Below are 66,547 nucleotides of genomic sequence, written 5' to 3'. Positions count from 1 at the left end.
AATAAAAATCTACGAGCACACTGTATACCCACTAAGCCGTTCTACAATACTTGAAGAGGTTCTGCTCAAGGTTTCTTCCTGTTAACAGGGAGTTTTTCCTTGCCCCTGTCATCAGTGTGCTTGCTCGAAGGGGGTTCAGGCCCTGTAAAGTTTAGGCACTATATACATAAAATTGCATTGAATTTAACTGAATATATTATGGTGCACTTACACTTTTAAGGGGAATAAAAAGACAAAAGTAATAGGCTAAATTCAAGTAAAAGAAAAGACAAAATGTATTAAAGACCTGTAACACCCTCAAAGATTGAGAGTTGGATTGGTCTTGATCCACATATATTTATTAAGTGATGTTTACTGTAACACATACAAAACACATTCGTAAGGACAACAGCGCAACACATACGTCTGTCTCCTGCTGGGAATAATCTATTTCCTGCAGGAGCTAGCTTAGATACCGTAACCACAGTTTCTAGCGCGCTGCTGCCACCTAGTGGTAGAACTGGTGTACTTAGTCATGCATTAACCCTAAATCATCATCATCATTGTTTATTCAGGGAGAAATTGACTGAGCACAGGGCTCTTTTGCAGCAATGCCCTGATTGAGGCCACATAGTACAGAAGAACAATACATAAACAAACCACAACAAAACGAAACAGACAAAATAAATTTAAAAAAAAAACCACACCAAACAACTCAGAAATTAAGCATGAAAAATAAATAAATAAAATAACATAAAGTAAAAAAATTAAATCAGAGAATCATTCAAAACAACAGCATTGAGGCACATCCTTATTATCTAAAAGGCTCTTAAATTGGTTGACAGACAAATACTTGGTTAATTTCAACTCCACTTGAATAGTGTTCCATTTATGGGAAGCAAAGAACTTAAAAGCTATTTTACCTATATTAGTTTTTGTAAGGGGGATTTCAAGGGAGATGAGGCTCTGTGACCGTGTATTATGACAGATGGATTTTAATTTTAAAAGTGACATGAGATAATTAGGCAGTTTTCCCACTAAGGCTTTATAAACAAATAAAAGACAGTGTTTTTCCCTCCTGTCTGCTAGAGGGGACCAACCAACATTCTTGTATAAGTTACAGTGGTGGGCCCTGAAAGCGTCTCCTGTAACAAAGCGAATAGCACTATGGTAAACAGAGTCCAGGAGTTTTAAGGTAGAGGGTGCAGCATACATGTAAACAATGTCACCATAGTCAAGAACTGACAAAATTGTTGATTGCACTATTTCCATTCGGTTTTCAAAAGTAAAACAAGATCTTATTCTATAAAGAGCACCCAGTTTAATTTTAACCTTCTTAGCTAGGTCAAGAACATGTGATTTAAATGACAGCCTATCATCTAGCCAGATACCTAGGTATTTATAGCAAGGAACTTGCTCAATATTAGTCCCAGAACGGGTGCATATCCTATGGGTGGAGGGGACATTATTTCTACCATTGGAGAAAATCATGAATTTAGTCTTAGACTCATTCAGCATCAATTTGAGGGACTTTAGGGAATCCTGTACACAATCAAAAGCATGTTGAAGGTTTGAAACTGCTTGATCTATAGAGGGCGCTGAGGCATACAAAATTGTATCATCGGCATAAAAATGGACTTTGCAATGTTCTAGATGGTCACAGATATTATTAATGTAAAGTGAGAACAATACCGGGCCTAAAATAGAGCCCTGAGGGACACCAGAATTAATTACAAGGGGCTCAGATGTAAGGCCTGCAACATCTATACATTGTGTTCTACCCGTGAAGTAGTTTTTGAACCATCTGAGGGAGACATTATCAAATCCCAGGGAGTTCAGTTTGCCAAAAAGTATCTCATGGTTTACTGTATCAAAAGCTTTCGACAGGTCAATAAATAAAGCGGCACAACATTGTTTCTTGTCTACAGCAGAGGCTATGTCATTTACCACAAGGGTTGTTGCAGTAATGGTACTGTGGCCAGCTCTGAAACCTGATTGAAAGGGGCATAAAATTGAGTTTAAAGATAGAAAAGAGCTAATTTGCTCATTTACAAAGGATTCCAACATTTTGGCTAGGCATGGGAGCTTGGAGATCGGCCTATAATTGTTCATTTCATTTGGGTCTCCCCCTTTATGAAGGGGCACCACTAATGCAGATTTCCAGATGCTAGGAATGTAGCCAGAAAAAAGTGATAGATTAAAAATGTGGGTCAGGGGTCTGGCTATAATGGGGGCAGCAAGCTTCAAGAGACATGGGTCTAACTGGTCTGCACCCACTGAGCTCTTCATACATTTAGAATTAGAATTACATTAAATACTTCTCAAAACTCTCTTCAGGCAATAATATTGCGCTGAGGGCGCAACAGACCCACCGATTCAAAAATATTCAAAGGTTATTGGGGTTTATGATAACCAATTAGACCAAGGCTTGCCGATTGCAAACTATCCTTCAGGCAAATTAGATAGTCAACTGTGACAATGGCCTTGAGTAGACAGTGGGCTTATTTTTTAAGTCAAGGCCGCCTAAAGGTAAACTCATTTGAAGTAGGCCTACTCTACAGGTTTAATTCATTTTGGCTATTGTAGGTAGGCCTAATAGCACTGCGCAATTGAATTTATAATGCCTAGATATGGCTATGATGGGTCATATCTAGCCTACAGAGTATAAATTCCCCATCGCTTTCCTATCATGATCAGTACAACAGACCTTCAGATAAAAAAAGAAATTAAGTGTCTAGCTGATGCTAATAAGGTGCTTGCCTCTGTACTTTTTCAATAGACAGTAATTGGCGTATATGGCGACTGTTGCTATTTTCTTAGAAAGGACACTCAGAGCCTTCACTTAGTACTCTTTGTCAACCTGTCACCACACACCAACAGTAGCATTAGTGATTAAGCTTTTATGGCTGTTTATGTTGTTCTCACTTCCTCTGCTTCAAAGCAAACATGACCACTGAAAACATTTCTCCAACTTTCAGAAGAGGAAATTACACCATTCTTCTACACCTTTAAGTGTCAAGAATTTGATGGAAATTCTGAAAGTGATTAGTCAATTCATAAATTCTAGTGACACATTTGGAACTGACATGGAATTCTAGACGGGCTTTATGAAGCCCCCCTCTAGGATTTGAATGGTCATAAAGTTTTTAGGCCATAGCCAAAATGGGCAGCCCCAAATGCAAAGAATGTAAACATTGGTATAATTCAAGAGGCGTTTTTATACAGAATAGACTCTGAAGAAAATTATTCTGGTCATGTCCGCATTCATAATTTTTGTATTTTGTTTTAGGTAATGAATTTAAAAAGCACCTCTAACACAATAGGCCTAGTTAGGCTACATAATTTATTTCTCAAAATTTAGAATGTTGAGGCTACCCCAAACAAATGAGTCATACACTACTTCTCATTTCGCTTTCGGAGTCAAATTAGGCTATATGTTGACAGAAAGTAAGACGGAAAATTATTATGGTTCACGGCACAACAAGGTTACAGCAAATACAAATGTTCATAGACCTTAATATTAAAAAATATATATATTCATAGACCTTAATGATTGCATAGAGCCTTCTGGTACATGCTTAGATTACTCATGCAGACTTGCCCAGACTTGGCCATTCAACCTGAGGTCATCGTTCCAACCAGTTTCCCTTTTTTTGGTACACATAACATTTTATGCATTCTCTGCTTGTTCTATGCATTCTCTTCTCGGTTACGTGGTTTATTTAAGACCCTATTAGAATCCAAAATGTGTCATTCCAAGAACAATTAGTTACAATGAAGTTTAAAATCTGAATAGTTTATCGTTGAACACTAAAATAATTCTCTCAAATCTCTCATAAGACCCTGGCCAGCTCTGACACAACGTTGCAGCAACGTTGCTCCTTTTGACACCCTGACATAGCCTTCTAGCGACTTTCTTGTAACGTCGTCGCAACATTGTCTAAAGAATGTTGCCATTTAGTGCCGTCGTGTCTTCGACACACTCAGCAAAAAAGTGATATGCATCTTGTAAAGCCTCGTGACCTAAGTCGTCATTTGTTACAGAAATTAGCGAGAAAAATGTTCAACAAAGTCATGCTCCCTCGCGGTAGTGATCCCCCTTGTTTATGATGCAAAGCTTGTCCGGTATGGTTTTACCTGGCGCGACTGGAAAACCCTCTCATGACTCACCGCAGAGCATATTTAAGCTGGGGCATGCAGTTTACAACTTCAGAGAATCCACTTACGGATCACACAATCAAGCAAGCAAGCCAGCAAGCAAGCAAGCAATTGGGATCATGATTATGGAGCTGCGTCTTACAACCTTTTTTTTTTTATTGATGTCGCTCCAGACATGTGTCAATGGAACGCCAATCCATCGATGGTTTGAAGATGAGCCTGGGAAACTTGCAATCAACTGGAAAACTTGCAAAAATAAGGCGATTACACTAAATCAGTTAGCGTGGGAATTTCAAATGAACATGAATGAAACATGTAACATGGCAGCTGATGTAAAGGACAATATGAAGATTGAAGCCCGTGACCTGTGTGATCCTCTCAGTATAAGTCAAACGAAGGTAAGATTCGACCTAAAGAAATCGGTATAAAAGTTGATATTAGAATTAAGGCTACCTATTTGAACCTAACCTTTTCATGCAGTTATTAATGGGATAGGCTATGATATGGATTAACTGCTTGATCAGCCCCTAAATTATGTCAGTAAGACTGAGGCTATCCGTAAAATGTGAGAGTATTCTGGAGGAATGAAAGTAGTATCTGTTGATTCTTTTAAAAGTGACATCAGTATTTCTGCTCTTTTCCTCAGAAATGTGTTGGGAGCATAACAGATGTACTACAGAACTTCGCTGGCATCTTTGGGGAGGATGGGCTTTTTCAGACAAGTGGTGTCCTGACTGAGACGGCCCGAAAAGTGAACACTGCTGTCACAGAGCTACTGAGAGAACTTGGGGTAAGTAAAATGGACAAGACTTACAGTGAGCAAAATTACATACTATATTGAGGAACTATGAATCCAGCACAAACTGAAAAAAATCATAAAGTTTCCAGATAAAAATATTTTTTTATGTATAGTAAAATGCTGCACTGATGAGAAACACTGATATTCTCATCTGGTCAAAAATGCTTTGTGCACAGTGTCTGCTCTATACACTACACACCTTAGCACATTCTAGCACAGTCTACTATGTTCAGCACTGCCAATCAGATAAGAACTCTGTCAAACTGAAACTAGCATATCCTGTTTTTTCAGTCAATAGTTTAATGCATATATGTTCACCACATGCCTGCCCCTCAGGGGGTACTACCCCTTCAGATCCCAGAAAAAGTCCATTCACAGTAAGACACTGATAAAGGTTTTGCAATGGTTCTTTTCGTAGGAAACCGTGACTGGGCCTCGAGTCAACACAGATCAATGGAAACGCTGCATCCTCCAGCGCCACTCAGTGGAGCGCCTCTTCTCGTTCTCTATCCTCTCGGCACGTGTCTTCTCCTTTGTTGCTGATCCTGAAAAGTCTGGAATTGAGTCCTCCAGCCCTTGCAACTGATGCAGGAAACGGAGCTAACTTTGATCCGCCTTTCAGTATTAGATGATAGGCAAGAGATGGATGGATTATGTGACATGATCATATTGGTCAAAAAAGTAAAAAACATGTAGTAATAATAATAATAATAATGCATTTTATTTGTGACGCACTCTTCATTCCAAAGAATCAGAGTGCCAACATTATGCATTGTGCATTATTTATGCTCGGCTAATTTATATTTATTTAAGTATTTAATTTATTTACTTATTTATTACATTTTCTTGATATCTATTTATGATTGAGACTAATTTATTCAAAATATCTGATTTATGTGTTAGTGAAGAGTACATTATGTTCACTGTTTCCTGTTAACAAATAAAAAAATGTATGCTCTTATCAATATTCTGTTCCAAAAAATGATTTCAGAAATTTGATTTATACCTATTCGCTGTTGTGAAAAATAATGCAGACATAATGTTTGGGTACAGATAACAAAAACACTGAAGAATAACAAGGAAGTTGCCCACCCTGCCACCAAATTTCCCAACAGACAAAGGCTACCCCTCACAGGAGAGGGAAGCTGTATTTTCCTTCAATATTCCCATTATGATCTCACCTACTACATTGTTATTTCCTAGTTAGAATTGATTCATCTTCCATTTATTGCTTTGATCATTGCTGCCATGATTTGTTTACACTGGTGCATTTGTTTACCTATAAACAAACTGTTAGAGGTGTAAAGCAATACAATGGCATGTGGTTTCTTTTCTAAACATGATGTCATGCTTGAAAAGGGAACTCGCTTTATGTTGGTCACAATGATCCAAACAAGGAACTGCAATATAGAGACAGCCCCTGTTTAACATGAAATCAAACATGAAGTGACGTCGTGTTGTGCATTTCTGATTTGGGAAATGTGTATGACTGCATACATGGTATATCCCAGCTTCCTTCCTTAGAAACTAGACAAGCATCAGCACAGTCTTTTCACCAATCCTATCCCTTTCAAGTGTCAAGTTCAAGTGCTTTATTTGTTACGTACACGAATGTAGTGAAATGTAAAAGGGCTCCACACTGTGCAAAAAAATAAAATTAAAATTAAAAAATAAAATAAGGAAAGAGTGCTGAATTAAAAAACTTAGTGAGTAACTAAATTTGTGGTCAATGGTCCCACTGCCTGTGGGTAAAAACTCCTCCTAAGTCTCTCAGTCCTTGAATTTAGACTGCGTAGGCATCTACCCAACGGCAACAGGGTGAAGAGGCTGGCATTGGGGTTAGGGTTAGTCATCCCTCATGATATTTCTTGCACTCGACTCCACCCTCTTGTGGCTGGGAACCTTTTGGAACACATACCTCACTCCACAAGTCTGGTTTAAACATTAAACTCAAAACTTTAGTACTCAGACAATACAAGTGAAAACATGTTTACAAGAAAAGTGGCTTGGCTTTATTACTGAATAAAACACAGTTTTCTAGGCTGCTGTTTCATACTTAAGTCATTTTGATGTTCCCATATCCTTTGGTTCATCAACTAGCTGTCTCAATCCTGTCCAAGCCCTTTGCTTGATATAGATGGCTTTGAGGGCTCAAAGTCCACTGACATTATTAGTGCACTGTGAGTGTGTAATATTCCGTGCCACGGAGTTCTGGATGAGTTTGAGCCGGTGAATGAGTTTGTTGGGGATGCCTGCCAGGATTGCGTTGCAATAATCAATGCGTGATGTGACCAGAGCATTGACCTGGACTTCCATGTAGGGCTGTGTTGAAGCAGGGTGAAGTCTTGAGATGTTTCGAAGATGGATAAAGGCAATCCGAGAGTCATTGTTAATATGGCTGGAGAAGGAAAGAGTACTGTCCAAGATGACACCAAGGCTCTTGGTGGCATCAGTAATGAACAGTGAACAGATATTAGTTTTTGAGAGAGAGGAGTTAGCGCCAATGACAAGTAGCTCAGATTTACTACTGTTGAATTTTAGATAGTTGTTTGTCATTGTAGCGAAGGGAGAGCGTGGTCAACTCGAACCTGGGTCTACAGGGTGCCGAACATGCACTCTGACCGCAATGCCAAAGAGCCAGGCTCGATGGCATGGCAGTCAGAGCACATACTCATCTGTAGTGACGATCACATCACACTCCCCTCACCCTTGCCCTTCACGCAAACACAGGCATTCCTTGCGCATCCACCAACTGTACTTCTCCCATCCAGAGTGCTCCAGACACAAGTGCTTCACCCATCTCACACAGGGGACAACCTATCTGGGGGTCCCTCACACAGTTTTACGGGCACACCTCCGATGACCTTACAGCGAGCCGCCAGACAGACTTAGGCACACTGGTAGAAGACAGACTGAATACTGAATACTGAATAATGTAATACTCAGTAACACTATGTACAACACAGTAGTCAGCAACAGGTACGTTTGTCAATATACCTTTTCTTCACTGGTAGACAGAATGCTAAAATATTGCTTTGACAGTGTGAAATTGATTGCAGAATTTGTGGCAGCAATTGTTTTCACTTCCAGTGGGCGTGGGTTTCAGAGTGTGACGCGTGGTTCTTTGTCTCCATTACACCCGCCCTCAAGATGAAAGGGGCGTGGTTTCGTTGACTTGAACTGGGATTTCCTGGTTGCAACACAAGGTAAGCTTGTGTATAGTAGTACTTTCGCAATAATAGCGATATGTTTAATCCCAAGTGTTGTTTTTAGCTTAATACTTCAAAGGTGTAAGCGTTGTCTTATGTTTCCCCACAAATGTCATTGCGAGCATTGATTCATTTCAGGGTTATTGTTAATATGGTTAGCAAGCTAACTTCAACGTCCAAGTAAGTAGCTAGCTATCGCTAACAAACGTAGGATAGCTGGCAGGGTACCTAGCTCTTTAGAGGAATTCTTAAAGTCTTTCTCAGACACATGAAGTGCACAACGTAATTAGAAAGCGAGATCCCCCACTAACTGTATTTATTGTTAAAATAGTCGTCGCTAATAGGACTAGTTGTTTGGCCACATAGTTTGGTGAACTTGCTAACATTAGCTGGCTGACGAGGTTGTGCCTCTTTAAGATTCAAGAGACACTAACGTCAATTTGGAAGGGCAGGGTAATCGAAAAACTGTTCTTTAACGCACTTTGACACCAGTAGGCTACTATGCCTCCTCTGGCACTAGTGCTGGAGAAAACGAGTAATAGTTTAATACTTAATATGTGTCTGAGTCAATACAACCAATGTTGTTGGACCTGTTGGTTCGTCAATTTGGTATAAGAGAAGGCCGCATAATTGTACATAACAGGCCAAGATGGATAGATGTACTTAGCCCAGAAGTGAACATTGGAGGCCTATTTGAATTGGAATGCAAACACCTCCAAGTAGCCTAAAAAGGCAGATTCATTGAAGACTTTTCTTTAGTTGCGATTAATAGACAAGCAGGCATCTTTAAAGGTGAAAATCTGTCTTTTAATTGTCTACAGAAAATATTAATATTGACTTAGCCCTATTTGCCAAGCATCCTCATAGACAATCACACAAACAGTTTTTCTGTTTGTGTCTATTTCTGTTATATTTCTTTTCTATGTTGATGGCTTCCGCTGAAACTTTTGCAAACAGTACTTGTTGCAGCATCATATTCACAGTACTCTGTCATCCTTTTCCTGTAGGATGAATGTGGGCGTAGCTCACAGTGAGGTAAACCCCAATACGAGGGTTATGAACAGCCGTGGAATTTGGCTGGCTTACATGTTGCTGACTACTGTGTTGCACATAGTGTTACTGAGTATTCCATTCTTCAGTGTGCCTGTTGTGTGGACCCTGACGAATGTCATCCATAATCTGGTTAGTGTTAACTTAAAACATTAGATTTGCTTTTACAATGTCCTTTGGAGAGAACTTCACCATGTCATGTTACAACCCAACCTTTAATTTCAGTGCCATAGTCATTGAATTGTTAACCTCATATATTGTTGGTGAAGATACATTTTCTATTCGATAACATAGCCTTAACATATATACAGACTTAATTGGCACACTCAGTAGGATAAGATAATTATGTAATAAGCATGCATATAAAAAATATACATTTTTAACTGATGTAGGATACTGGAAACCTCTGCTATGGTGATAAAAACTATATGGTGAAGTCATCTGCTAAAGCTGTCTATTATTCTTTACTGTATAATGCAGTTCAGACTTCTGGAAAAGCCCTACACTAGTTGTGTTTGGTTGCAGTTATGCACAACAGGTGTGAAAGATTGGGATGGCCAAAATAACAGTTTCAGTGCCCTCTCTTGTGTATAATGACTTGGCTGCGGTCCCTTTGTTGACTACTTTAAATGGATGGTGTCAATGGTTTGTCTTTTGCTACAGATAATGTACCTGTTCTTGCACACGGTGAAAGGCACTCCATTTGAAACACCTGACCAGGGAAAGGCCCGCCTACTCACACATTGGGAACAGATGGACTATGGCATCCAGTTCACTTCATCTCGGAAGTTCCTCAGCATCTCTCCTATTGTACTGTAAGTTAAATCATTTGTAGTGCATCCAGTAGCCTACAACACACACCATAAAGGTGAAAACATACCGTACTTAATTGATCGAAGGCAGGAATGTAACCCCTGTGCTGCGCATGTAACCAACTGGCTGTTCCATGCAAAGGAATATGGCAAATCTTTTCAACCACCTTAAAAGTAAGCATCCGAAGGAACATGCCGAGAGTGTTTCATTAAGGTTGGTGCAACAACCACACTCATCTGTATCTCCTGAGGTCTGATATGATTAAACTCACTATCTAGCTGGGGATATGGTGCCATTTTTTCTACTTAGTACTTGAAAAATCTGTGTTATTTAATGATTCTGTTATCTATTGACAGTTGGTTGCAACTAAGTTTAATATTTCAAATAAAGGTTAAACTCACGTTTTAATGGCCATTTGGAAAACTGTGTCTTCAAGTCTATATTCTGGACCGTACATTTCAAAATTGACAAGAAAAAACACAATTTAGATTGGATTGTGATTATGTGTTGAAAAGATGGTGATAGCATTTTTTGGGCAGATCACCCCACCCCTACTACAAAGGTGTCCACCACCTTCATCAATCAGTGTAAACTGGCTCTAACCAGGATAAAAACAGAAGTGGGCAATGGTGTAAAACTGTGCAGGAGGATAATCTGTCTCTAGTTTGCAGAGTTTAAAAACACAGGCACTGTATGGAATGGACTGGCCTGGCCAATGCGGTCTCAGGATCTCAACTATTCTTAGCTGTTGTGGGAGCATCTTAACCATGGTGTTGTGTTAAGGGTAATAAACGACCCACAACTATGTTTAACAGCAGAGAACCCCCTAAATCATCTTTTTTCAACTTGAAATTTGATGACTTTTCCAGCAGATGTTAACAAAGATGAACGACCGGTTGTTTTCCCATGCAAAATAGATTTGGGGTTTAAAATTAAATTAAGCTGCTTGATTTTAGGGGTTTAATAAAGGAGGGACATGTTTGACCCTAAGGACAAGTGAAAACCATAATTGTTAACCTTGTCAATATCAACTACTTTTTATATTCATTTTGCAACTTATTTGATGGATACAAAAATGAAATGGGAAAAGGGGACATTTCTTAAGTGATTTGAAACCTTGTGAGCAGTATGCATCAGATTTCCACCACATTGTAGGTAGGCTGTCCGAGACTAGGAGTGTAGTGAAATGGTCTTACATTTTTTGGTTGTTTTTTACCCTTTTTTTTTTTTACAACACCATGGTTAAGATGCTCCCACAACAGCTCAGAATAGTTGAGATCCTGAGACCGCATTGGCCAGGCCAGTCCATTCCACTGGTCGTACATGAGAAGGACACCGTGTACACTTTCTGTACATTATTATTCTTACTGGTCACTGCTTAATGATTGCACACCTTTCTTTCAACTTCTTAGGTACCTCCTGGCCAGCTTCTACACAAAGTATGATGCTACCCATTTCCTGGTCAACACGGGCTCACTTCTGAGTGTGTTGCTTCCCAAGCTGCCACAGTTTCATGGAGTGCGCATATTTGGAATCAACAAATATTGACTATGGAGATGGGATTTTCAGCTGTCAAAGTAGTTTTCTCACCTCAGGTTGACCGAGACCAAGGCAAAATGGTAAAGGAAGAAGATGGGAAAAAATGGCTCGGAGAGCGATTCTTTCAAGTTACCCCTGCATTTAAGGACCATACATTTTCTTCTGTCAGCTGTGAAACACTGACCACCACCGAATTGTCCTTGTTAAGAATATTGCAGAAATGTCAGTGATTTATATAATATACAAAATACGATTTTCATGGCTAGCTTCCTGTAAAAGGTCAGCAGGAGTTACTTTAGAGAGCTATGATGTGAAGACTTGGACTGTTGTTGCTGATATTTTGTTTGAAAATGATTCATAAAGAACTATGAAAATGTTTCATGCTTTGAAGGGGAAATGGGATGACAGATGTGTAGGCAGATAGGGATAGATACAGTGCCTCTCACTGGCCACTTCCCACTTCTGAATGTGTGCTACTGCATTATTTATTTATTAAAGTCATTGATTGCCTTACATTCTCATATGCTATTGTTGCCATAACAATAACTATGCCATAACATTGTTGCGATTAGCCCTTGTTATGGTCACTTACTTTGACCAAAAAAAACAAGACCAGTTTAGAATACAAGTTTATCTGAGAAACAAGACATGACCAAATGTGTATGAAGAAGCCAAACTGTCAAGCTGTAGGGAAATGGTTGGTTACGCTTTTCTTGTAGAAGCAGGTGGTGTGATATGAAGTTGAATGTGTATTCCTCAGTTCTCTCAAATATATTTGGCCTAGTGAAGTTTATTGTTTAAGTACACACGTTCTCACATAGGGGTCTTTTGAATGTAGAAGTGTGCAACGAATTTGAAACTGTGTCCTGTCTGAGTCATAATCTGTTTGAAATTCTGTAGTGGGTGGCTCCCCACCAATATGTCTAAAATGTTTTCATTTGTTTCTGCACAAATGGCAAATAAAACTAATGAAAAGATTTGCAGGTCATATTTTGATATCCTGGTCATTTGTACACATTCATAATTCCATTACTTATGACTGAAAACATTAATTTAAATATTTTGTTGACTGATAACTTCACAAAGTTCCATATAAAGTCATATATAATGCACTGAAACATATTAAAGGACCACTTACATTTTTATATTTCTACACATTCTAAACATACAGAATTTTGGTCATTAACTATGGGGTCATTCTTTGTCCAAGGTGGCCTTGTACTCTTTTATCTCTCTTTGTGACACATTAGTGGTGTGCTTGACCAGACCAATTAAAAACAATCAGTCTGCAGACACTATTCCTGTGTGTTTCAGACCAGTGCCCTGCAGTGTGGATGACTGCACTGCCCTTGGCATTTCTGTAATGGTATATGTTGTCTAGTGAAAAGCTTGCTATTATGGGTGGCTTAGTAGTCCACTGTTTTTGTTCATGTAGCCTAGAAGCCTTTCTTACATATTTATTTCATGTCTAGAAAACACAACTACATAGCCTGGGTGGCTAGTGCTAATAAGATTGAATTTGAGGATGTTCTAAAAAAAACGAACTACTGAGCTAAGAAGGCCAGTGAGGTTTGATTCATTTCAATGCAGTTGAGTCAGTGGAGTTTCTTTTGACCAAACCCAATTTGCATGTATAATTTCAATGTGAATCGTATGTATGTATGAGTATGAAGAAGGTGGTCACACATCTGCATTTGTTCTTCTTCTTATTAGACAAATATGTAATTGTTGAGCTTTTTTTTTAATTGCAACTTAAGTTTCTTTTAAAACATTGGGTGAATACTCGATGCATTTGGAAAACGGTGCTCTGTGGGTCTTCCCTGTGGCCGAGGTATTCCTTGTGATGACAGATGATGACACAGAAAAGCACACTACATAACAGTTAGGTTGGGGGAGAAAAACGGATCCAGTCTGCTTTGGGGGGTCCATACTCCAAACAGACTGACCTTCCGATTATGGGTCTGGGATTGTTTGTGTAGGCCCACCTAGGGGAAATCCAGGCACTTTTCATTGCGCTTCCAAGAGCAGCTTCCCCATTCCTGCACTGAGATGGTGGCTACAGGGATTCCCCCCTCCCATCATACACCCACACACCTCCTGGAGGCCCCCATATGTGGGTGTCCACCAACTCATGACGAGTCATTTGGGCAGAGTTGGGTGTGTGTACAAGTCCCATGGCGGAAGCAGGACACATTCAGCTCTGGGAATTGCACCCCTCTGAATTTGCCTACGTGGTGAAACAGCAGTGTTGTGTACCCAGGGATTCACATGCAAACTATTTTTTTTCTTTCGTTTTCTCTGATGTGTAATGAGACGCTACTACTGTGCCGCCGTGGGCACAATAAAACATCCGTGTCAGGAGGTTTTCCTGAAGGATTCCTTTTTTCATTTTCCTCCTTTCGATACGTAGTCAAGGCATCTCTAAAGGTTATCTAACCCCTTCATTTGAATAGATATTGCGCCTAACCACAGTAGGTGCTGTGGTATGTTCAAGGGTATCCTTCCCAGTGTTGTGACTGCTCATGCAAGCATTCTGTGAAGAGCAGAGGGCCTTTTTGTTTTTCGGGTGAAACTGATGGTGCTTCCTTCTGTTGTATTAGTGTCGTCATATCTTTCATTTTTTCATGATAGTTGACAGTGATGTACAGGATGCAGTGTAAGCCTTTCTTACATATTTCTTTCACGTCTAGAAAACACAACTACATAGCCTGGGTGGCTAGTGGTAATACCATTGAATTTGAAGATGTATTAAAAAATATTTTACTACTTACAAAAACATACTTTAAACATAGTAAAAATAGAAAAATCACTCCAAGTTTCATACATTCATAATTCAGATGAGTTTATTTCACTGAGTTTTCTACTAACCAATAACTGTAAAATTGACTTTAGTGAAAGTAGCCATTTCAGATGCAAGTGCACAGTGTGGTAGCTATACTGCATCAATATTAAAGGTCATCCACAAAAATGATTGTGCTCATGTACCGACAGTTCTAGCATAATACACAAAACATATTAAATAGTCAATAAAAAATACATAACATCTTGAAAGAAAGAACAAAATGGCAAGACAAGAAAGTACAATTGCAAGTCACAATTACAATGATGTGGTAAATGCTGTCAACAAGAATTTCTTGGCTATCTACTGTTTAAGACACATATCACACTAATTTCGTCAGAGAAACTCGCAATGAATCATAACCCTAACCTTAAAAAAACCACACAGCCAATTATAAAATAAATCTACTAGTTTCGTTTGCATGAAGAACTGGTGAGTGAGCTGTGTGCAAATAGTTGTTATCTCATGTGATCTACCACTCCCACCAATCTCCCACTCGCACACAGACAAAGCATCTCAGCTGCAGCAGTGAATTGCAGTTAAGAAAACGTGTAGAGAAATGGCTTTAAAAAATTCCATCCATTAACACCGTTACTAATCTTGACTGAAAGTATGTAAACCACCTGTTGCCCAGAATGGTTTCTTCTCTATCAAACACATTCTACTGCTCGAACGGCAGCTCCCTTGGTCGATGATTATGGAGTACTAGGTGCGTATGCTGCTTAAGGAATCAAAACCATTAGAAATCAGTGTATGATTATTCACTAAAACGAATTGCTGCATATGTTTATTTGCTTTCAGGAAAGGGTGAGCGCTATTCTTAAATTGAACAGAGGCAGGATTAGAGAAAAAAAAAAAAGAAAGAATGCTGAGAAAAGCCTTTCCAGTCATCAAGAGCAGGTTTACAAACTCAAGCTGCTCTGCGGGTTACTAACACACTAACACAGGTGTTCACCTTTATCCCAGATCTTCAATAAGACAAGGGGTCATTCTGCTTGATATGTGTGAAAGTGGTTCGAGACAGAATGAGATTTGAATCCAAGCAAATGAATCTGGGACTACACTGGGACATCTGTGGAGAGGCAATCCAATATGTGTGGACAGTTTATAAACAACAGTGAAGAACATCTTGGGAGCGGTTCCTTAATTATTCTTCATGAAAGTATGGCAAGCCACTGCAGGAGTCAGTGCTGCTGGTCAAGCATACGCAACATACTGATGAGATACTGTGTAACTATTCAGTTGGGTATTTCCTATGTATCAGGTTTGATCAAGATAAAAATACTGGAGTAAATGCTGCCAGTAAGAGCTGTGGCGCCTACTAAGAAAAGACCTGAGTGAACTAAGAAGTGACCTAAGTAAACTAAGAAGTGACTGAAGAGAATGTAAAAGACTTAATTGTAATGTAACCTTTGTATGTTTGACACAAAGTGAAATCACTCATGCATGATGAATTCTCAGTAAAAAAAAAGTTTAATTACAAGAGATGTGACATTTGATATGATATGGAAATTTACATCCCCTTTGCCATAGTCACAAATTCATCCAGTTCTTGACCAGCAATCTGTGCGATCAGTTCCGGACTAAGCAATCGGTGACTGCCCCCTTGTGTCTACACTGCAAACTGTTTTATCATTCTTTTACATGGGAATTTTTTTTGAGTTAACCACTCAATGTCTCAGTTCTAGTTGCTGTGATGCACACGCTCATTGCAAATACCAGGATATTCTTTTCGACGTGGTTTGAGTGTGTGGATATCTGAAAAGTGGAAGTGGGGGGAAAAAAAAGTACTCTGGAGACGACCAATCATATTGTTTGCGTCACACTTGTGTGGACACATCTCGTGAGGACTCCCACTCGTTATCCTAAGCGGGCAAAAACTTGGGAATTAATTTCTTCTGTCAGTGGGAAAAGTCCTAATGCCTGTCACACCATGACCTTTCTCAGCCTCGACTGTCAATCACGTAAATACATTAATACCACTGAGAGTTATATGGCATTACAATGCATGTGAATGACCTCTGTTTACAGTGGAACATCCCCTGCACAGATGTTTTTTTTGTTCTTGCTACTGTACATTTGTACAACTCAATGATTGTGCAAAAATATCTCTTCACAAACTAGACAAAAACTGTTGCTTTAATAAATCTCATAACTTTATAATTTAAAAAAAGTCTATAAAGGGGGATAAGGACATAAAGGACATGTTTCTTGAACATCAAAAAGGCAACTTCCGATCTCCTTGGTCCTGGGGCCACACTTCTTTCCTAGCTTTTTGAGAGAAAGGCAAAGATTACTGAATCTGACAGAGGTGTTCTATTCAGACATACATGCTTTGTTCATTAAACACTAGTAATATGATCAACTCAATTTCAAATTTTCTCAGTTTTTTTTATTACTTGCAAACATTTTCTGAAGTGACAGACCACAGTAATTTTTCACATTAAAAAAAAAATCTCAAATCTTAATCTGTCTTTATTCTACCAGCAAATGTGTGATGGCTAACAACTTCCATAACAAAAGAAAACTGTACAGAGAAAACACAGTCAATCCTCTTTCAAGAACAATACGTTATGACCTCAACATTCAGTCTCATCATCTTCCTCTCTGACAGACACCCTACACGCGCGCGCACGCACACACACACACACACACACACACACACACACACACACACACACACACACACAAAACAGATAGTTATCACCTCAACTTCCTTCTTAAGTCCGTGAAACTAAATTGTGCCTACCAAATAATTGAATCTCTTTATCATCTTTCTGACATTCTCCCTCAACCTCATCATCATCATCATCATCCTCTTCGTCTGTGGCAAACAGCTCATCCTCCAGGAAAGAGCCTTCAAATCCATACTCCTGTTCATGGACTGAAACCTCATTGGGCAACAAATGTGGGACACCCTCCACAAAGTCAGCAAATCTGGATAGAGACAGAGAAAGATGTTACTCCGTCATATAGGCCGTCCTATCACACCAATGTGGCCCCGTTCACTCTTAACCCTCCTATTATCTTTGGGGTCAATTTGACCCCATTCAATGTTTAACGTCTCTAAATAAATGATTGACATCATTTTTTTTGCTTCATATTTAATGACTTTTCCTAATTTAATGGGGACAACTGGGTAAACAAAAAATTAACATGATGATATGTTTTCAATGTCCTGTACACATGCTGTACGCATGGGTGTTCTTTGGGGTCAATTTGACCCCAGGCTGTTTTAATTGTATAAAATATATAAGAAATATCAACATTTTACACACATTGTTACTATTCTTGATAACAGAAATTGTTTTTCATTCCAAATGTTATAGATAACAACAATATGTACAATATGTATAAATAATATGAAGCCATGAAAACACCAAAAGGAAATCTCTTTCCAATTTGAGGTCAATCAGTGAGATTTTATGGTGATCTGCATATTTCTGCATATCCACGTAACAGGTATTCTGGATGTATAAGGGGGGTGGATGGGAGGGTTGTTTTATTTAAAGGGCTATTTAGGTAGTCAACAAACAAGCATAAAGTACCTGACACATAAACTTGGGCACATTTTTTTATTATAATCATTTTCTGGAGGTTTAAATTGCTAGGGTCAAATTGACCCCAAGGATAAAATATGTTAGTAAATTTGAAGGTAATAGGAGGGTTAAGGATCGTTACAAAAAGAAAAGCGTCGAACAGGCACCCCACCCTCTTTCGCCCAACCTACCTCTTGGGTGATTGAAGTCTGGAGACAGTCTTCCAATGGTTGTAATCAGGACTGCTGCAGTACTTGCGAAGCTCATCCAGGGCACGACTCGTCTCTACCTCGGCCTGGTTCTGATACTCCTCGTTTGTTAGCAGCCGCCGAGGCTCCAAGTTCCAGCCCATCCTCCGGTTCATCTTACTGTGGGAGCAGAAATGACATCAACAGAGTTCTGCTATAGAAGGAAACTACAAATACAATTTTACTTGGGCGCTACCCACATAATCAGCTGTGCTGCTCATCCCACAAATGCTCTGATAAACAGAATGGTTATGTGAATAAATCATTTTTTTTTTTTTTTTAAATGCATAGTTGTTTGGTGTCAGTGTATCGACAATGTGACAACAGTGACTATGCTTCGTGAATGAGAACACTGTTGATATGTTCAAGAACAGGTGGAATGAATAATGTTCAGATAGAAGACCAAATGTGTCACTCGGCACACATTCTTGCAGCTTCAGAAAACAAAGACCATTTAAAATTGGCCCACAATTCAGGATTTTGAGTGACAGGGCTTGGTGCCGAGATTCACCTACTGGTATATACTGAAGGCCATGTTGAGCGGGTACTCCAGGTTCTTGGCACAGAAGGCTGCCACCATGATGGCCAGCGCCACCTGCTGTACCTGGATGCCAGCATAAATCAGCAGCAGGCCAAAAAGCTGTAGCGTCCAGGACAGGATGTTGATACTGCGCTTGTCCACTAAAGGGCCATGGCGGTAACACACAGCGAAACTGATGAAGCCCACCACAGCTGTGTAACCTGCAGGTGATAAAAAATATCTACATTACAGTTACAGTGTACTAATTTCCAGCAAAACAATATCTTCTGCTGTGAAAATCGTTTCAATAATACTGATCCTACTTGATAAAGTCAGTGTCATTTAGTGACTCTCTTTAAAAAAAATACTAAAATGACACTGTGCTCTTACCAATAGCCAAGGGCCAGTGGTCCTTCAGGATGAGCTGCAGATTCCTGCAAACCAGCTGAATGATGTACATTGAGAAGGACCAGCCCCCTACTACCAACACGTAGAAGGGACTTTTCTGAAGGATGCAAGAAAAATAAATCAGACTATGAACACATTATGGTTGTCTGTTACAGGAAAGTAAGTTGACACCTTGGATGCCAGTCAGATGGCATCCCTTAAAGCGGCAATAAGGAGTTCTGTTCCGAAACTTGCAAGCTAACTACGTAAAAGGCATGCAAAAACCTTGCAAACACCACCAACAGCCCAACTGACACTGATAGAAGCTTGCCAATACACTAACTGATGTATTTGAGCTGTATAGCTGGCAATTTCATGCTGTGAAAGCTTTTCTTCCATTTTTTGCAGGGTGTTCCAGCCCGGAACACAGAACTACATAGGCATATCCTGGATGGCTAGTGGGGAAGACACAGGTGTTTATCTGTCCTTCACATGACCATATGCTATCAAAATGAATTTGAGGTTGGTACCGAAACGAGTTGCCTATAAAACCAAACCTCAAAAAGTGTAAAATTGTTGCATAGTGTTTTATGTATAGCTACTACCTTTGGTAAAAAACGGGCTATGATAAAGATGAATATGAGGAGGGAGGCAACCATTCCTGTGCTCATTCCCGCAGAGTAATAGAACATCTGACTCCTGGACAAAAACACCAATAACAAGTGAAGATTACAAATAGAATAATAAGTAAGAATAATACATTCATTGCATTCTGAAAAAATACAGTCCTAATGTAGATAGAATCTTACCTGCTCAGAATGTCAGCAAAGAAGAAAAGCAGAACCCCAACAAGAAAGACTAAGATCAGGTAGATGTCAAATTCTGTAGTCAGAGGAAAATAAAAACCAATTTTAGAAGTGCTTAGAATCAAGATAATTTTTCATGGCTGAAAGTTTGTTCTTAACTTGTACTAAGTAGGCCTATTGGCTACACTATGGGCACACTCACTTCGGATGGGCTTCACAGTGTACAGTGTTTGAGAGTTTGAAGGGTCAACTCTGAAACATGTCTTGGGCGCAAAGAGGTTGATGTGGACAAAGGTTTCATTAGTCTGCTCCCGTATGAAGTACTGTACAAGGGTCCAAAAGCTGAAGTGTTCCAGCTCCTGCAGCTCCTGCTCATCATTAACTACTGTCACCTTCAGGTCTTTAGAGCTCCAGACTCGCACCTGTCACATCAAACAGGACAGGCTTGTTTGTAAAACATGTGTTACTTACTATATCTGTCCTTCTAAGGAAACAAAGTCGGCTCCTAGCCGATAGTGCATTTGGCAAACAACTACGAAGAACGTAATTGTTAATTATTACCTGAATTCTAGTCCAAGTCTCCCTCCATCCCGGCTTAACAGGATTAAGGTAGCAAAAGTGTTGTGGTTCACGTGTCTTCAACTCTTGTCCATCTTTCACCTCGATTATTTGAACACCTGAGTGTCAGCAAAAAAAAGCTAGGCCATTTAGCTGGATGACACTGGGTTTCCATCCAACTCATTCGCATACTCTAAGCGCATTTATGAAAATTCGATTAAAGGATATGCTATAAATTGTGGGTTCAAAATTTGAGGTTGTCAGGGTAACTTGAATGGAAAACAGGTAGTAAAATCTCAACAAATGCGATTTCATCCGAATGAATCCGTTTCCATCAACCTTAGTAGCATCATACTCTATATGCGAATCGGGAGTTAATCCACCCCTCTAGCGAATTGATTTCTTATTCGATTTAGATTCGATTTTATACGAATTTCAAGAGTTTCCACTCAAGATGTCCTATTCGAATGGTCAAAATTCACATTAAAAGATTGGATGGAAACCCAGCTACCAACGCCACACTTCAAGTGAATTCTATGAAAAGTCTGCCCATTACCATCTAGCATTAACAATGAGCTCAAGTAGCTAATGTAACTTACACATTACACTTGCCATTTGTCTATTAGAGTGATCGTGAAGTTCAAAATGCTGACAGACGGTCTTATGTTATCATTTTTGCACACATGCAAGGACCGTCTTCCTTGTTTAGAGAACCCATGATCCTGACATCTTTCAGGCAATTGTGCATTTGTCTTGACAAAATGTAACCACTACGCTCTCAGTTTTCAATTACTAGTTTTAAGAAACATCCGTAATACCTGCTGCTGTAGATGTATCCAGTAGTAAAAATAACAAAATTAAAACTATCACTCTTCCTACTTTCAAGCATTCGACAGCAAAACAATTCATGTAGCCCGCCATGATGCATCTTCTTCTTCTGATGCATGTTTTTGAATTATTAGCCTGAAAGGTGACAGCTCCACACTGCCACCTAACGAGGTGGTGGCCTTCTAACATCAGTTTCTGCTGTATTTAAAGGCACAGTGTGTAGGATTTAGGGAAGTCTATTAGCATAAATGGAATAAAGTATTCATATTTATGATTTTAGTAGTGTATAATGACTTGTAACTGTAATCATCTGCAGCAGTAAGGCGTTTTGGTTTAATAACCCTAACCCTACCAGCGAACTACCTACCTAAAGCAGCTTGCACACTGCCCCAACAAAGTTTGTTGGAGAATGTTGCCGTTTGTCGGGGCAGTGTGCAAGCTGCTTAAAAGGCAAGAAAACCTCGCAAATATCCGCAACAGTACAGTTGGCACTGATAAAAGCTTGCTAGCATGCCAACGGATGTCTTTTGGCGATTTTGTGCTATGAAACTTTTTCTTACATTTTTGCTATTTATCAGTCCTTCACATGAACATATCAAAATAATTTGAAGGTGATAACAAAAACAGCTGTCAAACATACCTAAACACATGGTAAACTCATACATACTGTTGCGATGTCTCCATTGCAAGCAATAGTCTCTTCTCTCTTATATTTCATTTATGGGCTAATGAGCTGGAATTAAACTAGTCTCTTGTTTGTTCATTTGCTGCTTTGCAGTTAAAGATTAGGTCCGTTATTCTGATCCAATACACTTTTGCCAAATTCAGCTAAATGCTCTAAACATTCCTCTAGCTGTCTGTTCCGTGTCACTCAGATGTTTGTAAAAGGTCCTGGCTCTGTAAATGGGAAACAAACAATTCCAGCCAATCAACACACTGCTTCAGGATTATGGAGGTGACAGGTGTAATTTGAGTGTCTTTTGAGCTCAAATATCAACAATATTTTTCCAGAATTGCAGACTGTACCTTTAATCTGAAAAGGCAAACAATATAAGAATATAAAACAAATAAGACTTACAATGTTACAAATCATAGCACAAATTTATTGAAATGACTTGTAAAAAAGGAAAGATAATATCTTAGAAAGACCATAACCTATTTTATCACCATTGACAGATTAAAATAGCAAATTGTCAGGCTAAATTCTGCATATCTAACCATTGATAAGTCAGAGTTATGTATTTTGGGAACGTATTTTGAGCATGACATAACAACTAATCTCAGGGCAAAATGACACCCAACAGGACTGCTGAGGAAGGAGTGGCAACTCTCTGTGACTCAGTTAAATCCAGTAAAAAACAGCACTACCAACTGGGAGTATAAAAGTAAACAAAATACAAAGACAACAGATTTGATCAACACAGATTACTACGTCAACAAATTATGAATTCTTAAATGGTTTAGAGACAGACATGCTAGTCATGTAGGAAACTGGTTGTGTGATGGAGCTTGGAAGTGAAGATGCTTTCGAAGGAAGTTGAATGACCCAGGCATCTGTTTATACAAGCCTTTAGCAGAAATCTGTGACACCTCATTGTTGACCTAGAAAGGAAAAACAAAAGAAAACAGAGCAAATAAAATGCTTATGAGAAATGTGTGTTCCTGAGAAATTACAGTATACGAGATCCAAAAATGACACCTGGGGTCAGGAAGCAAACTGAGGTATGAGCGACTGCAACCAATTATAGTATGGGAATGGGGGTAGGCCATTGAGAAACATCACAGGCAACAGGTCAGAGAAATCTGATCATCATATAGAACAACAAAGGTTTGCCAGACCTGGTTGCATTAGAAGCCTAGATAATTTACTGTGCACCCACCATCATAAGCATGGTTACTAGGTCGTCAGTGGCAGCATTCAGTTCCAGAACACGATCCAGGGTTTCCACATACCATGAACCAGACTTTGTGTCCCTCCAGGAGACATATCCTACAGGTTACAGAATGCAAACTGACCAGTCACGTCTTGCTCTGCCATAACCAAGTCATCATCATGTCATGCAAATCATCTTTTCCCAGAAGAGCACACAAAAGTATAATAAAAATAAATTAAAAAAAACTCATTTATATTTCAATATATCAATTGATCAACATTTCAAGTCATGTATTAAAACCTTAGATGACATCATGTGAAGAGTTGTGGGCAAAACTGCAGGGTGGACAGAATTAACCGTGCTCTGTGCTCTCTCTTTTTAAAATGTAATCTAAGTGATGCAACTTCACATAAAGAAATCACACTCTTTTAATTACAAACCCAACGTACCTGGAAAAGTGGAGTAGGATACCAGGATGTCACTGGGCGTGGGCAGAGTTGCCCGTGCGTCTGGTTCGTCTGACATGCTCAGCGAGTCACTGCTGGATGACACAGGGATAGCATCCATCTGGTCATCTGATCCACCCATAGATGGCTGCGCCTCATCTGGTGAGACTTCAAAACCAGTGTCTTTCTCACCTATCCAACACACACTCATGCCATGAGCCAGAGGCAGCATCGGTGCAATGTCTTAATGTCTCACAATGCTTCGCTATTAGATATGAAGACAAATGCTTTCATGACACTATATGCATTATTCACAATTATTAATGAAATGGCATTCATTGGTTCTTTAAAGTAATCATCCTCACTAAAGTGGCATTCATCAGTGTTATATGATATCTGGAATGTTCTATGAGGTTAAGAATTCATCTGACCTCCTCCACAGGCCTGGAGGAAGAAGAGTTTGGGCTTGCCCTGCAGTGAGGGACAGTGCTGTCCATTGAGGTAGTTTGTGATGATCTGAACAGGTACTGAAGTGCCATCCACTCCATACACTGCACCAGGAAAGCGACTGTGCGTAGCCTATGGACAACACAGAGTGATGCATGTGTAAATAGAGAGCGCTAAAAATAACTGAGGGTGCCTCAAAAGAATGAGAGTTTTTAACAATCTCAGGACTTTAAAAAGTCACTCAGCTTACCTCCGTGCCATGTGACAGCATAATAACCACACAGCAGTCATAAATGGAATGATCCTTCTTTGATAGCGCTGCCAACTCTTGCCGTATTTGCTGAGAAACAAGAGATGGTATGGATGTAAGGCAGTGTCATTTTAATTTTATACTACGGTGAAATTACAGCATCCCTACTATACCTTATATTTCAGGTTTCGTTTAACAACAACATCAAAATTGAGGGATTTGAATCGCCTCTCCAGCCGGTCAGAGTCTACATCTGATCCATTGCGATTCTTAAGTTCTGAATGCTGTTCAAACTCCACATTGTTTATGATGAGACAGATTCCACATGGGCTACTATCCATCTTGTAGTTCTGAGGAAAAGATAAACAGAAAAAAACTCTGGTAAATTACATTTTAAGGACCAACTGTCAAGATATGCAGGCTATGTTTGTAAGTCCAAACTACACCAATTAGTGAAGTTCAGAAGCCCCCAACAAAGACAGTTTTCTGCTCATAAAAACTAAATTCAAAGTCTTAAGACATAAGTCAGCTAGACTGCCAGGTTACCTGGATGCTATCTCGTCTTGTTCTCCCTTGCCTGGGTCTTGGGCTCTCTCTCTCCGGAGCTGTGAAAAACATAGGTGTTCTAATATGACTTGAGTTCTGAGTCCACATGATGTTCTCATTCACACATTATACATACAAATAAAATATATAATCTTGAGGGAGGGAAATCAGATGTAATGTGCACACTTACATGGACTGGGGAGAGTATCTATTTCAGTAGGATATAGAGGCACTTCTTTAGGTGGACCACTGTGGATTTTGTCTGGCTTTCTGACATCAACAGGACCTGTGCAACAAGCAAGTAGTACACATGAGATAAAAATAAACTAAAAGAGAAAAGTGAAGATGTCATTGAGACATCTAAGACTGTGCTCTTACACACTGGCAGCGGTCTGATGACTGGATTCAGTGGGTTAGGCACAGGCTGGCCAGCTGGATCTCCGCTCTGGAGGAGAACTGCCAGACTTTCAAAGCCACCTTCACGGAGGCATTCCAAGAAGGATGGGAAGGCACGGCTCCCTCGTGTCTCCAGGTCTCGCAACAGCTGCCTGGCCTGGTCCCTTCTGGTTCCTGAGCTCTGAAACAGCAAGGGTAGGGTCACTTCTCATTCTCACACTCAAGAGGAATGTAAAGAAGAGTAAATTACCTGCCCTGAGCACTCAAACATACATTGTAGATGAGGACCCCTGTATTAACAGGTGCTTAGGCATGGGTCTTACCTTTATCTCATCTAGCATATCTTGGGTAAAGACTCCCCTTGTCAGGAGCCCATCGTAAACGTCCGACGGGTCTAAGTCCTTCACAAGATTGGTTCTGTTGCGTTGAAGGATCTTTTTGTGTCTAGGGTCCATTCTGACCAAAACAGGAGACAATAATCCTGAAGACTAAAGAAAACACCGAAGAAGAATCGGCCTACACGAAGATGATAAACAGAAGTGAAAGAAAAAGTCCCACCCTACGGAAACCGTCCTGAAATAAACAAATCTCGACGTTGGAGAGAATGTCGTTTAATTATTTTTGGATATAAAGTAACTGGTCTAGTAAAAATGCAACCTTATTGGATTAACTACATCGCTATTGTAACCCTATAACCAAAGTAAGACCACTCATTCATCACAGCGACCGTATTCATCACAAGTAGGTTAGCGTTCGTATGCTAATATCGAATCAAATACATCCATCATCAGCTCTTCTGAATATGTCCAATATCCCTAAAAACGATCAAAGTAAATTGGCAAGATCTGAAACCTACCTTAGCCAGAGTTCTCCATACGATCTACTTGCACATTGCTCTTCCTTGTTTTCATCAGACACACGTCTGACGTCACATCTGATTCACGCAGTCGCATCGGGTTGACAGTCACGGAAGGACTGTAAAGGGAATATCAGGATTGTAAAAGCGGGATGTTGTAAACAGTTCAACGCATCGTTACAGACATTCGAAGAGACATAGTTGTCTGTGGTCAAGGTCAAGGTTTAAATATGGATTTTGTAAAACGGTAGTACATTTACTCTCAGGTGAGTCGTAAGGCATGCTGACCAAATTGAACTGACAGATATTATAAAGGCTAAATGTAATAAAGCCGACGTTATCCTCGACGTTAATTTAAGGAAAATCGTAGGAAAAGAGTAAAATGTTTTCTCGTTTTATTGTCTTGTGAAAATAATTCGTTATGTTCACTTGTCACTGGAATGCATGTGTTTGCAAACATTAACTACCTTTCTGACAAGTGATTGAAGTGCATTTTTTGATGTAGGCTACAGAAGCATGTAGCGTTCCAGTGCATGCTGTAACAAACAGTCCAGCTGTTAATTTGCTGTAAACAAAGAGGCACCACGTGTAGGCCTACTGTAGCTGACTAAACGGCTTAACTGTGCAAATTGCATCCATATGAATAGACTGACTTTTTCATTCTTAAGCATATCTTTGTATTCCTGCACTGAATTAAAATTTTATGTTCATTTGTATGTTTATTTAATGTTTATTCCCAGCCACAAGCCATGGTGGTGTTGAAGGTACCCTTGACCCTGCCTGCTGTGGTCATCTGTGCCCTCTTGTTTGACTTGGTGGAAACAGTCCCTCCTTTTGACCCTTACAAGGTGCTTGGCGTCACAAAAAGTGCCAGTCAAGCGGAAATCAAGAAAGTCTACAAGCGCTTGGCCAAAGAATGGTAGGCCTAACATTTCATCTTACTCATGATTGATGATTATGAATTCTGAAAACATTTCACATAAACAGCTATAATTTTCTCTGCCAGGCATCCAGACAAAAACAAAAACCCAGAAGCTGAGGATATGTTTATCAAGATCACCAAATCATATGAGGTATAGAAACAGTGGAAAACTTTACATGAATGTTTGTTCTTTTATGCATCTACCTTGACAAAGTACGAACTAGCTTGACTAGTTGAATAAACTGTTGCCTCCTCAGACATCGTGTATTTAATAACCATGGACCTCTTTGGTGTAGATTTTTTAAATGTGTGCTGTGTCACCAGATCCTTTCCAGTGAGGAGAAGAGGTCGAACTATGACCGTTATGGACAGACGGATGACACTCAGACATACGGGCACCATGGCCACCACCCCTTTCATGACCATTTCTATTTTGACGAGTCCTTCTTCCATTTCCCCTTCAACGCCAAGGATGGCAGAGACTTTGCTGACAGCAAATACATGCTTCACTTTAATCAATACGTTAACGACATTGTGCCTGACAGCTTTAAGCGCCCCTACTTGATCAAGATAACATCTGATTGGTGCTTCAGCTGCATCCACATTGAGCCTGTGTGGAAGGAGAGCGTGCAGGAGTTGGAACCTTTGGGTATGTATTAACAAACAATGCCATAACATTTTCATGCAATGTGCAAACATGTGCAACTAATGCGTTTTATTCCATTGTGAGGTGTCGGCATAGGTGTGGTGGACGTGGGCTACGAGAGACGGTTGGCCAATCACCTTGGCGCGCATCGTACCCCATCCATACTTGGTGTTATAAATGGCAAGGTGACCTTTTTTCACTATGCTGTAGTCCGACAACACCTCAGGCAGTTTGTAGAGGATTTGCTCCCACAAAGACTAGTTGAGAAGGTAAATAATAATAATAATACACACCCTTTCATGATGCAGTAGCTCCTATTCGGTACCTGCAGATTCCTTTTAGCAAATTGTTGTGTCCTGTGAATTGTTTCGCATAAAAACACTGCAAGTGCATCAATGTTTCAGGTGACAGATCGGAATAACCACCAGTTTCTGAACAGCTGGCATGAAATCAACAAGCCAAACGTGCTTCTCTTTGACCAAGTGGCCATTGTCCCACTGTTATACAAGGTAGTGAGTTACTCGAAACCTTCACGAATTTATCCACAATAACCGCAAACATCTGTTTATGTAAACTCTGTATTTCTTTATTTCAGCTCACTGCATTTGCCTATAAAGACTATGTGCAATTTGGATATGTGGACCAGGGTCTTACAGAGACAGTAAATCTGCTGAAACAGTTCAACATCAACACATATGCTCCAACAATGCTTGTGTTTAAGGAAAACACAGACAAGCCCGCAGACATTATTCAGGTTTGTCAATCATGTTGTCTCGATTACCACAGATCTGGATTTGTTAAGACATTTTTAAAAGGTCCTTCACCTTCTTTTCTTCCTAGGCTAAGGGGATGAAAAAAACCATAATTGATGAATTCATATCAAATAACAAGTTCCTCCTGGCTCCTCGGTTGGTGAATCAAAAAGTCTTTGACGAGATTTGTCCTGTGAAACAGTTCCACCGGCGCCGGAAGTGAGTCATGTTCAAGCATTATTTCTAGCAGAGTCGCAGAAACAGCACTCAAAGAGTATTCATGGACATTGTAGATTACCTTAATGACCTAAGACAAGTCCTAATATCTGCTCTTTAAATTCTATTATGTATTTCCCAGATACTGTGTGTTGTTGATCACAGGTGAAGAAGAGTCTTTTGTCACTGGTAATAAGGCCTTCCTTTCCCTGGCCTCCACCAACACCAACGAGGTGCTGCGATTCGCCTACGTCTACCAGCGCCAGCAGCAGCCACTGTGTGACACGCTGCTGAGGAACAGGGACAGCACCCCTCCACAGGTGTGCATGTGCAGGCCGTCTAAGACCAAGTACAGATGGAAGGTCATGAGATTTGAACCTTCTTGCAGTCGGATCCCAATGGATTCAGAAAATATATAAACTACCACCAGACGTTGTGACGCTTATGATAGTCAGTCCTCCTTGAAAGTTTCTTTTGCTGGGCCATGTTCAGATCAGAGTATAATTGAGGCAAAATGGTACTGACTGACATTATCTCCGAATGTTGTTGTAGTGCACATTAGTGTGATAGTAAATTGATGGCTGTGTGTCTGTCTGTCTGTCTGTGCTGAGGTGGTGATTTTGGAGCGGCGAAATGGAGCTGGCAAGGCCCTGTACAAGCCGGTGCTGAGTGGCTGGAATGGCAGTGAAGAGGACAAGCACAGGCTCCTGGAGGAGCTGCAGCGGCTCCAGAAAGACCCGTCTATCCTCAACCACGACGCCATACTGCCTGAACTCAACAATGAGTTTGCCTCTGTGAGTTCTGATCCCTCCCCTGCTGGCATCCCTTAGGAGTCTCTCAGGGCCATCCTTGTAAATGAAAAATTAGCCTTGGCCCAGATTTTGGTCTCTGATGAGTTTGGGTGTCATTACATATTAAAGTTTTGTAGTTTCACAACATACAGTGATATGTCTAATGGTGACAAAGACATCATTTCACATGCTGACAGACTGTCTTGCTTACTCTACTGTTCTAATCTACTATTCTACTCTACTGTTCTACTCTACTGTTCTACTCTACTCTACTGTTGTGCTTTACTGTTCTACTCTACTCTACTGTTCTACTCTACTGTTCTACTCTACTCTACTGTTCCACTCTACTGTTCTACTCTACTCTACTGTTCTACTCTACTGTTCTACTCTACTGTTCTACTCCACTCTACTATTCTACTCTACTGTTCTACTCTACTGTTCTACTCTACTCTACTGTTCTACTCTACTCTACTGTACTGTACTCTACTGTTCTACTCCACTCTACTGTTCTACTCTACTGTTCTACTGTTTGTCTTTCTAGATGTTTCTAATTCGATGGGTATTCGCAGCTTGTGATTACTTGACAGAAATCATTGATGACCTTCTTCACAATAACTGGTGAGTTGTTCTAGCAGTAAGTGCTTTTGAAAGAGTCTGTACCATTTTGCTTTAAGTCATCTGCCAGATCCATCTGTGCAATATCACATTTTTATGATCATGTGTGCTCATGTATGGTCACAGTCCATAATTCTCTGCTGTGCCGACCATATGATTTTTTTTTGTGGCATTTAAGAATAAAAAGATCACAGCAGTAGTAACATGTATATTGCTGTACACTGCACACCTGTACACTATTTTTTAACTCTTATGTAAATAAATTAAATTAAAACCCAGTTGGCGAGGGTTTTCTACAAAGTACTGTTTTCCAGATAAAACTAGGGGTGTGATTTGTCATAGACCTCCCTGTTTGACATTACAGTGATTGATGTGCAGCAACATCAACATTATGATTAGATTTATGATTTATGAACTTCTCTAGAAATGTTAACTGGAGAAAAGTCAACTCATCTTACAGATCTTTTCAAGAGACCAGAGGTAATTAGAATAAGTTCAGTTCAGGGTTCCAAAGCATTGGCATTGCTACATTTTCTTTTAATTTAATCAATTTTTGAACTCATTCAAGTATATTTTGTCTCAAGAATACAGATTTATAAGTTGAATAATATTTTTTTTTTCCTTCACCACTACATATACATTAAAATGTCACTTTCTACCTATGTTTATGTCCCAGGTCTCTAGGTTTTCCTGGTTTTGCTTAGCACTTTTTATTTAACCAACTTAGAAGTCTTGCTCCGTGACATAACCCGTTTGAATCTCTGTTACCCTTCCAAGCTGCCTTTCAACAGTTCTCTTACAGTTTTAACAGTTCTCTGGAATTCCTATATATCTTTGATTTTTTTTTATGCCAGTTGCTTGCTTATGAAAATGCTTTGTCTTGTTTTTATTATTGCAGGCGTGAGATGATGCCTCTGCTGTCACTGATATTCTCAGCATTATTCATCTTGTTTGGCACTGTTGTCATCCAGGCCTTCAGGTACAGCACTTTAACATGTTCTTGCCAAAATGTCTAAATTTGGAATTTTAGAATTGGGTGGCTAACCTGGTGCTGGCATTCCACAAATTGTAAGAGTTTCTGCTGCGGATAGGTTCCATTGCATTTCACTAGGTTGAAGGCAAAGATAATTACTGACTTGAGATCTAAAGATACAGCTGCGGTATTTGTGTGAACATGCCATCTAATGAGATGGTTCTAAATGCAGCATTTCTGCAAACCTCTTTAACAGCAGCTATATTGTGTAGAGCTTGATTTCAAATGAAAGTCCTTTGTATTTGTCGTGATCTAACCCTCTCCTCACAGCTCACTATTTGGCCAAAGAACTCTCAGTTTTAGAGTTTCAGACTAGAACCCCAGCAAAAATGATATAGGCTGACAAATGCTGGCTAGTGGGTGATGAGTATATAAGCCAGTGGGATTTGTGAGATTTAATTCTCTTGGGAGTGTCTTGAAGAATGAGCCTGAAGCCTAATTCTATTCATTGACATTATAATGACTTCCTGTGATTACTCTGTTTGATATCAGTGACTCAAGTGAGGAGAAACCAGCCAAACCAAAACCAAAAGACGCCTCAAAGACAGAAAATGGGTCACCAAACAATACCAGCACATCAAGGTAGAATTATTAAAAGAGCAAAACAGACTTTTTTTTACGGAGATGGATAGTTGTATTTTCTTTTCAAATGCCAAGAAATTTTAGGTTTTAATACTGTAATCAGCTTTTACTCTTTCACACAATAGTGGAAACATTTAACTGCTTGCACATTACAGTGTTACATGTAATTTGAGGGTAATTTTACATATTTTTGAAAGGATGTTAGAAGTTGAAAGGTGAACTACAAAATCCAGAATAGTAATGGATTCAGTTTTGTGTTATAACTGAGATTGAGATGCTCTAAGAGTGCATGTCCACCTGTTCCACATCCCCAGTCGTCCACCAAAGAAGAGCTTTGTGGAAGTGACAGAGCTGACCGACATCACGTACATGAGCAACCTCGTGAAATTAAGGCCAGGCCACATCAATGTGGTTCTGGTGCTGACAGATGCCACTAAAAACATTCTCCTGAGCAAGTTTGCTAAGGAGGTGTATTCCTTCACTGGGTGAGTGTTTCCCTCATGGTCCTCTGGATGCTATTATGGAATACCCAATGCACAGTCATGGCTGAACAGTTTTTTTATTCAAATGTCTCCTCTCACCAGGTGCCTGACGCTGCACTTCTCCTTCCTAAATGTGGACAAGCACAGCGCGTGGATGGACTCGTTGCTGGAGTTCGTCCAGGACGCCATGCAAATTGACGCGGACGAGGACGAGAGCGGCAACCGCAAGGTAGACTACACCGGTTACGTACTTGCCCTCAATGGCCACAAGAGGTACCTGTGTCTCTTCAAGCCCGTCTACACCGGGGAGGACCCTGACAAGTCGGAGGAAGAGGGGGCCGCCCCGGGGGCTCGATCGCGGTCCAGCTCACGCGAGGAGCACCAGCACCAGTCGCGGAAAGGGACGACGCGCCTGCGTTCCACAACACTGCAGATTCACCACAAGCTGGACCGGCTGGGTCTCTGGACGGAGAGGCTCCTAGAGGGAACCTTGCCACGGTACTATATCCCGGCCTGGCCCGGCCTGGACAAGATCACTGTCAGTAAGACTTAAACTCCTAGTTTGAGTAATATTCATGTGGAGGGATTGGGGTTTTGCTGATCGTTTATTTTGGGAGTCTGTTCAGAAAAAAAGGCATGTACAAAATGTAATGGCTGAGGGTTTCTCACAGTCACAGTATGTTTGAGTGCATGGGCCAGAATGGTTCTGTGTTTTGTGTCTTACTGCCTAGGATGGAGGCTGGATATATTGACAAGATCGGCAGAGCATTTGTTTGCTCTGTGAAAGGTTGCTGGTGTGGTCTGATAGACCGCAGTGCAACTCAAGCGGTTGGAATAAGTCATGCCATCTTTCCCTAGCATGCTGTGTTGTGTTTGCTGCTCTTCTGATATTTATCTCAATGTGTTGGAACACTGTGGATACTAGTAGAGTGCTAGACCTTACACTGCTAATCCAAACACATATTTATACTTCTCATTTCTGAGATTATTATTGGTGGCTCACAGATATCATTAACAGTTGAAACCTTTCTAGGCCTTAGGCAACTGCACTGTATACAGTAACAGTCTACAAGCATTTAGATATGAAGTTGAATTTTAGCATTTCAGTTGGATTGTTTGTGAAAAAGTTTTCCTTCTTATGCTCATCATCACAATGGAAAAGTTAAAAGGTAAGAGAGGATTCATGTAGCAAAAGCATTTGAATGGCCTGGATTATCTGTGCTGCAAGGGCCTAGTAACATTTTGACCACAGATCATCAGTATATCTGGACATTTTACAGTCCCATAAGATATACAATATTTTGAGTGTAAAGTCTATATATGACTTTACAGTGCTGCCAAGTTGATGCTGGACCAAAACAGCTACAGTACATATAAGTAGCATCGTTCACATTGTAAGTTTAACAGACATATCATCAAGTAAGAGACTGTGCAGCTATTCAATTGCACTTACACTGCCAATAACTAACCTGGTGATGTCTCTCTCTCTGAGAACGACAATGGTACAGTAGGTACAGCGAATGGTACAGAACGGTCATGGGAATCCTGGAAAAGTCATGGCATTTTTAAATCCAATTTTCCGGGCCTGGAAAAGTCATGAAATTCAGTCAATTTCTTGCAAAGTTTTGGAAAAGTTACGTTCTAATGAACTTCCATGTGTAACCTGAGTCGTGTAGTCAGGCACAGTCTTGCACCGGACTCAAACTCAGATGGGAGGCGGGCGTGCTCGCAAGGAGACAATAAATAGGCCCAACCCCATGGAGTGAAGTACGCAATTTTAGGTACTTTTAGGTTGTGTAAGGTCATGAAAATTTCAATAAGGTTCCTTGAAAAGTCATGGAAAAATATTAAAACATTGTCAATGACAATGGGTTGGAACCCTGGATGAGATGTTACTTGTTTTAAAGTCTTTGTGTGACATTTTGCAGACTTGTTTTTCCTCACAGACCAGTTTAGGTAAACCTGCCTTCCTTTTCAAGGCTGTCAGACTGTGTTGCACTATTTAAAAAACATAGCTGAGGTGGCTGTGATGCCAGCCAACTTACATTGACTCACATTAGTTGTGCACAGACAAGCAAAATATGACAAAGGGAGAAATTATTAAAAATGTTTTTTAATGTTCTTTATTATATAGCTTTGTGGGGTGGGGATAACTTTACCACAGAGAACTGTTCATAACAGGAAGATATTGGACAGGCTGGTTTCCTGGGAGATGTGTTTCCTGGCAATTATATTGGATAAGTTGATAGTATTTAACATTGACTAGACCTCATTTGTCTTTAAATATATCATTGTGAAAAAAGAGAATTGTTTATTTTTATGTCAATATTATGTTTGAAACAATATCTTGAACATTATGTTGTCAGCATTTTTAAATGTATGTATTTTTATTTTGTATATGACTTTAGAAACCTGTGTAAAGTATTAAATATAATTTATCTATAAACATATTTAATCTCAATTTGTCATTATTTCATCAAAGGTGAAGGAAGAAATGTATCTAAAATGGCTCCATCAAGGACATGAATATGAGCTTTAAACAAGATGCCAAAGTGATTTTTTTAAAGCCCCAAGACAACCCCCAACCCCAATGGTAACGAAGAATTATTTTAGATCACATTTTCATCACAAGCAGCTGTTGGGAAAATTAATAATACTTAATCTTCGGAAGGACACACATCATCTCAAAGAGGAGGTTGGCAGCTGTCAATGCTGTGTTACCTACGGGGGAGAAAAGGACCAGAGCCACTATGACGTAATTATCTCTGTGCTTATAACTTTGTTATCTGAATAAAAACTCTTTGGCTTCTCAGTACCTGTGGTGTCGTATGGCGGAGAAACCTCCACCAAATCACAGCCAACAAGGTTTAACCCACGGCAACCGCGGATGATTTCCAGTGCCTGCATGCAAAAAGGATAGAGGAGATTCACATATTTATTGTTTCGTATACACAACTTTGATGCTGAAGTGTGAGAAGTAGACAGTGACTGATAACCTGGATGGGTGTGAGGCCGGCGATCTCTGGTGTCCCTGTGCCTGGTGCGTAGGCTGGGTCAAGAGCATCAATGTCAAAGCTGAGGTAGACCGGTCCACTCCCAACCTGAGCGCGGACCTCTGCCATGAGGGGCACCAGTGATTTGTGCCAACACTCCTCCGCTTGCACCACACGGAAACCCTAATTGTCAGACACACATAAACAGACCCAATCTCCTCAAATGCTGGACTTTTCCCCAAATGAATGCATATACGAGTTAATATATTTTCAGGCATTGATTATTAAACCTCTCTAAATCAGTTTTAAGGTGTGTTCACTGAAGAGGTGTTACCTGAGCACGGCTCCACTCATAAGCATCTGGGGAGTAGCCTGTTCCACGCAGACCTATTTGGATCACCCTCTTGCAGTCTAGAAGCCCCTCTTCCACACAGCGCCGAAAGGGGGTCCCATGACCAATCTTCTCACCCAGGACGACATCACTTGTGTCGGCGTGGGCATCCACATGGATCAGGCCAACCGGCCCGTGTCTGGTTTTCAAATGGTGGAGTTGTTAAAAGGGGAATGATCAAGAGACTAACACAATTGCAACTTTGCAACTTTCCCACAAAGTCTATGAATTAGAAGTCAAGAAGTTAAATGTCAAACGTGTGTGTTATGTTATGTCATTAACGTGTCAGAAGATACAACATTTTTGAGTATGTCTGTGTGTCCATGTGTCTGGCCTTTCAAGGTAAAAATCATCTCTGAGTTTCATGGTTACAGTATGTAGGCTACATCACATGAACCTCCTACAGATCAGTGTGACTTCAGTACCAAACACACAATACTTTGGCATTCTCTGCTAGTCGTACTGCTGGTTATCTATGGTGGTACAGAAATGTGTCAGCATATGAACTCTGCTACTCCTTGGATGGTTTTACAAAGTCATGTGCAGCTCATAGGTAATAATGGCAATGGCATCATATTGGGCCATACTTACTTAGCAGCCACAGCCTGGAGAATTGGATACGCTATGGTGTGATCTCCTCCTACAAAGGAGATTTGACTTACTTAATTACTTCTCCTGAAAAGCATTTTTGACAAAGCACCCATGCAGCGATTGAATTCATTAATACAATTCTGAAAAGTTAATTATTGTTGGGAGGGCAAAAGTCACCTAAGGTGAGTGACTGTCTAAAACAGAGCCAACTGTAACCTTTGTGCTTTTCATACAAGAGTTGAATCATTAAATCGGGGATCCGAACTAAACAATACATGTTGCAGATTAGCTATTGAATGTTATTGGATTGGATTCAGTTGGATTTGAGAAGGTCCCTGACATATATTCGCTATATCATGTTGTGTACTCTCTCTCTCTCTCACCCATAGTCAGAGGAATGCAACCAGTGGCCAAGATTTTGTGGAAAGCTTCTCGAATCCTTTTGCAGGTGTCCTTTAGGTCGTACACATTGACATTGACATCACCAATATCAGCTACCACCAGAGATTCATAAGGTGCTGCCCTAGTACCACTGTTATACGCCCTGAGAAGGGCAGACTCTGCTCTGATCTGACGCGGTCCAAACCTAAAAGGGGTGAAATTCAGCTCTTTCAACTATGTACCAGTAACAGCAGAAATAAGAGATGGCAAAGGATAGGCTGAAATACAAGGAATCACAAGCTTTGACCGATGTCCATTAGCATATGCATTCGCAGTGCAAAAACTGTAAAACTGCAAAGTGAATCCAAAATAACAAAACTAACAAATATGTAGTGTTTGCACCTTGTTCCGGGTCGGTTTGAAGTGCCTGTGTCAATGGGAACTCCAACGAAAGCTGCGTCTAATCCCTCCGCAGTTTCTCGGTACGGCAATTTACCCATAGTGGCGATTCCAGAAACTCTTGCAACAAATTCAGCGCTTGGTGGCACGTTGTAGCTTCTCCCCGCCATTCCCCTTGAGAAGGTAATTTGTACTTGTCCTCTGCCATCATTTTGACTCAAATATGTCGTTGTCAGTGCTGATCCACGAGACACACATGTTTTGCTGCAAAACCGATGATCTAAGACGTTTAGCAATAATTTATTAGACTGTTTCAATGTAGAAAGCATACTTGGTCTCCAAGTTGACAAGCCTCTGAAAGCTTTGAATGATTCACACAAACTTGAAAACGATACAAATAAACAATCCCTTCTTCTTAGTAAAATACTCAGTGTAGGCTACGCACTACTGCCAAAGGTTAATGAATAAATATGATTGTCGTATCTACCGTTATCAAGAGTTCTACACTAGATAGTGCTAGACCATGTTACCCTACGATGGGCGTTTCCACATGCATAGTAATCATGGGAACTGTATTCCACTTTGCACTTGCATATGAGTTTTGAAAGTCGGTGCTAGGCTAAGAGAAATAGAAACTTATTGTGTGCACTACGAGTCCTTTTCATATTGAAATCTGACTCAGCCCACAAAAAAGCCTGGCGTACTGTTAACAAAAAAATATAAATGTATACTTTCTAAAATATGTTTTAATATTTAAAAAAGTTAAAGGAACAGGGAAAACGGAACACAAAACATCTTTATTTTGTAAAGATTTACATGAGCATTTATGCTCATCAATGACACCCAAGGAGTTATCAGGGAAACCTTGTAAGGAAGAGGAAATGCTAAAGGGTGATCACCAGAGTAACCAAATAAACCACATCGTACTTTTTACACAAATCAATCGAACTGTGATGGTACTGAAAATGTAAATATGAATCACTGCAATTACCACTAATTTAATTTCACACTTTTATAATTGGGAAAAGTTCTTTCAGTAGTTTTAAATGTAATGATGTAGTGGTCTGTTGACAAGGGGACATGCACAAACCTTACTACAGTTTGGCACAGGGGAAAAGTACAAGGTGTTTATAAACTGCTATCTAAAAAAACAGTTAGGCCGAAAATAACACATTTTGTGTGTTTGATGATAGATGACAAACTTACTTCGGTAAAAGCCTATACAGTATGTGTGCCTACTTCTACTAGCTCGAATGGGCCCTAATCACAGAGTGATGGCAGAGTGGAGCTCCCGTCCATACACGAGGAAGCCTATGGCAGTGCGCAGGTCCTCCAAGTCGATGTTGGAGAGGAAGCACCTCTGTAGTTCGGCCTCCACGGAGCTCCCGCTCGGGCCTCTGCCCTTCAGCAGGACAAAGGCGTCTGGCACAACAGCTAGTAGGACAGCTTACTTAGGCTGGCTCTGTCCAGGGTGGCCAGGGCATTTGTTTTATGTGCTAACTCTATTCAGATGTGTAAATGTTCAAATAAATAGTGATGTAGAATTATTTTAGATCACGTTTTCATCACAACCAGCTTTTTGGGGAAATTAATAATACTTAATCTTCGGAAGGACACACAGCATTTCAAAGAGGAGGTTGGCAGCTGTCAATGCTGTGTTACCTACAGGGGAAAAAGGACCAGAGCCACTGTGACATCATTATCTCTGTGCTTATAACTTTGTTATCTGAATAATGCTATCTCCTCTAACTAGTACTTAACTCGCACTTACAGTAGTTACATTTCTGCACTTTTTATTCCTTATGTAAAGTAGTATTTATTGATACACTAGGTCTCAATTGCTTGTAGCTTGATTGTTTTCTCCTTTGTACGCCGCTTTGGTTAAAGTGTCTGCTAAATGACTAAATGTAATGTAAATGTAATAAAAAGTCTTTGGCTTCTGAGTACCTGTGGTGTCGTATGGCGGAGAAACCTCCACCAAATCACAGCCAACAAGGTTTAACCCACGGCAACCGCGGATGATTTCCAGTGCCTGCATGCAAAAAGGATAGAGGAGATTCACATATTTATTGTTTCGTATACACAACTTTGATGCTGAAGTGTGAGAAGTAGACAGTGACTGATAACCTGGATGGGTGTGAGGCCGGCGATCTCTGGTGTCCCTGTGCCTGGTGCGTAGGCTGGGTCAAGAGCATCAATGTCAAAGCTGAGGTAGACCGGTCCACTCCCAACCTGAGCGCGGACCTCTGCCATGAGGGGCACCAGTGATTTGTGCCAACACTCCTCCGCTTGCACCACACGGAAACCCTAATTGTCAGGCACACATAAACAGACCCAATCTCCTCAAATGCTGGACTTTGTCTAACTGAATGCATATACGAGTGTGAATATTTTCAGGCATTGATTATAAAAAACTCTCTAAATCAGTTTTAGGGTGTGTTCACTGAGGAGGTGTTACCTGAGCACGGCCCCACTCATAATCATCTGGGGAGTAGCCTGTTCCACGCAGACCTATTTGGATCACCCTCTTGCAGTCTAGAAGCCCCTCTTCCACACAGCGCCGAAAGGGGGTCCCATGACCAATCTTCTCACCCAGATCGACATCACTTGTGTCGGCGTGGGCATCCACATGGATCAGGCCAACTGGCCCGTGTCTGGTTTTCAAATGGTGGAGTTGTTAAAAGGAGAATGATCAAGAGACTAACACAATTGCCAAACTTTCCCGCAAAGTCTAGGAATTAGAAGTTAAGAAGTTAAATGTCAAACGTGTGTGTTATGTTATGTCATTAATGTGCTGTGTCAGAAGATACAAAATTCATGAGTATGTCTGTGTGTCTGGCCTTTTGAGGTAGAAATCATCTCTGAGTTTCATGGTTACAGTATGTAGGCTACGTCACATCAACCTCCCTACAGATCAGTGTGACTTCAGTACCAAACACACAATACTTTGGCATTCTCTGCTAGTCGTACTGCTGGTTATCTATAGTGGCACAGAAATGTGTCAGCATATGAACTCTGCTACTCCTTGGTTGGTTTTACATGTGCAGGTCATACGTAATAATGGCAATGGCATCATATTGGGCCATACTTACTTAGCAGCCACAGCCTGGATAATTGGATACGCTATGGTGTGATCTCCTCCTACAAAGGAGATTTGACTTACTTAGTTATTTCTCCTGAAAAGCATATTTGACAAAGCACCCATGCAACGATTGAATTCATTAATACAAGTCTGAACAGTTAATTATTGTTGAGAGGGCAAAAGTCACCTATGGTGAGAGTGACTGTCTAAAACAGAGCCAACTGTAACCTTTGTGCTTTTCATACAAGACAACATACAAGAGTTTAATCATTAATTCAGGGATCCGAACTAAACAATACATGTTGCAGAGTAGCTATAGAATGGTATTGGATTGGATTCAGTTGGATTTGAGAAGGTCCCTGACATCTATTCGCTATATCATGTTGTGTATTCTCTCTCTCTCTCTCTCACCCATAGTCAGAGGAATGCAACCAGTGGCCAAGATTTTGTGGAAAGCTTCTCGAATCCTTTTGCAGGTGTCCTTTAGGTCGTACACATTGACATTGACATCACCAATATCAGCTACCACCAGAGATTCATAAGGTGCTGCCCTAGTACCACCGTTGTACGGCAGGAGGTGGGCAGACTCTGCTCTGATCTGGCGCGGTCCAAACCTAAAAGGGGTGAACTTCAACTCTTTCAACTGAAATGTACCAGTAACAGCAGAGATAGGAGATGGCAAGGGATAAGCTGAAATACAAGGAATCACAAGCTTTGACATCCAAAATAACAAAACTAACAAATATGTAGTATTTGCACCTTGTTCCGGGTCGGTTTGAAGTGCCTGTGTCAATGGGAACTCCGACGAAAGCTGCGTCTAATCCCTCCGCAGTTTCTCGGTACGGCAATTTGCACATAGTGGCGATTCCAGTAACTGTTGAAACGAATTCATCGCTTGGAGGCACGTTGTAGCTTCTCCCCGCCATTCCCCTCGATAAAGTAATGTGTACCTTTCCTCTGTCATCCCTTTGACTCAAATATGTCGTTGTCAATGCTGATCCACGAGACACACATGTTTTGCTGCAAAACCGAGGATCTAAGACGTTTAGCAATAATTTATTAGACTGTTTCAATGTAGAAAGCATACTTGGTCTGCAAGTTGACAAGCCTTTGGAAGCTTTGAATGATTCACACAAACTTCAAAACGATACAAATAAACAATCCCTCCTACACAGTAAAATACTCACAGTGTAGGCTACGCACTACTGCCAAAGGTTAGTGAATAAATATGATCTTCGTATCTACCGTTATCTACAAGGCCATGTTAACTCAAGATTGGCGTTTCCACATGCATAGTTATCATGGGAGCTGAGCTGTACCCCACGTTGTACTTGCTTATGAGTTTTGAAAGTCTGTGTTAGGCTAAGAGAATAGAAACTTATTGTGCACTACAAGTCGTTTTCATATTGAAATCTGCTCTGTTAACGGTTAACAACAATATATACATTTATACTTTCTATAATATGTTTTAATATAAAAAAAAAAGTTCAAGAAATGGGAAAACAGAACACAAAACATCTTTATTTTGTAAAGATTTACATGACCATGTATGCTCATCAATGACACCCAAGGAGTTATCAGGGAAACCTTGTAAGGAAGAAATGCTAATGAGTATTCACCAGAGTATCCAAATAAACTCGATGGTACTTTTTACACAAATCAATCAAACTAAAGTAAACTGTGATAGTACTGAAAACATAAACACGAATCACTGCAATTACCACTAAATTCATTTCATACTGTATTATAATTTTGAAGAGTTCTTTCGGTAGTTTTAACTGTAATCATGTAGTGGTCTGTGGACAAGGGGACATGCACAAACCTTACTACAGTTTGGCACAGGGGAAAAGTGCAAGGTGTTTATAAAGTGCTGTCTAAAAAAAGCAGTTAGGCTGAAAATAACACATTTTGTGTGTTTGATGATAGATGACAAACGTACTTCGGTAAAAGCCTATGCGGTATGTGTGCTTACTTCTACTAAACTGAGGGTAACTCTCCAGCTTGAATGGGTCCTAATCACAGAGTGATGGCAGAGTGGAGCTCCCGTCCATACATGAGGAAGCCTATGGCAGTGCGCAGGTCCTCCAAGTCGATGTTGGATAGGAAGCACTTCTGTAGGTCGGCCTCCACGGAGCTCCCGCTCGGGCCTCTGCCCTTCAGCAGGACAAAGGCGGATTGGCACAGCAGCCAGTCGCCCAGCTTACTTAGGCTGGCTCTGTCCAGGGTGGCCAGGGCACGTCCGCCCCACAGGCTGAGGTGAAGCATGTTGGCTGCCACCCGGGCACTCAGACGCTAAAGACAGACAAAATCAGAGGCAAAAATGTCTTACTTCTAAGAATGATGCGGAGGAACATTATATCAGAATTCTCTGGAATAATTAGAGAATCAGGAATCAGATTAGACGCAAATTTGTCCAGTGTTTGATAGGTGGCTCATAATGGTGGACTTGACAGTCCAGGTGCACATTTGTACTGTGTGCAGTGAGAAGCCTTCCTACACTATTGTCTGTGTTGGACACCTACCTTTTTGGGGTTCCTGCGCAGAAGCAGGCGAACCACCAGCTGTACGTCTGCTGGTGTGTTAGCAGGTAGTGCAGGAAGCTGCATCTCTTGATAGCTGCGTCCTTCCAGGCCATGTGGACAATAGAATGGGTTCTGCTGGCCGAAGATTTCGTAGCAAATGGTACCAACCGCCCACGCATCTGCTTTGCTGTAGTCAATGAAGACACCTGGCCCAGGAATGGCAGTGGCCACCTAAAATTCAGATGTTCTAATTGTACTGTTGTACTTCCAGACCAGACGACATTTTAGTGCCAAGTTGTGTGATGGTCTTACATGTCGATTATAGTCATCAAACCATACATTTTGAGCAATCATGTTGATTTTGACAACAAAATACCAATTTTCTCTAACAGTCTCTTTTAAGGCGGCATATTGTTATTCATACTATTATGCATTCCTACTGTGTCTCACTGGCCTCGTTGCTAATGTTACAATAGTAACACATTGCTATGCGCTACTTAGCTACTAGCAGATCAACTCACAGAATAACTAAATGGACAGAAAACACAGCACTTGTCCCTCACACATTTGCTGGGGGACATGATGGAAAGGAAGGTGGCTGGCATGTGCCTTTGAAACTGTCCAATTAACATGAACTGGCATGAGCTCTTACCTCTGGTGCCATCAGACATGCGTTGCCACCTCTGCTCACCCAGCGGCTGTTATAAGGCAGATGTAGACCACAGTTCTTATCTGCCAAGCAGCAGCCAAAGTCTGTTATCACAAGACGAGGGCAGCCACCTGCATGACAAACATGACAAAAGTCAACTCTTCACATCGTATCCTCTGACTGAAACAAAAAAAAGCTTTGGAATGGAAAAATGTGTGAGCTTGAATGCTTAAAAAAAGAGAGCAAGATTGTGCTAACCTGAATCAAACTCCAAGAGAATGTTGTCTGATTTCATATCTCTGTGGGCAATGCCCTGTATACACAGGTGATCCACTCCCTCCAGCAGCTGCAAGGCCATGAGGGTGCCATCCTTTCTGCTTGGGGTGCAGACCTGTAGGTACTGGCGCAGAGTGCATGGGTAACTAGGACAGAGAATCAGGGTATACCATGACGTAATACGCTTTACACAGACAAAATGACTGTCACTGTAAATGACATGAATGCATTTGAAAGCAGATGTATTCCTTTAGATGGCGATCACACTGAGACATGGTAGTGAAGACAGAAGCGAAAGATTGTTTCTTATGGATCGGCTGCAGAATGGGGGACACTGAAAACATTAGGGAGCTGAGAGCAGTGTGTTGATTCGCCTGCATTCTGACCAAACAAAATGGCAGTAGGAATGCAGTGAAACGGTGGAAATGCAGCATCGCCATTCATAACGACACTGATCATCACTCGCACTTCACTGCAGATGCAGTTTGATTCAAATCAAACTTTATTCATATAGCGCATTTCATACCAAGAGGCAACTCAATGCGGTTCACAGAAGGAAATGGAGGGGGGATACAAACACTTATGTTGATTGCTGTCTAACTGTGCAGCTGACAGCCTGAAACAAAGCTGCCAGTCAGCCGCACACAGCATCATGTTTAATGGTAGCCTGACGATGTCATACTCATAATTCTAGTCAGAATATGAGTCTGATATCGCTCCATTGGGCTGTGATTATGGGGCGTGTTTCAACCGAACCAGGAGAAAAAATGCCTCTTCGCTCAATTGGTTACCTACAACCAATCAGAACAATGTAGTATGTGACCAGGGCCAGCTGATAAATTAAACTTTTACCGGATCCCGTAGGAAGGAAGGCAAAAACATCTTTTCGATTGACAAATGCCTTGATCACGTTTCTTTGTTCCTCTTTCAAAATGAATGCACTGTCAATGTCTAAATGGACTCGAATCTTTACATTTCAGCTCTCCAGCGGCAGCCATGTTTGTTGTAAACGAATTCAAACCAAGCGCCTTTTTATGACGTGGTTGGTTACGTTACTGTTGATCATCTGTCCATCATCGTATAAAGCCCGCCTTGACAATTTGATTGCCACGGCAATGTCTGTCCGCAGATAGTTTCTCCTCAATGGAGTAATGCCAGACCGAACTTCCCAACCCAAAAATGTGTGGGCGGGGCTAAGTTCGGTCTGGTATCCAGGCTAGTTTAATGGTGGAGTGAGCTTACTTTTTCATGACCAGGAATAGAGTGCGGTTGTTGCCCATGCCCATGGGGTTCAGCCGGGTGGGCAGCACATCTGGGTACTCCTCCGCAGCGCCTGGCAGCAGGGGCACATCTGCAGTGAACGCTCTGTACACTCGGATCACGTTGGGATGCGCGGGAACAGTCTTAGGCACCCACCCGAAATGCCTGCATGTGGAAAAAAAAACAATCAAAGCTGATAAGTAATTAAACACATCATAGGGGCTTGTAGATGAACGTTATGCGAACACCAACCCATTGAGACTGAGCTCTCCTTCCTGCTGCTCGAGAGCATGGGGAGTTGCAGGGACCAGCTCCTGAGACATGGAGTTCAGGATCGCCTCACTGGAGGAGCCAGCCTGGAATGAAAAGTAGATTAGAACAAATTTGAATGGAAATTGAGGAGTTTTACAGACACAAAGTACAAAACACTCATTCTATTGGGCAAGGGTCCTTCAAAGTAAGGATACAAGTTATATGTACCCCCATATTCCACATCATTTTCACAGCAAGGGGGTAACTAGTTGGGCAGGGGACCCGAGGAGGTGCAGAGTCTTCATTGGAGTTGGACTTCAGTTCCACCAAGGAGCACTTCTCACTCTCTCTGGGGACAGCGAATGGTGCTGCTGCCTCATACACAGCAGCATTACACCCTTTGCCAATTTGCTTTCCGATAACATAGTCCTCCAGTTTATACCCAGACACAAAAGACTTCAGTGGCCTCTCAAACTTCTTCTTCTGGAACAGTGCCTGAATAAGATGATACATTAAGTCAATATGTTATGTTTATGGAATATCTATGTTTTTTATTTTTTAGGAATAGTAATAAATATATACGCATTGTGTTATTGGGCACCAAATGCTGCGCGTTCATTTTACCATCAGTTGTAGCCACAGTCCCATTTTTGTTGACACAGCAAACACAACTACCCACCTGAATTTGTTGACATGCTGCGTCACTCTTCCTGTCATCCTCTAACTGCTGTTCGATCAATCCCAGACCAACACCGAAAGCTAAGAACACAACCCTGTTTCTGGGTGAGCCTCCAATTAATCTTCTGAAACCACCAGACTGTAGCTGCGCTGCCAAACCACTCAGAGACATTCGATAATATCGGTAGCGAGCAGGCAAAAAGGTCTGAGGCTGAACGCTACGGGACGGTTGGCTGACCCGTAAACGCTCACCTCGGAACTTCGCTGCAAGTCGGCCAGCTGGTTTCAGAATCCCTAGCTGGAAGGCCGACCGCCCCAGTTCCATGCCCCGGCTAATAGCATGTTTAACCGACATATTTTACCACTAAGTAGTAAAATAATCGATATTTAATAGAATGATTAGTTGATCTTGTCTAGGTCGCACGTAACATTCCCAGGCCTGCTTGACAGACAAGGACAATGTTTACGTAAATGTTCACGTCACATAATCCCTATTTTACGTCTGTCAAAATAAAAGTCACTAAATACCTTGCGCCCTGGAACAGGTAATCCTTCACGCCTGATGTCTTGACTGAAAGGTTTGCAGATTGCTGTATCTCAGAGCTAAGTAAACGACCCTGATAGGTTCAGTTTAAAAAAACTTCTTATGTTTTCTGATGTCAGATTATTCAATCCTTCCCAAGGAAAAAGTAGTAGTATCATAGCAAAGAACTACAAGGCTAAACTGAAATGAAATCTATCTTTCTGATACTCAGAGGTTTTAGAACTGAGAATAAGTTCAAAACTATTAGCCTAATGAAATGGATCTTATCTTCTCTCTACATTTGAAAAAGTAAACAGTGTGCATATTGGAACCTAAAAAAATGCATTTAAGTTTTTAAAGTTAAGAAATTGAAAAGGTTGTGAGTTCGGAATGACCCAAATCATCAGAGCGATGTTACATCAGATTTGTGTGGAAATTGTGTAAACTCTTGGTAGGCTACTGCCACAGAGGTTATTGCAAAGTTAGTTGTAGGCTCTTGCCACACATCCTGCATGCGGACAATATGGGTTCAATTCAGGGTTAACTTTGATGTGATGGATCAGCCGAAACTGATGCATCATCACACATTTATTCAGTAAATCAGTCAGTGTGCACAAATAATACTGGATTTTTGAATTGGATTGGTTTGATATCATTTTTTGACTCTGGTGAAACAATCCCCTATGTCAGTGTCTAAATCAGGGTCTGGGTTATTGAGTATTGGTCAAACTAAGGATAAACTAAATCCTAAGAACAACATCAAGTTTTTAGGAGCAACTAAATGCCAGAAGATCAACATTTGAATAGGTATAAAAGTCATTTATTTGATCATTCTTTATCAGCAAAAGGAAAAAACGAAATCAGGATAAATGGTCACTTCAGTAAGCGACATCATTTATTTAAATTAAATTATGCCCATGCCAGGGTCATGTATGAGGGCCATACTGTATATCTACATACGCATTATGTCATTCCTAGTGAATGTATTATGTTCAGAATCACACACTTAATTATGAGCAGTAACAGCTTAACAGAGACCTATCATCATCTTTTTACCACTTGTACACCATGGCTTGTTGCTTGGTTTTGATCTGTGCTCTTGCTCTGGAGATCACTTGATTTGTAAAATGAAAGTTCAACATCAAGTTTGTATTTCTGCAATTCTAAATGATGTGTCATGGGGCGTCACACTTTGGCCCCTTTCAGGTCCGCAGGCCCAAATGACACTGGAAGGAGCTCCTCTACACTCATTTTAAGGAAGGATCCATCAGGCTTTGTCAAGTAGACATCCCAGTGTGCACCAAACTGAAAGACAAAAGTATGGCAGCTGAAGTGTTTTTTTTAATATATATATGTTGGCGGCTTTTAAACAATTACACATAGTGAACTAGTAGCAACAGATCAATGATTTTTACTTGAGCAGTTGTAAAGAAACGTTTGTTTAAAGATTGGACAATCATTGTGGCGATGAATGCCATATACAAGGCTGGGCCGAGAGTTGCATGAGTAAATACGAAACCACTGAATTAGAACAGCACTCACCTCTCTCATGAACTGCCGACACCCTCCACATGGTGAAATGATCTGTTCACTGAGATCACTGTAAAAAGAAAGACAATTTACTTCCTTTTAGAAAATTTAGCATTTTAGAAATGGTATTTTTTATTTTATTTATTTATATTTGAAACAATGTCACATTTTAGGAATATCACTCAAACTTGCATCACCTGGCGATGGCAATGGCCCTGAAATGTCTGTACCCCTCCGAGACAGCCTTTGAGATGGCAGTCCTTTCGGCACAAATTCCTAGGCTGTAACATGCATTCTCCACATTGCAACCTAGTAGGATATGAAGCAGAATTTCCAGTTGATTGAGTAAACAGTACATTGTATACTTGTATCTGTGTATCAATAAGCCACTCTTGCTGTCACCAAGAACAATGGACTTATTTATGCCCACTCGAATCCATGCACAATGTGACAACGTGAGGGACATCTTTTTGTGATTTCTTGAAATGTGAATTGAGGTAAAGAAGGTATAAATGTCAACAAATGACATTAATGATCTGTCTGTGTAAACAAGCCCAGATCATTAGCAATCATTAATTGGTCCTCACACATCTTTGTATAGAGACACACAATGGACCCTCTGTTTGGGAATTTGTATATCTTGGTCACATTTGCATAAATTCGCCCTTACTTTGCCACCGATACTGACAGCATTCACAATAAAACAATCTACAAAAACCTTTGGACATTTGAAGTATAAGTGAATCTGGGTTTCTGTTCCCAAAACAACAACAACTTTTTCCTGTGTAGGGTAATTTGTGTTGGAGTCACCCCGAATTTCCCAAGAGAATTACTTCCAGAGAGAAAACTATTATGAAGAAACTGTGTGTGTGTATCTCACGGTGTGTGGGATTGCATCAGATCACATTAGATCTGGAGATCAATTCATAAACTGAAATAAAGAATATGTATCACTTATAATACAACTGTAAACTTCTAATTGTATTCTAAGATGATTTCCTTCTAAGTGATTTCCTTCTAACTGTCTTTAGCCACGGAGCTATACAAATGGACCATTTGTAGGGATATTCTGTATTCTGAGTTTAATCTCTCTAAAGTCCATTATTATTTAGCCCTAACTTGACAGTGACTTACATAGCTTTTTTGTATTTGATAGAAAAGTGTAACTAATCTTCCTGGTCTCCCTTGTTTACAGTTTTCTTTCACAAGAGCCTGAGATGGAATCAAATTAAACCAGCATTCACTGTCTCACCTGTAAAGATCATTCCATTGGGTGCTAAGACTGCTGCTCCAACTCTGAACTTGCTGTATGGACAGTAAGCAAATTCTTTAGCTTCTTGTGACTTGTTAATAAGCTCCCCAATTATGTTGCCATCTACATCAGCCACTGCTTTTGTCTCATTGATCCTCCCTTTGCCTCTCTCAAGGTTTTCCATATCATTACCAGTCTGTGACATCCTGTAGCAGAATACAACCACACCTCACACACTCATTTTAAAGATACAAGCCACAGGGCTGTTCATGGGTCAGCCCCTACATCAGCATTAGAATAGAGGGAGGGTCCAGCTGCAGATGAGTGAATGGGCAGTGATGCACTTCCTCAGGACTTTGAACTACTCACATAGCACACAGTTTTGCAATATTAAACCAATGCCAAAACAAACTCACAGCCCAGAATCCATAGGTTGGGATGCTTTTCTAAACTTTTATTTAAGATTTTGTGTTCGTTTTTAGATAGATTTTGTATCATACATTTTTGAATACACCAAAAGGCATATGAAAATACAATGGGAATGGTGAAAGGAAACTAAGCAGAGTGAAGTTCTTTGTGTGTGCAGACTATTTCACATTCTTGGTGTTCTCTGGGGTGAAGTCCTGCATGTGAACTATAATAGTACAAATCCAATTTGAACACATCACACAAAAATCCATGGCCTACACATTGCAGCTTGACAGGCAACAGACTCTGGTCAGCTGGGACACAGTGTTAATGAGACAATGAGTAACTGCCTGCTTCACTTAAGCACATGCAAGCAGGTGACTTTAACTTTGAGAGCGTAGTCTTTTGATTTGGAAGGTTTTAGCCTAACACTAGCCTCCTCTCCTATCACATTTGACCTCATATCATCACATCTGATGTATAAAAGACTTTAGTGTCAAAATTGTTTAGTATTCATTTCTTTGTTTTCACACAGCAAAAGCTGTATTTAACATTGTTTGGTCCTGAATCACATGTCAAACATTTATAACAAGAGGATTTGTGTTGTCATAAATTATCTTTGGAATCTTGTAAATTTTTTCACATTGGCTCCCATCTCTGAATAGAATTTTTATGGATTATTGTCCATAATCCAGTTGATCCACCTGGCGTAATTCCTCACTCTTGTGTAAACCCCAGGGAAATATGGGTTGGCACAGCTGATTCCCCAGGACACGATGCCTTCAAATCTCCCACCGCAGATGAGAGGTCCTCCTGAGTCACCCTGTGAGAAAGACAAGTAAAAAAAAAAAACAGATTTAACATTTGCCCATTCACTGACAATTCACTTTTTTTGTTTTCAACCACCTGGCAGAAAACTTCAAACAGATTTGAGGAGATCTGATTAAATGTCACATTTACATTTCCCCACTTTTTGTGTAAATTTCCATTTTGTGAAGAAGTTTGTGAATTCAAAACTATCGTCTGTTAGCTAACGTATGAGTCAACAAGTATCTCAAATGCATGCGTGGCTTTTTGTCATTAGCTTACACACCTGGCACGAGTCCTTCCCTCCAAGGGGTGACCCCGCACAGAGCATATTTTCAGTGATCCTCCAGTAGTAGTAGTAGTGGCAGTATGGGATGATGTCGACGTCCACTGCACGCAGCACTGGAGACAGGTAGTAGCTGTAGATGCGCGTGACCCCCCAGCCACTCACAGTGCAGGTGTCGCTTCTATCCACTAAAGGGTCCGTGTCGGTAGGCAGATAGGCTGGCTGCACGTTGGCATTAAGCTGGGCAGGCCTACTTAGCTGGCAAGCAACACAAGAGGGTCAAGCCACTGTGCCTCATCACGGCCCTCCATAGCATACTATAATGATCTTAATTCATCCATAATCATATTATAAATGTGATGCTGATTGCGAACTCTTAATCATAGGGGGGCGACAGTGGTACAGTAGGTAGAGAAGTTGTTTAGTAATCAGAAGGTTGCTATTCGATTCCCTGTCGAAGCGTCCTTGAGCAAGACACTGAAACCCTAATTGCTCCTGATGTGCAGTGTGCCATCAGTGTAAATGTAAAATGTGTATACATTGTAAGTCGCACATATGTAAGTCGCTTTGGATAAAAGCGTCTGCTAAATGACTAAATGTAATCTGAAATAGTATTAGTATTTAGTAGTAGTTTATTACCATGATGAGCATGATGTCATTGTTGAATGTCCTGTAGTTGTAGTTGTAGTGCACAAAGATTTTTGAGACGTTGAAGACTTGCTCAAAGCCCTCCACACTGGCAAGGCTGTGCTCACTTAACACCACCTGAATGAGTGAACTCCTGAAGAGACAAAAAGCAGTGTGACAATTTGACTTCCAAAACTAACACATTTTCTTTAGTGCTTTGTGTATTGATCCCATTAGGCAGTGTATTCATTCATGAACATTTTTAAGCTTCAGTTATGTGGTTCATGTGTATTAAATTGCGATTCTGATTAGTCAGTACTAACTGAATTGTTCATGGACAGTGAGCCCAAAGAATCCAAAAGCATTGGTGTAGTGCTTACGGTCTCCAGCAGTGGGCAGCAGACACCACCCACTGGGCTGCAATTAGGGTTCCTCCACAGTAGTGGTTCTGCTGGTACTGGATGGAGGCCTGGTATTTGATTGAGTATGGCTCAACCTCTTGACCTCCAATGATCCTTTGCTCCAGTGTCTCTATGTGTCATAGCCATCAAGAGAGGGGAAGAGAATGAGCAACAAATGTTCGTCAGATTTGTCATGTGAAACAAAAATGAAAGCTGAAACAGCTTGACCTTTTTTTAAAAACAATACAGTTAAACAAGACCCCAATGCACATCCCATTATCGACATTTCAATCTTAGTTTTTCTCTCTGTCTATCTTCCTTTCTACGTCACTCTCTCATGTTTGTTCATATATCCAGAGATGACTCTTACTCTAGGTCTGAGAATTTGGGGAAATTTCAGGTGAAGCTCCATATTTAATGTGAAAGAAAAGAGTGAAAGTGCTTTCTGCTAGCATATCACTTTTCTGCTTGTGTCAGGAGAGGCCTTTAGATATACTATTCTGTGGGTCATGGGTTATACCGGGTGCCTAAGTGTCTAGTTAGAGCCTCTGGCCATAGAAGGGCCTGACCTTCAGAGGAGAGTATCATATCTTCTATCATAGCTGTTGTTTTCCCTACCCAATACGGTCAGCAAATGTGTAACTGCTGTGTGCAACTGTTTGATGTGTGATAATTGTGGGCTAGGTCAGTCGCTGTGGCAACATCTTGAGGAGACGCATGGACAACTTCATCAGCATCTACCTCTGATGGCTTAAGAAGACTTTGAAACGTATCTAGCAAACTGAGTATCTTTCAACCGTTATTCTGCATGTAGTTCTATTTTATCTGTGATTAATAAATGCCTTCAAGATTCTCCTCCAGTGCCACTTGAAGTCATGTTTTATTCAGGGAAACAGTCATCTTTATTTTCAGTTTAGCTCAATTAAGAAACACAACGCAATTTGAGAAAAATCTAAATCCAACAACAACAGTGTCATGAATAACCTCAGTAAGTCAAATGCCCTAATATTCACCTCATAGGCAATGTCATTTCCTCACATACCACCCCATTATCTGTGTCTTTTTTTACGCATACTATAGTTGTTACTGTTCTCACTCTCATCCTGTTGGCTCTCATCCCCATTATTTTACTATCTGCACTACCAGTCCTTCATTATCCATTCCTGAACATCTTGATTTAACTCATCCGTCCGAGAAGGCGCTCATTAGATGAATCAGGTGCGCCAGTGCTGAACTACAATAAAATGTCCCCAGCTGATCACAGCTGAAGAGCAGCCTAGAAAAAGTGCTGACTCAGCAGATGGTCAGCCTGAGTTGCAGTTTGGAGCTTCAGTTTCCAAAACCATCTTTATAGCGTGAGAGACTATGGCAGGTGCAGGGGATGTATAGCCGTCTGTGCGAGACATGTGAATATGGGAAGAAGAATGCCTACCTACCTCTAATGGTGAATGCAAACAGGAACAGAGCTGTTGCTTGAAGGTAGTGACCCATGTTAGCCACTCCTGTAACAGAAAGATGTACTTACTTATATACTTATATATATATATCACACACACACACACACACACACACACACACACACACACACACACACACACACACACCCACACACACACACACAGTAAATACATGTGTATGTCTTGCTGAAGGAACCACCAATCATGAAAGATCAAAAGGTAAGACAAACAAGAAACAATTTCTGATGTTGTAAGATCAATGTGTTGCCAATACAATTTATGTGGTTTAAAAGAAATGCAAAGCATGTTGGTAACCCATTAGAAGAGTTCTCAGACAGCTAAAATTGTTATCTATTACCTTACATGTTTTATGTAAGATGTCCGATGGTGAATTTTTTCTTCAGCAAGGCTCATGTCAATCATACTTACTGGAAGATCTTAATGGAAGATGCTTTCTCACTCCTCAGGTTGTCCTCGACTGGTCTTCCACTCACCTTGTTGTTGATTTTTATAATGAAACCATATCCCACTTCTCATCTGGGACTGGCCAATAAGACTTCTCATAATCCATCTATCCCACAATGCAACACAGGCTGACCTAGTACATGACAAAGCTATGTGTCCTGCGGGATTATATTGCCAATTCTTAGGGCTCTTTTTGATGGCCCCCTTTGGGTGTATTGTTGACTGTGGCGTACAGAAACAGAATACTTCTCTGCAGTCAAACCCAAGACCTTAACAATATCAGGGTGGGAGAAGCATTGTTTTGATGGAAATATGGGTGGTGTGAACTGTGTTCCATGAGGAACAATTGTGTTTGTTTGGATTTGGGTATCATGTGTGGTGGTGAAATGGCTTTCAGCACACACTCTACAATGAGAGGATGTTTCAGCTCAGAATAAGTGTTTGGTAACATGCACTTTACATCCAATGTCTGAGAGACTACTAGCTGTCATATTTATTTAGCTGTCATCACTTTAAATGTCAAATGTCATGTCAAATCTCATATATACTGTATATATATCACTATTCAGGAGTTAGAATCCCTAATTTCACTCTCTCTCTCTCTCTTTCTCTCTGTCTGACTCTCTCTCTATCAATTTGTTGGACTCAAAAAGAAAGTAATCGGTTCATTTTACTGGAATTTCAGAAAGAAAGAAAGAATTTCTGAGAATTGTCAGGACTACAATACATAATGGAGCCCTAACAGAACTACATACTGGATCACTTACAACCAAACTGTGTAAACTTATTTGCTTTGAGATTTTTTATAATAAATTTCAAACACTTTCAACAGAAAGTAGTCTCTCATGTCAAGCATGGATCTCCTCTATCACTTCATCGTTAGTAGTCATCAAAACACGTGGGTAAAAACTGGACAAACATGAATCTTGCCATATGATCTCAGACTTTTCTGGCAAACCTTTGGCCTCTTTGTTCCTTAGCAATCATGGCCTAATTCTGGACTTCCGCATGTTTTCAGTACACTGTACACTGTACTGAACTGGCTGTTGGTAGAGTTTAACATTTGATTCTTTACAGGAACCGGGTGTGTGTGTGTGTGTTTTTTTTTTTATTTGGGGGGGGGGGGTGTTGGTGGAGGTGGTGTCTGTGTCTGTTGAAAAAAAGATCAGGCAGCAACAGTGTGACGATGTGATCGTCCCTACGGTTGAATATGCTCTCTGGCTTCCATGCCATTGAGCCAGGCTCTTTGGTGTGGCGGAGTCCGGGTGGGGTGACCACGCTCTCCCTTCGCTACAAACAGGAAGACCAATTTGACAATGGGACGATGCCAGTAAAACCAAACATTTCAAAATGATCTTGGAAGTCTCCATGCGGGAGCATTACCTCTTTCACATATGTGGTTCTTACAGATCATTCTCTGATGAATATGGGCTGCCAGGGATGGAGGTAGATTGCTTTCACTTAGGAATCTGTCAAACTATCTGCTCCGGAAACGTTGTTCATTACTACACAGAATCATATCAATGTTACAAGTTGGTCATATTTCAAATTGTAGCATTTATAAATCACTTTTAAATATGGGGGTATGGGTTTCCATAAACAAAGTGAGTTATCCCAAACTAAAATTCTTTCCTCGTGAGTCGCCATAAAACCATGTGAGAAATGTTGCCATGTGACCCCTCGAAGTCAAAGGTCAAAGGTGAGGCTGCTTTGAGGGTTAACAACCTGGAACACGCTGAGGTCTTGCTTTCCTGTGCGTGTGTGAAGAGAGGGCAATAGCAGGTCCGCTGCAGCACTGATAGGGCCCTACAGGGTCTACTACTGAGACAGAGCAAAGCCCTTAGCTCAGCACATCAGGGCAGGGCCAAGAGAGGCGGGGAGAGTGGAGAGGTAGCCACAGTGTCAGACACAGAGGGAGTCATTATAGCCATGGAGGATGAGGGGGGGGGGGGGGGGGGGGTGCACAGAAGAGCCTTGTCAGGAAAGGTATCCAATCTGTCGGCCATCATTCACTCTCTCACCTGCTGGCACTTCTTGAGCTCAGACTTATGCTGCTGAATATATTTATATTCTCATTTGGTTATATAAAGCAGCAAAAAGTAGTTCTGTTCCAAAACTAGCAAGCAAACTGCCTAAAAGGCATGCAAAAACTTTGCAAATATCACCAACAGCCCAGTTGGCACTGATAGAAGCTTGCCAACACTGTCAATGTCATGCTGTGAAAGCTTGAGGATGGTACCAAAACTAGTTGCCTATAAAACGCTACCTCAAAAAGTGTCAAATTGTTGCTTATATATTAGGTTAGACATTTTTCCAGAGGTACATTTAATGGAATTTTGTCCTTTGATAACTTTTACCCATTGTGGAAAATCCGACAAAGTTTCTGAAATAATTTAGTTGGAAAGTTAATTTAATTGTACCACATTCAATGATTAGTTGAATGGGACCATTGTTTTTATGTGCAAAACTCACATATAGTGAGACAGTTTCTTGTCATACATTGAAATATAGAGGATATTAACAGAAGTCTCAATGCACTATTCAAACATATTGATGTATTTTAGAATAAACTATTTACTCAAAAATCCGGCGTATTTGTGCTGAAAGATTTCCATACTGCAATTGGTGGCTGTCACACACACCTCAGGTGACTTCCTAACTCCAGGTGTCAGTGTGACACCAGGACAGGGACCATGATAACATTAGTATTTTGGGAAATTCTAGCGATAATTCTTTGGTGGGTTATACAGTTTATGTTTGGTCATGTTTTAAATGTTCTTGGGCAGGATATCCTAAAATGTCTTACAGTATCCCCCTTTGGCTAAATAGCATCACATCATTTGTCTTTCTTTGTCACGAATGTCACAGTGATGCCCAGCGCCAGAGAAGACCTGCCTGAGCGTATCCCCCCTTTGGCCACTAGGGCGTCTTACCTGCAGCCGAGACTCACACCTTTGCAAAGACCACTCATTACCCTTTTTACACTTAGTACTAATTAACTAGTTACATTTAAGTTATAATGATGGTTAATTAATATATAGGTATAAGTTATTTCATGGCTTGTAAACAGGCTGTATTTTCCTTATTAGTTGTTGTTTGTGCTTCCGTGTGATTATGGGTAATTAAGAGAGAAATCCCTGAGCGTGTGCATGCACGTGTGTGTGTGTGTGTGTGTGTGTGTGTGTGTGTGTGTGTGTGTGTGTGTGTGTGTGTGTGTGTGTGTGTGTGTGTGTGTGAGGGGGAGAGCCAGCGAGGAAGAAAGGAAAAGTGCTCTTGCATACTGTGTACCTGAGATAACAGCAAACAGTAAGAGGCGGCTGTATCTGTTTGTGTTTGAGTATGTCTATGTTTATGTATAAGAGGAGAGGTAAAGGATGATGCACATGAGAGAGTGAGAAACAGTAGGACACTGAGACAGGTGTTAATGAGAGAGCAAGAGAAAAGAGAGGGGGAGACAAAAGAGAGCAGTTGTCTGTGTCTGTCTTATGTTAACAAAATGAACTCAGAGGGTTATATAAGGTAACATAGATAACATAACATAGGTATACAAACAACAAGTAAGCAAGATGCTGAAAATACATTGAAATCAGCTGACACATATGCAGGAGGTTTGTATGAGCAGCACATTGTTTTTACTGTATGCCTCCTATTGGTTCAGATGAAATGAAAGCTTTAAGCAAGGTTCCATCAGAGGGACTTGAAAATTAGAGTCACTTGTTGTTTTTTATAAAAATAAATTCCCCAACAATGTTGGCGTGTTTATCATCTCCATGTGTTCAGTGACACACAATCAGTTTTACGTCCGGTTGTGACATCACCCAGTTATTGTTTTCCTCACCCAATCATATTTTTTCTTCCCAATTTTCTCACTAATGTTCTTCTGTGTAGCATCCAGTGTGTCGGTGAATCATTGTTTCACCCAAATATCTCACTATCACAATCCCCCTGTCTGAATCGTCTCCCACCAGTAGAATCACCAGTTTATATGTTTAAACAGTCCTAAAATAATACATTTCTGTGTTTCTGTGTAATTCTGATAGAACTTCTGTTTAGGTGACATCCACGTGCATGAACCTCAAGCATTATTGGTATCAAATATTGCAGACACATGTAATTTTCTATTATTGGTAAGAGTGAGCTGAACCATTGATGATCATATACATGTGTGTCATTAAAAAAATCCAATTCGAAGTCCATTCCACTCTGTTGGATGGTTTATCTAAAAGGCAAATTGCGTATTTTGCATTTGCAAAGCCAGCAGGTTAGCAAATAAGCAAGTTTGATTGATATAAAGTTACAAAGCAAGAACAATTTCCCTGTCCTTCCACACTCTGACATCTACTTATAATGTTGGATGAAAACAGAAATCTATTACAGGACATCAGAATGTTGTCACCCTCGTAAACAAATATGATTTTTCCAATTCTAATCTCCATGAGGTGTTTCAGCTTGATAGATGCCCCCCCCCCCCCCTAAAGTAATTAACTGTACAATACCCTTGCCCTATAGTGAGAGATTTCTGATCGGGTACTCTGAAGGCAGGAGAAGATCATAAGGTCACGGGTGGGGTTAAGCGCTGAGGTCTCATCCTCTGCTTCAATTATATATTGTTCTCCCGCCGGGACAGCGTGGTGACCATGGCAACGGAAATCGGAACTTAGAAACCTGAGAGTTGGGGTGTGCCCCCTTCCCATCAGAAGGAATCAAGGTAACAGCAGTGGAGGATTGCCTTTCAGTATAGTCTGTTCCCTGTAGGTCCACATTGTCTCACTATGAATCTTCTTGCTCTGTTACCATGCCTGTTGCTGGAACTGCTTGTTGTGAAATGTAAGTTAAATCTGCTTTAAATCTTATAGAATTGTCTCCCTTCCAGCAGCTGTTTTATAACTTTTTGAGTGTATTCATGTCAGTTGGGATCAGGGCACGGCATGATGTACTCATGGCATCATTTTAAAAGTTTGAAAAACGTGCATCAGAGAAAAACAAGCTGAGAAAGTGTATGCTAATGATACATTACATTATATTGCATGGTATTACATTGGTTTGTATGGTGTACTCAAACTGTCAGTTATCAGAGTGTGGTTCTTTGATGTATGTAATCAAGGGGTAATGATGTATATAATCTCCTGTTATGTGATTTTACTAGAGAGCAGACATCTTAATGTTTATAATTACTGATTATGGAAAACTAATGTATGTCTATTACTAGTATGTCTAGTATTCACTAGAAAAACTAGTATGTCTTTGATACTACAAAACCGATCTGTTGAATGTACAAATTATCATGTTTTTAATGTTGTAATGTAAGGAGAAACATAATAGGCAATCAAGTCAGAAGCATCAACTTGGATAAGAGCTGTACTAATAGGTTTCATAAGATAATCCGATTTTTTATTCACACAAAAGTTGACAACTTGCAAGATTGCTTACAACACAGAAAATGGAAATGTTTTTATTTTTTTTAAGTAGAGTATAAGACGAAAGCTGAGCCTGATGCTCTGAGGTTTCAAAGACATTCTCACATTCTCTGGGAGGTAACTTCCCAAACATACCTGGCAGCTTGACTTTCCATCATGAAGTTGATCCTCAAGAGGCAATGAGATGAGATGAGATGAGATGCACTATTGCGTAATGTTTTAAATCATCTACAGGAAGTCATATTGTATAAATATATTACCACCATTATGACCATGACATAAATTAACTTGGTGTGATTATCACAAGAGCATCAATATCCTTGTGGGCAAGAGGGTATTGTGGCAAAGGATCCTCTTTTCCAGTCAGGGCTTCCCTGTTCCTTTATCAGGCATAATTTGAACAAGAGGATTACCTTTGAGTTTTATTGTTGAGGGGTCGAGACTGGCGTTGTCATTGAGCAAGAAATCTCAGAGGACATCTTTGCCAGACATCTTCACTGATGGAGTAGATGATAGCAAGGAACTCTATACAGTGCAGTATTTGGCAGACAATACGGTACATTCACAATAGATTGATGTGCTGTGAATACCTGTAGCTGAAATTGAAACAAAGAAAGTGTACATTTTGTGTAAATAATGACACAGAACTTGCCACTAGTTTAATGCCAGTGTCTGTATGTCACTATGTCTTTACTGGCCATATCATAAATAGGACAATACAGATTATATCGAGATCGTTTCACATCACACATCATCACTCATCTATCTCTGCCATCAATGAGGAGTCATCATGCTTTTTAAAAATCGTTCAGCAATTCAGCAAGAATTAAGATTAAGGAGTTCATCCTCTCTTAGAGAACTCTTACATTCCCAGTTACTCTCATGACATCAACTTTGTCACACATTCAACACACATTATTAAGGAAACCATCTTGATTCTAATAATCATACCAAGGTAGGTCCAGCTCTGAGCTACACATAAAAACGACAATCAACTGTGATGTTCACACGATTTCATGATTTTCACATGATGCTATGTCTGCGTCTTTTGGGGTAATGTTTTAGTTGTGCTTATGTATTGTTCTGAGCCATCCACAACAACGTTTTGACTGTGTGTGTTCATTCTTCTATAAACTACTGTTGTTGTCCAGATATTCTAACACAATTCCCTTTTCTTCCGTCTGTTCGTTCCGCAGGCCAAGAGTTGAGTCGTATAATAGGAGGCTATGCCCCACCACCACACTCCATCAAGTACATGGTATCCATCCAAAGCACTTCAGGGCAGCACTTCTGTGGGGGGACTGTAATCAACAAGTACTGGATTCTAACAGCTGCACATTGTGATGTGGGGTAAGGTGACGTGTTGACCTCTTTCCGTCTATTCACTGTCCCTTTATGTCCTAAGGCAGCGTAACATTTTCTGCACTTGTTTCTTAAATTACAACTCTGCATACATCGAAGGTCTTGCCATTGAAACTGTAAAGACTGTTAAGGTCGGAAAGGTCAAAAGAGTTCCAAATAATGCAAAGCGGCATTAGAGTTTAGTGTCATTAAAGTTTCGTAATATGCCATTAATCGGTGTATGATTATATAATATGTGGGAGTGTCTTCAGAAAATGTAAGTTTTCTGGAGGAACAGAGAAGTAACACATGAGAAGGGTAGGTGAAGTAAGGCAACCTTGTGGTAAAGTCTTGGCACGAGTTAGGATGTGTGAGTGTGTGCATACTTGAGTTTGAGGTGTCAGATAATCAAGGTTAAGGGCAAGAGCACGGAACTGATATGGCTTAATTCCTATTAATCTCACAAAGAGAGCCATTGTGCCTATTCATGGGACAAGGTTTGGACAGGATCTAAAAGGCCTCGGGGGCCAATTGATGTCCTTACCATAATCTTGGTCTTGTCTTGGAAGATTTCTTGGAAGATGTGAACAATTAATGCAGTGTTACCCCTGCGAGAGGGTTGGGTAATCCACATTTTATCTTACTATGAGAAAAATAGAATATATTGTAACGGGCCAGCCAGGAAGAATACACAGTGAGAAAAATATCTCAGTTTTAATGCAGCTCCTGTGCCCCGTACACAACACGGCCCCAGGGATGCCAATTTATTGGCTACAGGAACACACACACAGCAGTATGATACCAACAGAAAGCAGATCTAATTCTGACATGACCAAGACAGATATGCTAATTAGAATAGGGGGCTAACACACAGGCTTTTCACTAAAATGATAACAGTAATGCACGCTAACACTAGGGAGACGTTGCCACATTCCAACACCTTAACACATTATTAGACATTTACATAGAACAGGGGGGAAAACACACTGAATTCTGGAAACGACATTGTGCACACACACACGCACACATGGAAACTGCACCCTACAATATAATATCCTCAGACACCTCATACATTTGTAAGCTGTGCTTAAGTTACGCCGGGAAACATCTTTGATTATGCCTAGTGTTGCGGTTTCACATTTATTGGTAAATCCTATCATTTCTCTTTGGTGTTTTTATTCTGTATCCTCTTCCAGGATTGACCACATGCTGATTATAGCTGGAGACTACTCACTCAGCATGTACGAGGGCACTGAACAGTTCTACAGACCTCACCTCCTCATTGCTCATCCAGAATACAACATGACAACACACAATGCCGACATTATGCTCATTAAAGTAAGACCGAGAATTGATTGACTTTTTGTATATATATATATATCATGCTATGGCATACCATTTCCGAAATTATTATATATATATAATGACGGAAAACTCTGAAAATATGGAATGAAGAAAATAGTGATGAGTAATGATGACCTGGAACGGGCACAACAGAATTTAGCGATCACTTTTCAAATGTTTAATAAATGAAATGACTAGTTAGAAAAATGGTGGTACAAATGGTGTTGGCTGACACAGAACACTTGGGGAGTTCTTTTTTGTGTCTCAGCCACTCTTGAGATTACAGCATATTTTTCAGGAGTGTGTTTATTTACAAATATGTGTTTTAATCAACCTCAAGAGACACTGTGCAGAGTACTGATGCTCCTGAGACTCATTTCATTTCCCACTCATTATTTGAATAAACAGACACTATTTTATATGAAAAGACTCAAGGATAACACAACTGGTACTGATACACCACTGAAAAAACCTCTCATAGCTAATTTCCTACTGGGAATCAGATATCTTCTCGCAATGCATCTCGCAAAGTCATCCGAGATGTAGCTCTGCTGTAAAACACTGAAAAGTTATATGGCCTGGACATTAGGCAGACATTTGAATGCTTAATTTCATTGATACAACTGTCAGCAGTCTCACAGGGCATTTTTATTCTCTGAGGTGGAGTTTTTATTGACACAAAATGGTGGAAATTCAAACAGCACAGTAGCAGCACCTCACCCCCTTTCCACCTTCCTCTCTGTGCAGCTGCGGGCTCCTGTGGTCCTGAACGGTTACGTGTCCATCGCCCCCTTGTCCCGTCAAGATGCCAGTGTGGCAGAGGGCCGAGTGTGCCGGGTGTCCGGGTGGGGCCGCACCAGTCCCGCTGGTGGGCAGATCCCCTCCATCCTCCGCACGGTCAAGCTGCCTATTGTCTCCACCGCCAGGTGCAACAGCACCGACTCCTTCAACGGCAACATCACAGAGAACATGATCTGTGCGGGATACAGCACAGGGGGCAAAGATGCTTGCAAGGTGAGGTCAGAGGCTATTGAAGGACAACTATAATGTGTGCGTGTGTGTGTGTGTGTGTGTGTGTGTGTGTGTGTGTATTGTGTGTGTGTGTGTGTGTATGTGTGTGTGTGTGTGTGTGTGTGTGTGTGAGTGTGAGTGTGTGTGTGTGTGTATCACAGTAGTTTTTAAAATAACCAAGATCCTGATTGCTGTTTCCAGGGCGACTCAGGTGGGCCGCTTGTGTGTGAGGGGCGTGTCTATGGCATAGTGTCCTGGGGAGAGGGGTGCGCGGACGCCAGGTATCCAGGGGTCTACACCGCCGTGGCAAGATACCGCAGGTGGATAGACCGCATCATTTTCAGTTACTACAGCAGGTGTCGCAAGTACTAAACCATGCTGCGACTTTTTTCAGCCATTGTCCAAATACTAATCTACAGCTATTGTAAACCAGCTCAACACTACTCCTTCTTACCTGCCGCTTTTCAACTGGATTGTGTCCCTAACATTTTTTCTTTTTATATTACTGACATTTTCAGATGTCAACATTATGGATGAGGGAGTGCTTCTCTCTCTCTTTTTAACAAAGGTGCCATATCATACTTGACAACCTCCATCTGTTCAGCATAACAAGAGTAGATGGAGCATTGGAACTCATCCAAGAGCTTTCTGTAGAGATGTATCAAAAATGATGACTATGATGATGCCAAGAGAGATTCTAGTGTGTGTAAAGTATTAGTGTTATGGACTGGGCATTGATGTTTTGAGCAAAGCACCTTCTGGCTGTCTCAACTTTTTCTGAATACATTCCAGGTGTTAAACCAAAACAATGCAGTGGACAGAGTGTTTATTGTTGCTTTATTTAATAATAAAAAAAATTCTCTTAAGGAGACTTGTGTCGGTAAATAGACCTATGGATGAATAGATACAATACAATATGATGTAACAATGGAATACAACATTATTATTATTCTCGCTTCATCATCATAGTTGAAAGTGTCAGAAGTGTTTTGATGTCCTAAGGTCTTTACAACCACAAACAATTTATCAACGTGTTTTCAACCGTGCTCCTTATCAGTACCAGCATCTCTACGAGTAACCTATCTGCTCATAGTCCAGTCCCAGGCTAGGGATGGGCAGTGCCCTCATGACAGGTTCCCGGCTCCAAACATGGCATGGAATCCAGTAAAGGGTGGAAATCTCAGCAAGCTCCGGCACACCTGAGAGGGTTTCTGTAGGTGTATCAGCATCCACGTGAATAGTTGATGGCCCACTTAGAAGACTATCATATTCCACTAACCTAGACAATGACTTTAGGATGGGCAGGTGTGCCCAGAATGGATTGATGTGGTCGACGAATGTACCTGTTCCATCTTTGGATTGGGTATAAACGTGGGGCGCATTATTGTGGGCCTGATCGTCACGGCTTATCACAAGGTGCCATTGAAGCATATCGTATCACATATTCTCACAATATCATAAGTGGCATGGGTGTGCCTCAATGGGGCTGTATGTTTTCCTCTCTACATTAGCAGTCTTATTATCAATTCTGACACACAAAAACGGTGTTCCCAGGGCAACGGTGTTCCCAGGGCTGTTGCTCCCAGGGGACGCGGCTTTGTGGCTGCTCAGACAAAGCATGTCACATACCATTAAGATGGAAAAGGATTCTCTGGTTGTATAACAACCGAGCCGTAATCATTTTCGTTATAAGGGAATGTATTTACATTACATTACAAAATATAAATGGATGATTGCAATCAACAGACTCTGTTTTGATGAGAAGCTGTTCAAATGAAGTATATACTGTACTATGGGTAACTATGGGTATTTACTGATGAATATTTGTGACTAATCACAGAAATTGACTCAAGGAATGGAGTTTAGTGGTATTATTGTGATCACAGAGCCTGCAGTTCAGATGTTTCATGGTTCACCTACAGGTGTGTCTTCTTATGATACATATTGTAGTGTAGAATAGCATACTTTAAAATACAGTGGGGAAAATAAGTATTTGAACCCCTGCCGATTTCGCAAGTTTGACCACTTGCAAAGAAATATGTGATCTATAATTGTTATAGTAGGTGTATTTTAACAGTGAGAAACAGAATATCAACAAAAAAATCCAGAAAACTGCATTTTATAACATTTATGACTTAATTTGCATTTGATGCAGAAAATAAGTATTTGAACCCCTAGCAAAACATGACTTAGTACTTGGTGGAATAACCCTTGTTGGCAAGCACAGACGTCAGACTTTTCTTGTAGTTGGTCACCAGGTTTACACACATCTCAGGAGGGATTTTGGTCCACTCCTCTTTGCAGATCCTCTCCAAATCCTTAAGGTTGCGTTTTCAATGGGAGGGAATGAGGGAATGAGGTTCAAGCCCAATATTCCAAGTTACATGGCCCCATCCATAGTCCCCTCGATGCAGTGGAGTCGTCCTGTACCCTTGGCAGAGAAACAGCCCCAAAGCATAATGTTTCCACCTCCATGCTTGACGGTGGGGATGGTGTTCTTGGGGTCATATTCAGCATTCTTCCCCCTCCAAATGCGGCAAGTCGAGTTGATGCCAAAGAGCTTGATTTTGGTCTCACCTGACCACATCCTGTCTCCCAATCCTCCTTAGAATCATTCAAGTGTTCATTGGCAAACTTCAGACGGCCCTGTACATGTGCTTCCTTGAGCATGGGGACCTTGCGAGTGCTGCAGTACTTCAAACCATTACGTCGTAGTGTGTTGCCAGTGGTTTTCTTGGTGACTGTGGTCTCAGCTGCCTTGAGATCATTCACAAGCTACCCCTGTGTAGTTCTGGGGTTATTCTGCACCTTTCGGATGATCACCCATACCGCACGAGGGGATATCTTGCATGGAGCCCCAGACCTAGAGTGATTGACAGTTGTTTGGTGTTGCTTCCATTTATGAATAATCGCCCAATAGTTGTCTGCTTCTCACCAAAGCTGCTTGCCGATGGTTTTGTAACACATTCCAGCCTTGTGCAGGTCTACCATCTTATCTCTGACGTCCTTGGTCAACTCTTTGGTCTTGCCCATGGTGGTGAGGTTGAAGGTGTGAAGTATGATTCTTTGGACAGGTTTCTTTTATACACGTCACCAGTTGAGATCAGGTGTACCTTGTTAGGCCTAATGAGGACTAATCTTTATGCTTCATGGGCACATAACTGGTCATTGGGAGCCATAATTCTTGCTGTTTGCTTGGGGGTTCAAATACTTATTTTCTGCATCAAATACAAATAAAGTCATAAATGTTATAAAATGCAGTTTTCTGGATTTTTTTTGTTGATATTCTGTTTCTCACTGTTAAAATACACCTACCATTACAATTATAGATCACACATTTCTTTGCAAGTGCGACTTGCAACTTGCGAAATCGGCAAGGGTTCAAATACTTATTTCCCCCACTGTATATTACATTTATATTACAAATATTTTATTATGACAACAAGAGCAGAAGAATATGTTAAACAAGCATAAAACAATAATTAGTATTACACGTTTTTTTGAAAATATGTGAGTTATGCTCTACTATACTGTATAAACTGTATAAGAAACATAGTCAGCTAAATAAGCCCTCCCTATCATTGTTGTATCCCCTACTACTGTGACATCTCATCACAGCTCAGTGTTCAGTGCCAACAGTTCCATCCTATTTCCAGTGAGGGGGGCTGTGTGTCCCTGTTGTTTTCTGGGCCAGAGATTTAACGGTGTTACCTTTGGCTCACCCATCGTGCCATCTGATGCCTCGCCACCATGACATATGTTTCCACCTGGCACCTAAGGAATCCCAGCGCCAGTCTAAAATAGAGAGAGAAAAAAAAACGAAAACAATCTCTGCAATTCTTCTGCTCTTCGTGTCCAGGTCCTGAGGCTTCGTAACGTCGGCCTGAAGGCTTTTTCTGGGAAGCTGTTCTTGCTCTGAGTCAGCCCCTGCTGACCCGACGTGTGTGTTCTGACCCAGGTGATTCAGTGCGCCAACAGAGGAGAACCTGATGAAGGCAGGAGCCAGCTTCACGCTGCACTGGACCCTGTGCTCTGACTCATCGCTCATTCTGAGCCGTGCTCTTCCCTCATTAAGGGC

The 66,547-nt window shown here is 40.7% G+C and overlaps 11 protein-coding genes across 15 annotated transcripts; 4 read left to right on the top strand and 7 right to left on the bottom strand.

Annotated features, from left to right (window-relative positions):
* Positions 1-3,865: 3,865 nt before the first annotated feature.
* LOC116220189 lies at positions 3,866-5,831 on the top strand. Its single transcript, XM_031565505.2, has 3 exons — positions 3,866-4,535; positions 4,784-4,927; positions 5,355-5,831. The coding sequence occupies exons 1-3, from the start codon at positions 4,086-4,088 to the stop codon at positions 5,520-5,522; spliced, it is 762 nt and encodes a 253-aa protein (XP_031421365.1). The 5' UTR covers positions 3,866-4,085; the 3' UTR covers positions 5,523-5,831.
* Positions 5,832-8,066: 2,235 nt separating this feature from the next.
* On the top strand, positions 8,067-12,535 carry ormdl2 (ORMDL sphingolipid biosynthesis regulator 2). 2 transcript variants are annotated; one of them, XM_012830977.2, is made up of 4 exons: positions 8,067-8,142; positions 9,153-9,327; positions 9,859-10,010; positions 11,421-12,535. In XM_012830977.2, exons 2-4 carry the CDS (start codon positions 9,154-9,156, stop codon positions 11,554-11,556), a joined length of 462 nt encoding a protein of 153 aa, XP_012686431.1. In that variant the 5' UTR covers positions 8,067-8,142; position 9,153; the 3' UTR covers positions 11,557-12,535. The 2 variants fall into 2 exon arrangements, with proteins under 2 accessions (XP_012686431.1, XP_031421709.1); XM_031565849.1 differs by lacking the exon at positions 8,067-8,142 and adding an exon at positions 8,149-8,937.
* Positions 12,536-15,838: 3,303 nt separating this feature from the next.
* Positions 15,839-21,414, bottom strand: nemp1 (nuclear envelope integral membrane protein 1). Of its 2 annotated transcripts, none has more exons than XM_031565847.2 (10): positions 21,263-21,414; positions 20,448-20,563; positions 20,089-20,308; positions 19,890-19,962; positions 19,686-19,779; positions 19,084-19,198; positions 18,689-18,914; positions 18,117-18,293; positions 17,136-17,323; positions 15,839-16,653 (listed from the first exon to the last, which is right to left on the bottom strand). In XM_031565847.2, the coding sequence occupies exons 1-10, from the start codon at positions 21,363-21,365 to the stop codon at positions 16,562-16,564; spliced, it is 1,404 nt and encodes a 467-aa protein (XP_031421707.1). In that variant the 5' UTR covers positions 21,366-21,414; the 3' UTR covers positions 15,839-16,561. The 2 variants fall into 2 exon arrangements, with proteins under 2 accessions (XP_031421707.1, XP_031421708.1); XM_031565848.2 differs by having other exon boundaries at positions 15,839-16,657; positions 21,263-21,412.
* Positions 21,415-22,354: 940 nt separating this feature from the next.
* Positions 22,355-26,179, bottom strand: casp9 (caspase 9, apoptosis-related cysteine peptidase). Of its 3 annotated transcripts, none has more exons than XM_031565843.2 (11): positions 26,088-26,179; positions 25,555-25,687; positions 25,214-25,412; positions 25,026-25,121; positions 24,836-24,894; positions 24,463-24,639; positions 24,290-24,379; positions 24,024-24,171; positions 23,596-23,784; positions 23,153-23,262; positions 22,355-22,874 (listed from the first exon to the last, which is right to left on the bottom strand). In XM_031565843.2, the coding sequence occupies exons 2-11, from the start codon at positions 25,684-25,686 to the stop codon at positions 22,752-22,754; spliced, it is 1,323 nt and encodes a 440-aa protein (XP_031421703.1). In that variant the 5' UTR covers position 25,687; positions 26,088-26,179; the 3' UTR covers positions 22,355-22,751. The 3 variants fall into 3 exon arrangements, with proteins under 3 accessions (XP_031421703.1, XP_031421705.1, XP_031421704.1); XM_031565845.1 differs by having other exon boundaries at positions 25,555-25,719; positions 26,088-26,176; XM_031565844.1 differs by having other exon boundaries at positions 25,555-25,747; positions 26,088-26,172.
* A 3-nt stretch (positions 26,180-26,182) lies between these two features.
* Positions 26,183-34,576, top strand: dnajc16 (DnaJ (Hsp40) homolog, subfamily C, member 16). Its single transcript, XM_012841655.3, has 15 exons — positions 26,183-26,353; positions 26,828-27,006; positions 27,094-27,160; positions 27,334-27,658; positions 27,740-27,924; positions 28,060-28,164; positions 28,251-28,409; positions 28,496-28,626; positions 28,766-28,943; positions 29,235-29,417; positions 29,956-30,032; positions 30,928-31,008; positions 31,555-31,644; positions 31,959-32,129; positions 32,229-34,576. Exons 2-15 carry the CDS (start codon positions 26,837-26,839, stop codon positions 32,677-32,679), a joined length of 2,373 nt encoding a protein of 790 aa, XP_012697109.1. The 5' UTR covers positions 26,183-26,353; positions 26,828-26,836; the 3' UTR covers positions 32,680-34,576.
* LOC105912720 (agmatinase, mitochondrial) lies at positions 34,234-37,434 on the bottom strand. Its single transcript, XM_012841711.3, has 7 exons — positions 36,885-37,434; positions 36,485-36,687; positions 36,102-36,150; positions 35,454-35,649; positions 35,123-35,302; positions 34,943-35,027; positions 34,234-34,847 (listed from the first exon to the last, which is right to left on the bottom strand). Exons 1-7 carry the CDS (start codon positions 37,208-37,210, stop codon positions 34,774-34,776), a joined length of 1,113 nt encoding a protein of 370 aa, XP_012697165.2. The 5' UTR covers positions 37,211-37,434; the 3' UTR covers positions 34,234-34,773.
* A 225-nt stretch (positions 37,435-37,659) lies between these two features.
* On the bottom strand, positions 37,660-41,370 carry LOC105912671 (agmatinase, mitochondrial-like). Its single transcript, XM_031565846.1, has 7 exons — positions 40,723-41,370; positions 40,375-40,577; positions 39,974-40,022; positions 39,340-39,535; positions 39,009-39,188; positions 38,829-38,913; positions 37,660-38,543 (listed from the first exon to the last, which is right to left on the bottom strand). The coding sequence occupies exons 1-7, from the start codon at positions 41,046-41,048 to the stop codon at positions 38,470-38,472; spliced, it is 1,113 nt and encodes a 370-aa protein (XP_031421706.1). The 5' UTR covers positions 41,049-41,370; the 3' UTR covers positions 37,660-38,469.
* Positions 41,371-41,464: 94 nt separating this feature from the next.
* Positions 41,465-46,073, bottom strand: pink1 (PTEN induced kinase 1). The gene is made up of 8 exons (XM_031565842.1): positions 45,602-46,073; positions 45,151-45,417; positions 44,923-45,026; positions 44,653-44,835; positions 43,393-43,556; positions 43,138-43,265; positions 42,486-42,716; positions 41,465-42,255 (listed from the first exon to the last, which is right to left on the bottom strand). The coding sequence occupies exons 1-8, from the start codon at positions 45,953-45,955 to the stop codon at positions 41,980-41,982; spliced, it is 1,707 nt and encodes a 568-aa protein (XP_031421702.1). The 5' UTR covers positions 45,956-46,073; the 3' UTR covers positions 41,465-41,979.
* An 848-nt stretch (positions 46,074-46,921) lies between these two features.
* cdaa (cytidine deaminase a) lies at positions 46,922-49,198 on the bottom strand. The gene is made up of 4 exons (XM_012841687.3): positions 48,906-49,198; positions 47,851-47,962; positions 47,666-47,723; positions 46,922-47,428 (listed from the first exon to the last, which is right to left on the bottom strand). Exons 1-4 carry the CDS (start codon positions 49,108-49,110, stop codon positions 47,309-47,311), a joined length of 495 nt encoding a protein of 164 aa, XP_012697141.2. The 5' UTR covers positions 49,111-49,198; the 3' UTR covers positions 46,922-47,308.
* Positions 49,199-49,520: 322 nt separating this feature from the next.
* Positions 49,521-52,925, bottom strand: LOC105912672 (trypsin-3). Its single transcript, XM_012841657.3, has 5 exons — positions 52,871-52,925; positions 51,414-51,564; positions 51,046-51,187; positions 50,407-50,664; positions 49,521-50,136 (listed from the first exon to the last, which is right to left on the bottom strand). The coding sequence occupies exons 1-5, from the start codon at positions 52,923-52,925 to the stop codon at positions 49,984-49,986; spliced, it is 759 nt and encodes a 252-aa protein (XP_012697111.2). The 3' UTR covers positions 49,521-49,983.
* Positions 52,926-55,018: 2,093 nt separating this feature from the next.
* Positions 55,019-63,155, top strand: LOC105912673 (trypsin). The gene is made up of 5 exons (XM_042707508.1): positions 55,019-55,055; positions 59,862-60,123; positions 61,311-61,452; positions 62,206-62,472; positions 62,671-63,155. Exons 1-5 carry the CDS (start codon positions 55,019-55,021, stop codon positions 62,839-62,841), a joined length of 879 nt encoding a protein of 292 aa, XP_042563442.1. The 3' UTR covers positions 62,842-63,155.
* The last annotated feature ends 3,392 nt before the right edge of the window (positions 63,156-66,547 follow it).

Source organism: Clupea harengus, chromosome 4 (assembly GCF_900700415.2).
Source record: "Clupea harengus chromosome 4, Ch_v2.0.2, whole genome shotgun sequence".
NCBI lineage: Eukaryota > Metazoa > Chordata > Actinopteri > Clupeiformes > Clupeidae > Clupea > Clupea harengus.
This window is presented reverse-complemented; position numbering and strand designations above follow the sequence as displayed.

Bases quoted from the DNA above. Each gene is read 5' to 3' on its own strand.
- nemp1 (XM_031565847.2), bottom strand. From the start codon at position 21,365: ATGGCGGGCTACATGAATTGTTTTGCTGTCGAATGCTTGAAAGTAGGA. The intron at 20,309-20,447 runs GTAATAATTAAC...TTGATGTGACAG, and splicing joins AGACTTGGACTAGAATTCAG to GTGCGAGTCTGGAGCTCTAA. The intron at 18,915-19,083 runs GTAAGAGCACAG...TATCACCTGCAG, and splicing joins CCACTGGCCCTTGGCTATTG to GTTACACAGCTGTGGTGGGC.
- ormdl2 (XM_012830977.2), top strand. From the start codon at position 9,154: ATGAATGTGGGCGTAGCTCACAGTGAGGTAAACCCCAATACGAGGGTT. The intron at 9,328-9,858 runs GTTAGTGTTAAC...CTTTTGCTACAG, and splicing joins CGAATGTCATCCATAATCTG to ATAATGTACCTGTTCTTGCA. The intron at 10,011-11,420 runs GTAAGTTAAATC...TCAACTTCTTAG, and splicing joins AGCATCTCTCCTATTGTACT to GTACCTCCTGGCCAGCTTCT.
- LOC105912672 (XM_012841657.3), bottom strand. From the start codon at position 52,925: ATGGGTCACTACCTTCAAGCAACAGCTCTGTTCCTGTTTGCATTCACC. The intron at 51,565-52,870 runs GTAGGTAGGCAT...TATGACACATAG, and splicing joins GTTTGCATTCACCATTAGAG to AGACACTGGAGCAAAGGATC. The intron at 50,137-50,406 runs GTGTGTAAGCTA...TCTTTCTCACAG, and splicing joins GAGGGAAGGACTCGTGCCAG to GGTGACTCAGGAGGACCTCT.
- LOC116220189 (XM_031565505.2), top strand. From the start codon at position 4,086: ATGATGCAAAGCTTGTCCGGTATGGTTTTACCTGGCGCGACTGGAAAA. The intron at 4,536-4,783 runs GTAAGATTCGAC...TCTTTTCCTCAG, and splicing joins TCAGTATAAGTCAAACGAAG to AAATGTGTTGGGAGCATAAC. The intron at 4,928-5,354 runs GTAAGTAAAATG...TTCTTTTCGTAG, and splicing joins AGCTACTGAGAGAACTTGGG to GAAACCGTGACTGGGCCTCG.
- cdaa (XM_012841687.3), bottom strand. From the start codon at position 49,110: ATGTCACAGACTGGTAATGATATGGAAAACCTTGAGAGAGGCAAAGGG. The intron at 47,963-48,905 runs GTGAGACAGTGA...ATATCCTACTAG, and splicing joins CAATGGAATGATCTTTACAG to GTTGCAATGTGGAGAATGCA. The intron at 47,724-47,850 runs GTGATGCAAGTT...TTCTTTTTACAG, and splicing joins AGGGCCATTGCCATCGCCAG to TGATCTCAGTGAACAGATCA.
- dnajc16 (XM_012841655.3), top strand. From the start codon at position 26,837: ATGGTGGTGTTGAAGGTACCCTTGACCCTGCCTGCTGTGGTCATCTGT. The intron at 27,007-27,093 runs GTAGGCCTAACA...TTTCTCTGCCAG, and splicing joins AAGCGCTTGGCCAAAGAATG to GCATCCAGACAAAAACAAAA. The intron at 27,161-27,333 runs GTATAGAAACAG...CTGTGTCACCAG, and splicing joins AGATCACCAAATCATATGAG to ATCCTTTCCAGTGAGGAGAA.
- casp9 (XM_031565843.2), bottom strand. From the start codon at position 25,686: ATGGACCCTAGACACAAAAAGATCCTTCAACGCAACAGAACCAATCTT. The intron at 24,380-24,462 runs GTATAGTAGGGA...CTTGTTTCTCAG, and splicing joins AACGAAACCTGAAATATAAG to CAAATACGGCAAGAGTTGGC. The intron at 22,875-23,152 runs GTGGGTGCACAG...TTTCCTTTCTAG, and splicing joins TAGTAACCATGCTTATGATG to GTCAACAATGAGGTGTCACA.
- LOC105912673 (XM_042707508.1), top strand. From the start codon at position 55,019: ATGTTGCCATGTGACCCCTCGAAGTCAAAGGTCAAAG. The intron at 61,453-62,205 runs GTAAGACCGAGA...CTCTCTGTGCAG, and splicing joins CCGACATTATGCTCATTAAA to CTGCGGGCTCCTGTGGTCCT. The intron at 62,473-62,670 runs GTGAGGTCAGAG...TGCTGTTTCCAG, and splicing joins GGGGCAAAGATGCTTGCAAG to GGCGACTCAGGTGGGCCGCT.
- LOC105912720 (XM_012841711.3), bottom strand. From the start codon at position 37,210: ATGCTTTCTACATTGAAACAGTCTAATAAATTATTGCTAAACGTCTTA. The intron at 36,688-36,884 runs GTGCAAACACTA...CACCCCTTTTAG, and splicing joins TCAAACCGACCCGGAACAAG to GTTTGGACCGCGTCAGATCA. The intron at 35,028-35,122 runs GTTATCAGTCAC...TTTTGCATGCAG, and splicing joins CCGGCCTCACACCCATCCAG to GCACTGGAAATCATCCGCGG.
- pink1 (XM_031565842.1), bottom strand. From the start codon at position 45,955: ATGTCGGTTAAACATGCTATTAGCCGGGGCATGGAACTGGGGCGGTCG. The intron at 45,027-45,150 runs GTACATATAACT...TTTTCATTCCAG, and splicing joins AAATGATGTGGAATATGGGG to GCTGGCTCCTCCAGTGAGGC. The intron at 42,256-42,485 runs GTAGGTGTCCAA...GTCTGTCTTTAG, and splicing joins TGCGCAGGAACCCCAAAAAG to CGTCTGAGTGCCCGGGTGGC.
- LOC105912671 (XM_031565846.1), bottom strand. From the start codon at position 41,048: ATGCTTTCTACATTGAAACAGTCTAATAAATTATTGCTAAACGTCTTA. The intron at 40,578-40,722 runs GTGCAAATACTA...CACCCCTTTTAG, and splicing joins TCAAACCGACCCGGAACAAG to GTTTGGACCGCGCCAGATCA. The intron at 39,189-39,339 runs GTAACACCTCCT...CCTGACAATTAG, and splicing joins ATGAGTGGGGCCGTGCTCAG to GGTTTCCGTGTGGTGCAAGC.